The 71,315-nt window shown below is 48.6% G+C and overlaps 2 protein-coding genes and 1 long non-coding RNA gene across 23 annotated transcripts; 1 reads left to right on the forward strand and 2 right to left on the reverse strand.

Moving 5' to 3' along the window:
- Positions 1-6,093: 6,093 nt before the first annotated feature.
- On the forward strand, positions 6,094-34,316 carry LOC109787329 (uncharacterized). 21 transcript variants are annotated; one of them, XR_012183287.1, is made up of 11 exons: positions 6,094-7,135; positions 7,669-7,760; positions 7,982-8,099; positions 8,177-8,219; positions 8,325-8,384; positions 9,299-9,625; positions 12,719-14,386; positions 14,596-14,664; positions 15,362-15,415; positions 15,555-15,617; positions 29,989-30,467. XR_012183287.1 is itself a non-coding variant. In XM_020345892.4 (6 exons), exons 2-6 carry the CDS (start codon positions 14,372-14,374, stop codon positions 30,787-30,789), a joined length of 420 nt encoding a protein of 139 aa, XP_020201481.2. In that variant the 5' UTR covers positions 9,508-9,625; positions 12,719-14,371; the 3' UTR covers positions 30,790-30,951. The 21 variants fall into 21 exon arrangements, 1 of the variants encoding a protein (XP_020201481.2); XR_012183286.1 differs by having other exon boundaries at positions 12,719-12,865; XR_012183289.1 differs by having other exon boundaries at positions 12,719-12,865; positions 15,362-15,411.
- LOC141022167 (uncharacterized) lies at positions 23,672-26,188 on the reverse strand. The gene is made up of 4 exons (XM_073498305.1): positions 25,846-26,188; positions 25,565-25,649; positions 25,151-25,417; positions 23,672-25,050 (listed from the first exon to the last, which is right to left on the reverse strand). The coding sequence occupies exons 1-4, from the start codon at positions 26,110-26,112 to the stop codon at positions 24,332-24,334; spliced, it is 1,338 nt and encodes a 445-aa protein (XP_073354406.1). The 5' UTR covers positions 26,113-26,188; the 3' UTR covers positions 23,672-24,331.
- Positions 34,317-39,906: 5,590 nt separating the features above from the next.
- LOC141022444 (uncharacterized) lies at positions 39,907-40,542 on the reverse strand. The gene is made up of 2 exons (XR_012183752.1): positions 40,287-40,542; positions 39,907-40,195 (listed from the first exon to the last, which is right to left on the reverse strand). It is a non-coding gene; the product is annotated as an uncharacterized lncRNA (long non-coding RNA).
- Positions 40,543-71,315: the final 30,773 nt, after the last annotated feature.

The following is a 71,315-nucleotide window of genomic DNA, read 5'->3' on the forward strand; positions in this document are numbered from 1 at the left end:
CATGGCCTCAAGCCATTTCGCGGAATCTGGGCTCATCATCGCTTCCTCATAGTTCGTAGGTTCGTCATGGTCAAATAACATGACCTCCAGAACAGGATTACCGTACCACTCTGGTGTGGATCTCACTCTGGTTTACCTACGAGGTTTGGTAGTAACTTGATCTGAAGTTACATGAGCATCATCATTAACTTCCTCACTAATTGGTGTAGGAGTCACAGGAACAGATTTCTGTGATGAACTACTTTCCAATAAGGGAGCAGGTACAGTTACCTCATCAAGTTCTACTTTCCTTCCACTCACTTCTTTCGAGAGAAACTCCTTCTCTAGAAAGGATCCATTCTTAGCAACGAATGTCTTGCCTTCGGATCTGTGATAGAAGGTGTACCCAACTGTCTCCTTTGGGTATCCTATGAAGACACATTTCTCCGATTTGGGTTTGAGCTTATCAGGATGAAACCTTTTCACATAAGCATCACAACCCCAAACTTTAAGAAACGACAACTTTGGTTTCTTGCCAAACCACAGTTCATAAGATGTCGTCTCAACGGATTTAGATGGTACCCTATTTAACGTGAATGCAGCTGTCTCTGATGCATAACCCCAAAACGATTGTGGTAGATCGGTAAGAGACATCATATATCGCACCATATCTAATAAAGTACGGTTACGATGTTCGGACACACCATTACACCATGGTGTTCCAGGTGGCGTGAGTAGTGAAACTATTTGACATTGTTTTAACTGAAGGCCAAACTTGTAACTCAAATACTCTTCTCCACGATCAGATCGTAGAAACTTTATTTTCTTGTTACGATGATTTTCCGCTTCACTCTGAAATTATATGAACTTTTCAAATGTTTCAGACTTCTGTTTCATTAAGTAGATATACCCATATATGCTCAAATCATCTGTGAAGGTCAGAAAATAATGATACCTGCTACGAGCCTCAATATTCATCGGACCACATACATCTGTATGTATGATTTCCAACAAATCTGTTGCTCTCTCCATAGTTCCGGAGAACGGCGTTTTAGTCATCTTGCCCATGAGGCACGGTTCGCAAGCATCAAGTGATTCATAATCAAGTGATTCCAAAATCCCATCAGTATGGAGTTTCTTCATGCGCTTTACATCAATATGACCTAAACGGCAGCGCCACAAATAAGTTGCACTATCATTATTAACTTTGCATCTTTTGGCTTCATTATTATGAATATGTGTATCACTACGATCGAGATCCAACAAACCATTTTATTGGGTGTATGACCATAGAAGGTTTTATTCATGTAAACAGAACAACAATTATTCTCTAATTTGAATGAATAACCGTATTGCAACAAACATGATCAAATCATATTCATGCTCAACGCAAACACCAAATAACACTTATTTAGTTTCAACACTAATCCCGAAAGTATAGGGAGTGTGCGATGATGATCATATCAATCTTGGAACTACTTCCAACACACATCGTCACCTCGCCTTTTACTAGTCTCTGTTTATTCTGCAACTCCCGTTTTGAGTTACTACTCTTAGCAACTGAACCAGTATCAAATACCGAGGGGTTGCTATAAACACTAGTAAAGTACACATCAATAACATGTATATCCAATATACCTTTGTTCACTTTGCCATCCTTCTTATCCACCAAATAGTTGGGGTAGTTCCGCTTCCAGTGACCAGTCCCTTTGCAGTAGAAGCACTTAGTCTCAGGCTTAGGACCAGACTTAGGCTTCTTCACTTGAGCAGCAACTTGCTTGCCGTTCTTCTTGAAGTTCCCCTTCTTCCCTTTGCCCTTTTCTTGAAACTAGTGGTCTCGTCAACCATCAACACTTGATGTTTTTCTTGATTTCTACGTTCGTCAATTTCAGCATCACGAAGAGCTCAGGAATTACTTTCGTCATCCCTTGCATACTATAGTTCGTCACGAAGTTCTACTAACTTGGTGATGGTGACTAGAGAATTCTGTCAATCACTATTTTATCTGGAAGATTAACTCCCACTTGATTCAAGCGATTGTAGTACCCAGACAATCTGAGCACATGCTCACTGCTTGAGCTATTCTCCTCCATCTTTTAGCTATATATAGAACTTGTTGGAGACTTCATATCTCTCAACTCGGGTATTTGCTTGAAATATTAACTTCAACTCCTGGAACATCTCATATGGTCCATGACGTTCAAAACGTCTTTGAAGTCCCGATTCTAAGCCGTTAAGCATGGTGCACTAAACTATCAAGTAGTCATCATATTGAGCTAGCCAAACGTTCATAACGTCTGCATCTGCTCTTGCAATAGGCCTGTCACCTAGCGGTGCATCAAGGACATAATTTTTCTGTGCAGCAATGAGGATAATCCTCAGATCACGGATCCAATGCGCATCTTTGCTACTAACATCTTTCAACATAATTTTTCTCTAGGAACATATCAAAAATAAACACAGGGAAGCAACAACGCGATCTATTGATCTACAACATAATTTGCAAAATACTATCAGGACTAAGTTCATGATAAATTTAAGTTCAATTAATCATATTACTTAAGAACTCCCACTTAGATAGACATCCCTCTAATCATCTAAGTGATTACGTGATCCAAATCAACTAAACCATAACCGATCATCACATGAAATGGAGTAGTTTTCAATGGTGAACATCACTATGTTGATCATATCTACTATATGATTCATGCTCGACCTTTCGGTCTCAGTGTTCCGACGCCATATCTGCATATGCTAGGCTCGTCAAGTTTAACCTGAGTATTCTGCGTGTGCAAAAACTGGCTTGCACCCGTTGTAGATGGACGTAGAGCTTATCACACCCGATCATCACGTGGTGTCTGGGCACGACGAACTTTGGCAACGGTGCATACTCAGGGAGAACACTTTTATCTTGAAATTTTAGTGAGAGATCATCTTATAATGCAACCGTCAATCAAACCAAGATAAGATGCATAAAAGATAAACATCACATGCAATCAATATAAGTGATATGGTATGGCCATCATCATCTTGTGCTCGTGATCTCCATCTCCGAAGCACCGTCATGATCACCATCGTCACCGGCGCGACACCTTGATCTCCATCGTAGCATCGTTGTCGTCTCGCCAACTATTGCTTTTACGACTATCGCTACCGCTTAGTGATAAAGTAAAACAATTACATGGCGATTGCATTGCATACAATAAAGTGATAACCATATGGCTCCTGCCAGTTGCCGATAACTCGGTTACAAAACATGATCATCTCATACAATAGAATACAGCATCACGTCTTGACCATATCACATCACAACATGCCCTGCAAAAACAAGTTAGACGTCCTCTACTTTGTTGTTGCAAGTTTTACGTGGCTGCTACGGGCTTAGCAAGAACCGTTCTTACCTACGCATCAAAACCACAACGATAGTTTGTCAAGTTGGTGCTGTTTTAACCTTCGCAAGGACCGGGCGTAGCCCATACTCGGTTCAACTAAAGTGAGAGAGACAGACACCCGCCAGTCACCTTTAAGCAACGAGTGCTCGCAACGGTGAAACCAGTCTCGCGTAAGCGTATGCGCAATGTTGGTCCAGGCCGCTTCATCTCACAATACCGCTGAACCAAAATATGACATGCTGGTAAGCAGTATGACTTATATCGCCCACAACTCACTTGTGTTCTACTCGTGCATATAACATCAACGCATAAAACCAGGCTCGGATGCCACTGTTGGGGAACGTAGTAATTTCAAAAAAGTTCCTACGCACACGCAAGATCATGGTGATGCATAGCAACGAGAGGGGAGAGTGTTGTCCACGTACCCTCGTAGACCGAAAGCGGAAGCGTTAACACAACGCGGTTGATGTAGTCGTACGTCTTCACGATTCGACCGATCAAGTACCGAACGCACGGCACCTCCGAGTTCAGCACACGTTCAGCTCGATAACGTCCCTCGAACTCCGATCCAGCCGAGTGTTGAGGGAGAGTTTCGTCAGCACGACGGCGTGGTGACGATGATGATGTTCTACCGACGCAGGGCTTCGCCTAAGCACCGCTACGATATTATCGAGGTGTAATATGGTGGAGGGGGGCACCGCACACGGCTAAGAGATCAATGATCAATTGTTGTCTCTATGGGGTGCCCCCCTGCCCCCGTATATAAACGAGCAAGGGGGAGGCGGCCGGCCAAGGAGGAGGGCGCGCCAAGGGGGGAGTCCTACTCCCACCGGGAGTAGGACTCCTCCTTTCCTTGTTGGAGTAGGAAAAGGGAAGGGAGAAGGAGAAAGAATGAAGGGGGCGCCCCCCCTCCCTAGTCCAATTCGGACTAGTCCATGGGGAGGGGTGCGGCCTCCCTTTGGGGCCTTTCTCTCCTTTCCCGTATGGCCCATTAAGGCCCAATACGAATTCCCGTAACTCTCCGGTACTCCGAAAAATACCCGAATCACTCGGAACCTTTCCGAAGTCCGAATATAGTCGTCCAATATATCGATCTTTACGTCTCGGCCATTTCGAGACTCCTCGTCATGTCCCCGATCTCATCTGGGACTCCGAACTCCTTCGGTACATCAAAATACATAAACTCATAATAAAACTGTCATCGTAACGTTAAGCGTGCGGACCCTACGGGTTCGAGAACTATGTAGACATGACCGAGACACCTCTCCGGTCAATAACCAATAGCGGAACCTGGATGCTCATATTGGTTCCCACATATTCTACGAAGATCTTTATCGGTCACACCGCATAACAACATACGTTGTTCCCTTTGTCATCGGTATGTTACTTGCCCGAGATTCGATCGTCGGTATCTCGATACCTAGTTCAATCTCGTTACCGGCAAGTCTCTTTACTCGTTCCGTAATACATCATCCCGCAACTAACTCATTAGTCACAATGCTTGCAAGGCTTATAGTGATGTGTATTACTGAGTGGGCCCAGAGATACCTCTCCGACAATCGGAGTGACAAATCCTAATCTCGAAATACGCCAACCCAACAAGTACCTTTGGAGACACCTGTAGAGCACCTTTATAATCACCCAGTTACGTTGTGACGTTTGGTAGCACACAAAGTGTTCCTCCGGTAAACGGGAGTTGCATAATCTCATAGTCATAGGAACATGTATAAGTCATGAAGAAAGCAATAGCAACATACTAAACGATCGAGTGCTAAGCTAATGGAATGGGTCAAGTCAATCATATCATTCTCCTAATGATGTGATCTCGTTAATCAAATGACAACCCATGTCAATGGCTAGGAAACTTAACCATCTTTGATCAACGAGCTAGTCAAGTAGAGGCATACTAGTGACACTCTGTTTGTCTATGTATTCACACATGTATTATGTTTCCGGTTAATACAATTCTAGCATGAATAATAAACATTTATCATGATATAAGGAAATAAATAATAACTTTATTATTGCCTCTAGGGCATATTTCCTTCAGTATGTACCATTAGAAAAAATGCATGTGACATTTAGAAAATGTTCACGAATTTCATGAAATGTACGTACCTCTTTTTGAAAATGTAAAGCAATTTAACAAAAATGTTCGTGTAATTCCAAAAATATATTTCGTAGCATTCAAAGAAAATGTATGTTACCTTTACAACTATGTTCACGTGTTTCAAAAATATGTTTGTGACATTATAGAAAACTTACACAATGTAAAAAATGCTTGCGTAGCTAAAAATGTTTTGTAATCATTTCCAAAAATAATTTAATGTGTAGTCAAAAACTATTTAACACGTAGTCCAAATATATTCAAAAACATGTTAATCATGTAGGCAAATGTTAAATGTGTGTAAGAACTTGTTTTAGATGTATAGAAAAAATATACAAATGAGTATGAGAAAAACTAGAAAACAAAACGTATAATTTAAAGAAATCATGTATTTGAGAAATTTTAAACATGAAAACACTTATGTAGTGGATACGCCATTCTTTGCTATCTAACATCTAACATATAAAGCCTCAAGAAGTGCTAGGCACAACCAATGCCTCGAGCGCACGGTACCACGCGAGGAAAAAAAGACCACCGCACCGCGCCGCGCGTGGGGGTGCAGCGCACCACGCCAGCGAAAAACCACCGCACCGCGCTCGACGTGCAGGCCCCACACCCGTCTTTCTCCTCCAGCGAATCGAGCGGGCAGCGAGCGACAGTGAAAGAAACGCTCCCAACCCTAGCCCACCCCGTGACCCTCGTTCCTCATGCGCCGCCGCCGCCGCCCCCCGCCCGCGATGGAGAAAGTGAGAGGAAAGTGGAGAGGGAGGTGAGGCAGCAGGCAGGAGAGGGTCACCGGCTGCTGTCGGCCTGTGCCGGCGAGGTCGGGCGCGACCTGGCGGTTGGTGGCGGCTCGATCCGCTCCTGGATCGGGAGAGGAGGAAGGGAGGTGGGGGGCCGGCCGTCTCTGTGCCTCCTCGACACCGAGCTACGGCTGCCCCGTGTGCGCTCTCTCTCTCTCTCTCGATCTGAGAGGAAACGAGGCAGCCACAGCCTCCTGCACCCCCTTCTCTCTCGCCGCTGCTGCTCCCCAACCACCGTGCTGTGACGTTGCTTCCCCAATTGGTCGCTGTCTCGTCTCCCCCGACCTGAATACCGTCCTGGGCGGCGCGGCGCCGCCTCTGCCTCCACCCCCACCGGGCAAGGAGCTCGAGGTGTTTGGGGGATTCTTGTCCCTGATGTTAATTAGGGTGACTATTTCTGTTTGGGTAATCTGGGGGACGAATTTGATGCTTGTGTTAAATTCTTGTTGTATCATTTTTTGTGCCCATTAAATACATTTACCATTTTATGACTTGAATTTGCGGCCAGAGAGCGTTGATTTTACCGAATGCTGGTGAATTATTCTTCACTAATTCATTTCCTTGTAGTACAGTTGTGTTAGTTATTTGCTTGCAAGATAGCATCTTCCTGAATGATTTCTTTATATTTTTCAGATAAGGAGAACTTTAACCTTGCGCCCACCTATGGCAATATTGCCCTCTTCATATTCTCCCTCGCTCATCAGCAGCAGCGATGGTGGCGTCATTGTCGGCCTTGCAGCATGTGGCATAATCATGTCCATTGCCTACTCTGGGGCAGATCTGATGTAAGACTTCAAGTGCGGCTACCTCACCCTCTCTTCACCATGTGCAGTGTTCATCTCGCAGGTAAATAGGTCTGTTCCATATCCTATTAATATGAGTGCATTTTTTCAAATTGTTCCCATTCGTACAATGTCTATTTGATCTTTTTATTTATGTATTATGGGAAATTAAGTAATAAGTATTGCCATTGAGCAAGCTCTGTCTGTCTATGTGATTCAGTTAATGAATTCAGTTTTCTGTAGTCGATTAATACTATAGGAGCCTGGGATCTTTTAACCACGGAAATTGGAAAGTCAAAAGACATAGGCAGAATTAGTCATGCATTTGAAAGTAAGGGATTTCATGCTTACATGCAAAATATTTTCTATAATTTTGTGATGTGTAGCCTTTTACTGTTGGAAGGAGGATACTACATGTGGTTCTTTGCCCCCACCTGTGTTTTTTTATCTATATACATTGGGTAAAGGTTCTTTTTTTTTATTGATGGTTGATTGATACTTAGCTGTTTGTCAGTTTATAAATCATCATAAAAGGAGAAGAATCAACTTTGGCACAGTGGATATATGTTGCTTGCAGAAATTTAATGTCCTCTTCTTCTTTGTAGGTTCCAAGTTGGTTAATGTTGATTTTTTGCTGATGCACAACCCATCATAGGAATTAGTAGGATCATCTCGATGGATGTAAGGACTGCAACAGGTAAATGTCTTCTGTTTTCACATTTGAAATTTATAGCTTGAACCCTTCATTGAGAAAGCATGCCCTAGGTGTGGCCATGAGTAAGAATAAATGAGGGTCAACAATTTTTGAGCATGGATACATACATGACTAAGACTTACTGTTTGTTGTGATGCTCCTGCTTTGTCTCTTTGATTTATAGATTCCTAAAATCATCTTTGTTGGTTTGGATGATTTTGCAGGTTTCTTTCAGCAGCCTGGGGTTGTTAAGAAGAGGGTCGGGATTGCTCTGGGCAGATGCTTAAATTCCTGGATGTAAACGCACACTTGTCTTCTACACAGGCCAAAATACTATTGGAGGTGTGTGTGCAGTTCTAATTTACTAACATTCTTCTTTCTTTTACCACTGACTGTATGAACTGTGTGGTTGCTTTCAGATAAGGATACCCGCGCTGCTGCTGTTGCGTTTGGTTAGGGAGGGTGAGCTTCTTCTTTTATTCAGTTTAATCAATGTTCGATCCCCGCTGCTGCCGTTGTCCGCTGATTTGTTCTTGTTTGTTTCTTCTTCTTTGTTGTTGTTTGTAGGGCTTCTTCGTCTGCTTTGCCGTGCGGTGGCTGTGCGGCTACTTGTTCCTTCTTTGCTAGGTGAGGTTCTGCCTGCTCCCTTGCTTGCAATCTGCTCGATGAAATGCGTGACTAGGTTTCCAAAAGTCTGAGATCTTCCCTATGTTGCCCGAGGCATGGATGAGTATTGCTCATGTTAGATCTGATGTGATATGCTTCTAGGAGCTGAGTTAGTTCGATTTGGCTCTTCGTAAGGGCGTTTTTGCTTGCTTTCTTCTTATGTCTATGTATACTATGGTGTGTTCGTTACTTTGCTTTCTTGTGTTGTTGAATTCGGCTTTGTTGTATGAAAAGAGTTTCGAGATGTTTCTCTAGTTTGGTTGTTGTGGTTCCTATATGATGTATTGATTTAGGTCTGCTTTCGTTCTCTTGTTGGCTGGTTATGCATGGGCATGGGGTCTGCCCCACCTGAGATCTGTTTGGGTATGTTTCCAGGTTATCTGGCCTTTAATGCTCATATGCATTTGCTTTAATTTTGTTGTTTGTTTGACTGGTTCTTATTGCTGTCCATTAAATCTTTGACTGCTTTTTCTAGGCATGTGTGTATTGCGATATCGCGTGTTACTTCACAGAAATCCCTAAAGATCTTGATCAAAGGAGATGATGATGAAACTGCTTCTTAGACAAGGAACATTGTGTTCCCTGATATTTTCCTCTCCATTCACTAGGTGGTATTACCAATAACCTAAAAAAAGGGCAGCCCGGTGCATGTAGCTCCCACTTGCGCAGGCTCCGGGGAAGGGTCCGACCACTTTGGGTCTATTGTAGGCAGCCTTTCCCTACATTTCTGTAAGAGGATGTTTCCAGGACTTGAACCTGTGACCTCATGGTCACAAGGCAGCAGCTTTACCATTGTGCATATATTATAAGATTTTGCCTATCTATGTTTTGTTGGTACTATCGTCTGAAATTGAAATTTTTTTGTGTTCTGTTAGGCAGGGATCGGCTTTGGTGGTGGCAGACGCTGGCAAGTCATGGGGTCAGAGCATAGGAAGCTGACATGGCGTTTGAAACTTACGTGGTTATTGAAGGGCTTGACAACAGTGCTTACATAGTAAGAAATATGGTTGCAAGTGCCCCTTTCCCTATTCTTGCCGGCTCCACCATCTGTCATCAAGCATTCTTTTATTTCTCTAAGATTTCTCTAAATTTGATGTGTGCAGGTCTGGGAAAGAAAATATGGAGGAATAAGCTACGATAATTTTGGTGAAGAACTTTCTTTCCCTATGTTGTGAAGAGTTTGGTCCTCTGATAGATTTGTGGTTAGTATGTGCTTTTGGTAGTTTATCTCTTTATTAGTTGCTCATATTGTTGGAAATATGCCCTGGAGGCAATAATAAAATGGTTATTATTGTATTTCCTTGTTCATGATAGTTGTCTATTGTTCATGCTATAATTGTATTAACTGGAAACCATAATACATGTGTGAATACATAGACCACAACATGTCCCTGGTAAGCCTCTAGTTGACTAGCTCGTTGATCAATAGATGGTTATGATTTCCTGACCATGGACATTGGATGTCATTGATAACGGGATCACATCATTAGGAGAATGATGTGATGGACAAGACCCAATCCTAAGCATAGCACAAGATCGTGTAGTTCGTTTGCTAAGAGTTTTTCTAATGTCAAGTATCGTTTCCTTAGACCATGAGATTGTGCAGCTCCCGGATACCGTAAGAATGCTTTGGGTGTACCAAACGTCACAACGTAACTGGGTGGCTATAAAGGTGCACTACAGGTATCTCCGAAAGTGTCTGTTGGGTTGGCACGAATCAAGACTGGGATTTGTCACTCCGTATGACGGAGAGGTATCTCTGGGCCCACTCGGTAATGCATCATCATAATGAGCTCAATGTGACTAAGGAGTTAGCCACGGGATCATGCGTTACGGAACGAGTAAAGAGACTTGTCGGTAACAAGATTGAACGAGGTATTGGGATACCGACGATCGAATCTCGGGCAAGCAACATGCCGATAGACAAAGGGAATTGTATACGGGATTGATTGAATCCCCAACATCGTGGTTCATCCGATGAGATCATCGTGGAACATGTGGGAGCCAATATGGGTATCCAGATGCCGCTATTGGTTATTGGCCGGAGAGGTGTCTCGGTCATGTCTGCATGGTTCCCGAACCCGTAGGGTCTACACACTTAAGGTTCGGTGACGCTAGAGTTGTTATGGGAAATAGTATGTGGTTACCGAACGTTGTTCGGAGTCCCGGATGAGATCCCGGACATCACGAGGAGTTCCGGAATGGTCCGGCGGTGAAGATCGATATATTGGACGAAGGGTATTGGAGTCCGGAAGTGTTCCGGGGGTACCAGACTATGGCCAGCATGACCGAAAGGTGTTTCGGGAGCCCCGACAAGTGTTGGAGGGCCTCATGGGCCAAAGGGGAAGGGGCAAACCAGCCCACTAAGGGGTGGTGCGCCCCCCACACCCTTTCCCACGTTACTTGGGGAGGTGGGGTGCCTCCACCTGGCTTGGGAGGCAAGCCTCCACCTGCTTGGCTTGGGGGGCAAGTCTCCCTAGGATTTTCCCTAGGGAGATCCAATCTGCTTGGCCGCCGCCCCTAGGGGAAACCCTAGAGCGCCTCCCCCTCTCCCCTTGCCCCTATATATAGTGGAGGGGTGGGAGGGCAGCCGCACCTCTTCCCTGGCGCAGCCCTCCCTCCTCATACACCTCCTCATCCTCCTCCGTAGTGCTTAGCGAAGCTCTGCCGGAGAACCACGAGCTCCATTGCCACCACGTCGTCGTGCTGCTGGAGTTCTCCCTCAACTTCTCCTCTCCCCTTGCTGGATCAAGAAGGAGGAGACGTCCCCGGGCTGTACGTCTGTTGAACGCGGAGGCGCCGTCCGTTCGGCGCTAGATCGGATCTTCCGCGATTTGAATCACCGCGAGTACGACTCCATCAACCGCGTTCTTGTAACGCTTCCGCTTAGCGATCTTCAAGGGTATGAAGATGCACTCCCTCTCTCTCGTTGCTAGCATCTCCTAGATTGATCTTGGTGACATGTAGGAAAATTTTGAATTATTGCTACGTTCCCCAACACATATCTCACTTGATGTTGCACAGGGTACATGCAACATGCCATTCTGACTGACATATATAGTACATGCAACATTCGTAACAACATTCAGATATAAATTGCTATCATGCGAATATAAGCTGAATATATAGATAAATTAATCCATAACAGCATACGTAAGGAATCTGCCATTACATGACCCCTCCAAAACTTCATAAGAAATCTTGAGATGAAACCTATTTACTTAGCGAGGCCTTTCTTTGGTACCGACATTTCCCTTGATGAACTTGTGATGCTACAGATACATATTTATGTTGAGGCTCGAAAATAATTAGCTCCTGTCGAGGTGCACGTATAGGGTGCTGCCCAGCTACCGTCAGTGATATTGTTTTGTTTTTTAGCTCTTGCAAGCTCCTTTTGCTGTTATGTGTTGCTGGAGTTTGGACTTGCACAGCACTTCAAACAGAACAAATGAAAAATGAACCACTACAATTATAGTTACCGGTTATAATGGTAACTGTCGGATAAGCGTCCTAAGACATTGTATCAAACATGATTTGACTCCTTGGACGTGCCTATATATGCTCTCTATTTTAGAGTATGATGCTCTCTACAATTGGAAGAATCAACAAGTAAACCAGTTTAAGTATGAAACCTCATGAGCTGGATCTCCATTTTCAATTGGCGACTTTTTTTTAAACATTCATACTTTTAAAAGCTTTCAGAAGACTCTCCATGGACCTTGGGCAATGATATATTATCTTTCCCAAGAGTTATCTATTTCATTTTTCTGGCACAACTTTCTCAAAGTTTGTAGGATGTTTGTTTTTTCTTCTTAGAAAGGTACCCAGGGAACTCTGTAACTTAGATGAATGTGAATAGCTAAATTTTTAGATGAAACACAACATTTTGGAGCATATAGATGACAATTAGTAAGCGTTTGTTGGATTCAATTGGCCATCTATGACTCTGGATTAAATAGGGGAAACAGAGCAAGAGCTATTTTTTCTAGAACTATGATATAAGCATTGTACTATCTCTGTTTTGCAGCTTTTGTCGAGTGCTTTCTTGTTTTTTTTTTTACTTTTTCGAGTGCTTTCATGTTTTTTATCTCTGATCTTTTTTATCATATCTAAGATCCAACATTCTACCATTCTTGCAGTTTTGCCCACACACTTATTTTTACTTCTATTTATTTTTAATGTTGTTTAGAAACGTTGTATAGCTCCATTATGACTGATTGTATTTATTTCTGAACCTCAGTTCTTAGAAAATGCGAGGATGATGATAATTATTGTGCTACTGCTATCTTCTTCAGCTCCTCGTGCTTCCCAAGGTCGCAGGTGTTAGTGGAGATCGAAGTTCGAAGGAGGCTGCTCGCGAGACGGCTGGGCTTCCTTCAATAGTGGTGCTAACATTTTGAATAATAAACTGGGAGCTGACAAGCGGTCTGAATTTCTGCTAGGTATGATTCTCCATCCCCCTACCTTCTCAGTTCCCCCATTTCTGTTGGGTCTGAATTTCCGTTTGATTAGGAAATATGAACATCGTACCATCTGAATTTACCTATTTTATTACCATGTTCCTTATATATTCAGTTGTGTCATAGATAATTCACCCCCTCGACTTCTATACAATTTTTTGTCTATTCTACACCATACAACAACAGCCCAACAAGAAATACATGTACACGTATTTTGCTGACTCAGTTGCTGTGGTATGGTACTTATGTCGTGCAAACAAATAACCTGCTTAATTTACTTTAGTGATTTAAATTTACAAAATTAGGGTAATAGTGATCTGAATGTACAAAGGAGGATATCTGTGACCTATTTGATACACTCAAACAGTTTTCGAAAAGTGATAATGTTATTTACTTACATGTGAATGTTTACTCATAAATCTAGAAGTGGTTGGCAAGGTAAATGAGGGTAAAACTGAGAATATGTCAACAATGTCAACATGCACATGCTTCATGTTTGAATAAATGTTAAAAATATACTCCCTCTGTTCCTACATATAAGACCTTTTAGAGATGCAGAGGCCGGGGGTCCCCCTCCTTTTCTAAAAAAAAGACTACATACGGAGCAAAATGAGTGAATCTACACTCTAAAGTATGTCTATATACATCCGTATGTAGTCCATAGTGGAATATCTAAAAGATCGTATATTTAGGTATTCTGAAATAGAGTGACTGAAGGAGTGTCAAACTATATACATGAAGATGCATATCTTAAGAGTTTATTATGTTAATAAATACTAATTTACTTGCCAGTGGATTACTTTGGTTAGTTTTCACAAGTTTTCAAATTGTAGGATTTTTTTACCTTACCGCTTTGTAGCCCCTGTCGAGGAATGTATGTAGTGGATCATGCACTACTGGAAGTTGATCGTTGGGTGAAGGAAGATGGATGGTCTTACCGCTCTGTTCTTCTTGCTAAGTGGATTACGACTTCCTTGCTCCCCTTTATGGACAAGCATTCTCATCTGCTGGTCACTTGCCTAAGATACAATATGCTAATGCTATCTTGGTTCTGTTTCGTTTGCTCTTGCAGAAAATAAGTGAAATGTGCAGACCGACCACATGGGCGGCCGGTCTTGCAACTCCCAATGCTCTCAACCCCCCACTAAACCTCTCTCATTTTGATCTAGCCGACTAAGATTTATTAAGTACTGCAACCAAACCATAATTTGGACACCAAAACCTGAATGATAAGTAACATGTAGATATACCATGTGCTGCAGATGTCAATCGTGGATGCGGAAAATACCTCGGGAGTAGAGTCAATTAGAACTGTGGATTGATGTATTTATTCCTTTGTATTATTAAAAACAACCTTTATATATAAGCACAATGACTTCCACCATGGCTTTGACAGGGACAGTCAAGTGTTTTGATTTATTGCTGCTATATTCAAATTTATCAGATGCCCAGTAAAGCGTTGCATGTGCAAGCAATTCTTGCTGTTCCATGCAGAATAGCTTGGTTCGTAAATGCAAACTGATTAACCATATGATTGCATTGGCTGTGTATTAGGATTCGTTCTGCCTTCTTCTTTTTTATATTGTCCTCTATTTGTTGTGCCTAATCTTTATGTCCTCATTGTTTTTGTTACATTTTATAACTCTAGGATCTACTCGGCACGAACGAAATTACTAACATGCCTCTTCTTTTTACTAATGATTGAAACTCAGGACAAACGCTACTGGCAAGGGGGCTTGCTGATGTAAACACCCTTCTCCTTTACTGGTTTATCTTAGAAGGCAAGCATGATGTTTTCCCAGTTGATTCCCTACTCCAGTTAATCATTCAATGTTCTTTTTGCCCTTCGTTGAATATCAATAGGAACTCCTCAGGAATTCAAAGCTAAGAATTGCCAACTAACTTTTGTGTTCAGCGCAGAGAAGATCATCCTTCCTTTATTTTTCTTCTAACTTTTGTCGTCTGCACACTACAAAACACATCCATAAATTTCACAGAATGCCCCTTTCGGTTTCTATATCGTTCATCTTTTTTATTTCAATCTTCATGCATCCAGATGCTATCTTGCCCAGGGTTTCAACAAAATTACTTTCTGCTCTAGATTTGTCTAGGGTCAGAACAAAAATATTACTCTATAAAATGAGCATGGAATGACAAAACTCATGTTCACTCTTGAAAACTATTTCACAGTGCTTTATATAAACATTTTGGTTTTTTTTTATTCCCTACTTTTAAAAGTGTTTTTTGTTCAAATCAATTATTACCTTTTTTGTGAGGGGTTCAAAGAAAAAAATTGACAAACCAATTATTATTACTTAAAAGGATAAGAGCAGCCGTTTGTCTTTTGGGCCAACGGCCCTCTCTTCTGGCCTGCCGCATCCACTGCGTCCACCGAATCTTATCATGTCTGCTTCCTTGAGCTCATCTTCTTCTCCTCTCTCTGCCTCCAAGTCCTCTCTGACTGCGCTGTTTCGCTAGATCCCCGGAGAGCATGAAGAGCACCGCCATCTGCTCCAACCCGCCGACTGGTAGGTGCGCCTGCTCATCCGACCCTCTCGCACACCCTCTTTGTCAAGCCCCCGTGATGGTGGTGGACAGAGACTTTTTTCTCTCTGTCTCTCTTATTCTGCTTCTATTTTCACTAACCGTGATTTGCTTTGTTACAACTTAGATCCGTTTTGGTTCTTAACAGAATCAACGAGAGACCCCTCCGAGCACAAGGCTAATTACCAAGGTATATTCTCCTATTACAGATCCAGTTCTAATACTACTTTACAATGCGCTTCGCGCTCTGAGGCGTGCCTATGATTTTTTTATCTGCATAGGACCAGTAGGATGGATAATTCAATAGCTTGGATTTTGTCTCCTGCTGCATGCTTGTTAATGTTACATCTTCATAAGGCCAATAGGATGGATACTTTTATTAGCTTATATTTATTCTGAGATATTTAGTCCAGTCTTTGTACAGTCGTTCCATTCTATTCTACCAGTTTCAGCAATTGATGCATGTGATTTACATAGGCTACCAAGAAACGGTTGATTTCTATATCCATGAATGACATTTCCTTCTTAAATACTTAAACTAATTCAATTACTGTCGGAGTAAATGGCCACGGGTAGCCTAACCGACTGCCCTTGGTTCTTCTGAAAAAATTATCAGGCCTTCGGGCCCCCAATCACTCTAAGCATTGGGCCGCCTTCCCTGGCAGGCTACCTCTGAAGCCGACTCCCGGAAGGCGACCCAGCCTCAGCAACCTCTCCCCGGGACGACTACGGGGTGGCCGACTCCAAGAAGCCGGCCAAGAAGGACGCCGACTCCAAGAAGCCGGCCGAGACCACAACCACTAAAGCTACTCCCGCATAACGGCGACAAGACGGGGTGTGGTCACAGTGCGGCCCACTACCCCCGAAGCCCGAGGCGGGCATGGCTACAGGAGGCCGTACGGGACGTCCGTCTCCCGTGCGGCTCGGCACTGTAGCCATGCTAGCCTCAACGTCATCCACGACAGACTCCCGTACGGCCCACGGGCGGCGGGCCCCTCCAGCCAGAGAGAGGCGTGAAGGCGGCCCGGCCTTTCCCAGTCGGCCAAGGGCGTAGCCGGCCCCCAGAAGCCGGCTACTCCCTTCCTCGAAGCAGGAGCCCCATTAAGGAGACAAGACGAGGTAAGACTACAGTGAGAGCCCCCGAGGTGGCCCACTGTAGCCACGCTTACCTCGACAAAGCCCTCGTCATCAGAGGCGAGGCTACAGTAAGCAGCCGCCGACAAGACCCTAGGTGGTGGGGCCGGCCTGTCGACCAAGAAGCCGGCAGCCGGCGGGACCCACCAGCCGGCGGGACCCAATTGCCGGCGGAGAAGCCGGCAAGCGTAGACACTGACGGCTGGGACCAGCTCCCAGTCGGATTACCATTGTACCCCGGGGGGTAGGCCTATATAAACCCCCCGGAGCACCCATGCAAAGGGTTGCTTCTAAGCATAGCACACACACCATAGATAGAGAGAAGAGAGAGCTAGCCTTGTTCTTCTTCTCCCTTGAACCAAACAGCTCTAGGAGCGATTGTAGCTACTTTCACTGATCTAGTGATCATGCGGAGACCCCGCAGAGCAGGACTAGGGGTGTTATCTCCTCGGAGAGCCCCGAACCTAGGTAAGATCCGCCGGCGTGCATGTCTTCGCCTCATCCCGTTTCCAGGCACCGGCGACGTCTTATTGGCACCCACACAGATAAGCCATCCGTTGGCATATGTCGCACCAACCACCCGACATTTGGCGCCCACCGTGGGGCCAGGTGCACCGTCGTCCGGAGACCTGTTCTGGACGGGAACCCTCTTCCTCCCCCGCGAGCGCAGCCAGCCTGCTGCGCCCGATGGCGTTTGCCTCGACGCGCTGCAAGGCGTCGACGACGCCTGCGCGGCGAGCCGCCTCGCCGATCTGCTCAGCGAGACTCGCATCTCCGACGAGCCTGCGTCCTACGCAGGCACTGACTACCCCGAGAGCCGCCTCGTCAGCCTCCTCGACCAGCTTCACGTCTCCAGCGAGCCTGCTGCGGACATGGAGTCGGTCGGCTCCACCGACCCGATGCTCATCGACTCCGACACAGCATCGCTTGACGCCTACCCCTCCGATGTGGTGGTCTTCGACGACCCCCTCCCTCGAGCTGACAGCGGCAGCAGTGCTGTCACCGAAGTGCTGGTCATCAGCCACGTCGCCAACTCGGGCGAGAACGCCCACGACGCCCTACAAGCGGCGATGCACGACCTCTCCGTCCCCATCCCGGCCGACGCCGACGCCGAGACCCTGGAGGCACGCCGCCTTGCCCTCATCGCGGAGGGCCAGAAGATAGCCTCCATGAGACGCCTCACCGAGGCCCACCAGCGCGAAGTCGACCGCGCCGCCTTCGGCACGCCGCCGCCTAGCGGCCCGAGCCGAGCCGGCTTCGTCCAGAAGCGCGGCGCGGTCGTCGCCAGCATGCTGGGCGCAGATCGCCCCGTCTACGCCACCCCGCTCGAAAATCTGCGAGCCGCTCAGGCGGCCGCAGAAGAGCTCAATGGGCTGGGAGCCGACGAGCTCCCCTACATGACAAGACGGATCCAGCAGCTGATCGACGCGGCTGCAGAACGGCACGAAGCCGGCGCCCGTGCTGATAGTCATCCCCCGCGCCGGGAGCACGCCGCGGCGTCCCGCTCGCCGACTGCGAGCGGCGCGCGCCAGAAGAAAGACAAGGAGCCGGCTGCCAGCCGCAGCCGGACTCGCATTACCATCGAGCGCGACGCGGAAGGCCGCCCTCGAGCGGTTGAACACCAAGGAAATCTGCCTCCTCCCCCGCCTCGAAGAGAAAGACGCCTCACTCCGCCGCCTATCACACACCCGACTCTTGGCGACCGACTCGGCCGCCGAGAAGGAGTCGGCGAGAACGACGCCCGCCACAGGATCGACCGCCTTGCTCGATCCTTGGCGTTAGAAGAAGAAGACGATGTCGGCCCGCCATGCTTTGGCCCCCGCATCCGCGACGAGCCCTTCCCCAAAGGGTTCTCGCTCCCCAGAGACACGCCCAAGTACAACGGCTCGGTGAAGCCGGAAGATTGGCTCATCGACTACTCCACGGCCGTCAGCATAGCCAACGGCAATCGGCGCGTCGCCGTGAAGTATGTCCCCCTCATGCTGCAAGGCACGACACGCACATGGCTCAACAGCCTTAAGCCCTACAGCATCAACAGTTGGCTGGACTTCACCGAAGTCTTCGTCCGCAACTTCACCAGCACCTACAAGCGGCCTCCCAAGCCTCGCCAGCTCTCCCTCTACGTCCAAGGGCCCAACGAGTCGACCCGCGACTACCTCACGCGATGGGCCGAGCTCCGCAACTCCTGCGAGGGAGTGCACGAGGTCCAGGCCATCGAGTACTTCACCGCCGGGTGCCGAGAGGGCACCCTCCTCAAGCACCGACTCCTCTGCGACGAGCCGGCTACCCTCAACGAGTTACTAGTCATCGCCGACAAGTACGCCACTGCCGACTCCTCGATGAGGACCGAGCTCCGAGTAGACGCCTCGGGGAAGGTGATTGCTCCGGCTCCCAAGACGCCGGCTGGCGACCCTAATCGGCGCCCCTACCAGAATGACCACAAGCGCAAGGGCCCCATGCCGACTTCCTCCAGTCGGCAGGTGGCCACAGTTGAAGACGAGCAGCCCGAAGAACGGCCCGCTCCCAAGAAGAAGGGTGGCCGCCCGCCCTGGCAGCCGTCTTTCTCCTACGAACAAGCTCTTGACGCCCCCTGCAAGTTCCACAGCGGCGCGAAGCCGTCCAACCACACAACCCGGAAATGCCACTGGCTCACCCGCATCACCAAGGGCGAGGGGATGCTGCCGCCTCCGCCTCCCAGCCCGCCGCCTCCAGCCCCCCAGCAGCCGGCGGCTCGGCCGGCAGTCGGCGCCATCCAAGACGAATTCCCCGAAGAGCACGCCGCCTACGTCGTCTTCACCAGTCAAGCCGACGACAAGCGCAGCCGACGCCGACAGCATCAAGAAGTGAATGCAGACGCCACTAGCGCCCCCGAGTTCATGCACTGGTCAGAAAAGCCAATCAGCTGGAGCCAGGCCGACCACCCAGAGGTGATGCCTTCGCCTGGCTCCTATGCAATGGTCTTGGACGTCACCCTCGCGACGGAGAGGCGAGCTGCCAGATTTTCCCGCGTCCTGATAGACGGCGGAAGCAGTATCAACATACTGTACCGCGATACCATGGAGAAGCTGAACATCAAAGCGAAGCAGCTCATGCCGAGCCGCACCGTCTTCCATGGTATCGTCCCCGGCCTGTCTTGCTCTCCAATCGGCAAGATCAAAATGGATGTTCTCTTCGGAGACAAAGATCATTTTCGCCGGGAAGCAATATGGTTCGAGGTAGTGGATTTGGAGAGCCCCTATCATGCACTGCTTGGCCGACCTGCTTTGGCCAAGTTCATGGCTGTGCCCCACTACGCCTACCTGAAGATGAAGATGCCGAGCTCGAAGGGGATCATCACGGTAGCCGGCGATTACAAGAAGTCCATCGAGTGCGCCATGGCCAGCAGCCGGCTGGCCGAGTCCCTCGTGGTGGCAGAAGAGAAGAAGATGTTGGAACGGGTTGTGGCCATGGCCGGCAAGCAGCCGACCTTGTCCCCCAACCCCAAGGATTGTGATGCGCAGGGCTCCTTCCAGCCTGCCAAAGAGACAAAGAAGATACCTCTGGACCCGGAGAACCCGGAGAGGTTCGATGTCATCGGGGCGAACTTGGACAGTAAATAGGAAGGCGAGCTCGTCGACTTCCTCCGTGAGAATCGAGACATCTTTGCATGGTCCCCAAAGGACATGCCGGGTGTCCCGAAGGATTTCGCCGAGCACAAATTACATGTTCGAGCTGATGCGAAGCCGGTCAAGCAACCCCTCCGCCGACTGTCAGAAGAGAAGCAAAGAATCGTGGGAGAAGAGATAGCCCGGCTCCTTGCCGCTGTCTTTATCATGGAAGTGTTCTTTCCAGAGTGGCTTGCCAACCCAGTTCTTGTTCTGAAGAAGAATAACAAGTGGCGTATGTGCATAGACTACACCAGTCTGAACAAGGCCTGCCCAAAGGATCCGTTTGCTCTGCCACGGATTGACCAAGTGATAGACTCCACAGCCGGATGCGAGCTGTTAAGTTTTTTGAATGCATACTCAGGGTATCATCAGATCAAGTTGGACCCGGCTGACCGCCTCAAGACTGCCTTCATCACACCCTTTGGAGCTTTCTGCTACTTGACAATGACATTCGGCTTGAGAAATGCCGGTGCCACTTTTCAGCGTTGCATGCAGAAATGTCTCTTGAAACAACTCGGCAGAAATGCCCACGTCTATGTAGACGACATTGTGGTGAAGACAGAAAAGCGCGGTACCTTGCTGGAAGACCTGAAAGAAACATTCGCCAACTTGCGCCGATTCCAGATCAAGCTCAACCCCGAGAAGTGCGTGTTCGGAGTGCCAGCCGGCCAGCTGCTAGGCTTCCTGGTCTCCGAACGCGGCATTGAGTGCAACCCCGTCAAGATCAAGGCCATCGAGAGGATGGAGATTCCCACCAAGTTGCGAGATGTGCAGAAGTTCACTGGCTGCTTAGCCTCCCTGAATCGTTTTATCAGCCGACTAGGAGAAAAGGCTCTCCCCTTGTACCGACTCATGAAGAAGTCCACTCACTTCGAGTGGAATGATCAAGCCAACCAAGCCTTCCATGAGTTGAAGAAAATGCTGACCACTCCGCCTGTCCTGGCTGCGCCGACTGAGAAGGAGCCCATGCTCCTCTACATCGCCGCGACTAGCCGAGTCGTCAGCACTGTTGTTGTGGTCCAGCGCCCGGAGGAAGGCCGAGCCCAGCTAGTCCAGAGGCCGGTCTACTATCTCAGCGAAGTACTATCCAGCTCAAAGCAAAACTACCCGCACTATCAGAAGATGTGCTATGGGGTGTACTTCGCTGCCAAGAAACTGAAGCCCTACTTCCAAGAGCACCCCATCATGGTCGTGTGCACTGCCCCGCTCGCCAAGATCATAGGCAGCCGGGATGCATCCGGCCGGGTGGCCAAATGGGCCATTGCATCTATCAACCCCGCACCGCCATCAAGTCGCAAGCATTGGCCGACTTCCTCGTCGACTAGGCCGAGACCCAGTACTTACCGCCGGCTCCCGACTCTACCCATTGGCGGATGCACTCTGACGGGTCCAAGATGCGCACCGGCTTGGGAGCCGGCATCGTCCTCACCTCTCCCAAAGGCGACAAGCTCAAGTACACGCTACAGATCCACTTCGCCGCCTCCAACAACGTGGCCGAGTACGAGGCGCTCGTACATGGGCTCTGGCTAGCCAAAGAACTCGGCATACGCCGGATCCTGTGCTACGGCGACTCAGACTTGGTGGTCCAGCAATCGTCTGGCGACTGGGACGCCAAGGACGCGAACATGGCGAGCTATCGATTCCTCGTCCAGCAGATCAGCGGATACTTCGAGGGGTGCGAGTTCCTCCACGTGCCAAGGGCCGACAACGACCAAGCAGATGCCCTAGCACGGATCGGCTCCACCCGACAAGCCATACCGACTGGCGTCTCCCTCCAGCGCCTCCTCAAGCCGTCCATCAAGCCGTCTCCAGCGTCGGACTCCATCTTCGTACCGCCTGCGCCAGATACAGCCGGATCCGACTGGAGAAATCCCGCAGGCGGCACGGGAACTTCGACAACTGGCCCGGGGACTGCCGTAGTTGCACCCGGCCCGGGGACTTCAGAACCCGGCCCGGGGACTGCAGCAGTCGGCCCGGGGACTGCAACGACACAAGAAGCGGTGGCCGACTCCAATTCAATGCCACCCAACCCACCCACCCGAGTCATGGTGGCTACCTTAACAGAAGAAGAAGTCACAGCTCCCTCATGGGCCCAGCCCATCCTCAAGTTCCTAGTCAGCAGAGAGCTGCCGGCTGATGAGATCTCAGCAAGACTAGTGCAACGACGAGCCGCAACATACACAATAATCAACAGAGAGCTTGTGAAGCGCAGCGTCACTGGAGTCTTCGAGCGTTGCGTCGAGCCAGAAAAAGGAGTGGCAATCCTCAAAGACATCCACCAAGGCGAATGCAGCCACCACGCAGCCTCAAGATCCCTTGTGGCCAAGGCTTTCCGCCATGGTTTCTTCTGGCCGACTGCCTTGGAGGATGCTAAAGAAATAGTCAAGAGCTGCAGAGGATGCCAAGTTTTTAGTTCCAAACAACACCTGCCGGCTTCTGCACTCAAGACCATTCCCCTCACCTGGCCTTTTGCCGTCTGGGGACTGGACATGGTGGGCCCTTTCAAGACAGCCCGCGGCGGCTTGACACATCTACTGGTCGATGTCGACAAGTTCACAAAGTGGATCGAAGCAAAGCCGATCAAGAAGCTCAATGGGCCGACTGCCGTAACATTCATCACCGACATCACTACTCGGTACGGCGTGCCGCACAGCATCATCACCGACAAGGGCACGAACTTCGCCAAAGGAGCACTGGCACGTTTCTGTGCGACGCAGGGCATCCGACTGGACTTAGCGTCCGTTGCCCACCCGCAGTCAAACGGCCAGGTCGAGCGAGCAAATGGACTCATCCTCTCCGGCATCAAACTCCGACTGGTTGTACCACTGGAGCGATCGGCCGGCTGCTGGCTCGAAGAGCTGCCGGCTGTCCTCTGGAGTCTGCGCACTACACCCAATAAGTCAACCGGCTTCACTCCGTTTTTCCTCGTGTACGGTGCTGAGGCTGTCATCCCAACAGACATCGAGTTCGACTCGCCTCGGATCACCATGTACACGGAGGCAGAGGCCAAGGAAGCACGAGAAGACGGCGTCGACCTACTGGAAGAAGGCCGGCTGTTGGCACTCAGCCGGTCCGCCATCTACCAGCAAGGGCTACGTCGCTACTACAACCGCAAGGTCAAGCCAAGATCCTTCCAAGAGGGCGACCTTGTGCTCCGGCTGATCCAGCGAACAGCCGGCCAGCACAAGCTCTCGGCCCCTTGGGAAGGCCCCTTCGTCGTCAGCAAGGCACTCGGCAACGACTCCTACTACTTGATCGACGCGCAAAAACCAGGAGCACGCAAGAGAGACGACTCCGGCAAGGAGTTGGAGCGACCATGGAACCAACAGGCCCCCTTTTGTATTACGCTACCCTTTTGTATTAAGTACAAACCAACAGGCCCCCCGAACAGTACTCGGGGACTGCCTTTTATTTATCTATGAATGACGAGTGTCATGTCCATGAATGTGTTATTACATTTTGAATTCTTGTCCGGCACCGGGTTCGACTAGTCGGCCCGGGGACTGGCCGCCTTGAGCTATATCGAAAGTTTTTCCTAAAGTCAGAAAAGTAGTGCGCCGGCTCCCGAGTCCTCTCTTGTTGAAAGTCGCAGCTCAAAGAACTGACTGTCCGACTAGCAAGAGGCAAGACAGAAAGGACGCCCACACGAAAAATGGCTAAGGAACAACGAACCTATATAGCAAAGAGACGGCCTCCAAACATGCCTGCCGGCTGCCAGAACAGCCGGCTGGCCGGCTTCCTAAAACACTTAGCTTTAGTCCAACAAAGCTAGAGTACTTCCCCCCCCAATTGGCCAGGCACTCCTCCGGCTACAGATTGCAGAGCAACTGTTTGACTGGGGAGGCGGCAACCAAGGGAGGGCGGCAAAGGAAAAAGCAGAAGGATAAAAAGCAAAGTACAAGGAAAGGCCAAATGCATGCATAAGTTATATATACATATAAAGCCCCAACAGGCTGGCAACAGACATAAGTTCGAATACACCCAGTGGGTGGAATTGTGCAGACTTAACCAAACATTGTTCCAAAAGTAACAAGACAGGAAAACAAAAGACGGCAGACTAAGGCACGGTGCGGAGGCCGAGCTGGTCGGTGAAGGCGGCCCCGCCGGCCGAAGGAGTGGCCGCCTAGCGGGTCTCGGCTTGATCACCACCTACGGCAGGCGACGCACTCGCGCGCGACGTGGTGCTGGAGGTGCGGTCAGGCTGAGGCTGGCCGGCTGCTCCACCAGCCGGCTCGGCGTCTTCACCCTCCTCCTCCTCTTCTTCACCCTCGTCGCTGGAGTCGATCTCCTCCGCCGAGTCTTCACCGTCCGCCGGGTTCAGACCGAACCACTCCTCCGGCTGGGCGACACCGTTGTCGTCCACCTCGGGGGCGAAGTCGCTGGTGTCGGTGTAGTCGGCGATTGCCGAAGCCCGCCGGATGATGGCCGGCCGCGCCGGCTCCAGCTCCATGTCGGCTTGCTGCCGCCAGGTAGCCAGCTGGTCTAGGCTCAGGCCGGGATACCAGGCCTTGACGAACTCCAGCGCCCGCCTGGCACCGGAGCGAGCCGCCGAGGCCTTCCAAGCTTCAAAGCTGCCGACTGCCACCTCCAGCCAGTCGGCAGTCCGACTGGGGGTGCGAGGAACCACTTGGCCGGGCCAGAGGGCGGCCAAGACTTGCGCCCCGGCACGCTGAAGCCGGCGGAGCAGTCGGTGAGCCGGCTGGATGCAGGCCTGGATCGCCAGGAGCTGTTCCTCCAGCGAGCGGCCGGCGGTTGGCGAGATCTCAAAGCCGGCCTGCCTTCGCGCTTGGCGACGGGCCTCGATGGCCTGGTTGGCGGCAGTAGAATAACCAGGGAAATATTCTGCGCAAGCAAGAAGAAGAAAGGAAGAAAACAACACCAAAATCAGAAAACAAGCCAAAGTGGCAGATGTCAAGAAAGGACGAAGAGGTAGGCGGCTTACCGTCAACCAGATCTTCGATCTGGCCATAGCCAGAGACCAGAGTCTGCCTGGCCTCAGCCCAGCCAGCCGCCTCCGTCTCGAACTCGGCCTGGAGAGTGGCTTCGCGGTCCTGCGCCGCCTTCAGTGCCGCCTTGTGGCTTTCCTCCTGGTCGGCCAACTTCTTGGCCAGGCGGTCGCGTTCCTGCACCAAGGCGGCGAGCTCGGCATCCTTGGCGCGAAGGGCAGTCTGAGACTCTCCCAGTTGTGCCCTCAGACTGGCGTTGGCCGCTGCAGAGACGGCAGGAAAAGAAGAACAGTAAGAAGTCGTCAAGGAAGATCCGACCCGACTGCTCTGCAGTCGGCCCGAATCTCGGGGACTACACCCAGTGGGTGCGCTGACGCGCCCCCACATGAGATAAAGAACAAAGCACGTACCTCGGCTCTCAGTAAGGTCGGCGGTCTTCTGAGTCAGCTCCCGAGCCTGGGAGTTGAAGGCGGCCGCTCGAAGGTTGTGGTAGTCCTGCAAGATGGACAGAAGACCGAAGTAAGAACAAAAACAGCCAAGGCTAATCCTCCAAGAAGTTCCAAGCCGCCTGCTCAGCAGCCGACTCGGAACTCGGGGACTACACCCAGTGGGTGCGCTGACGCGCCCCCACGGAAGAAATCAGGATCAAGAAGAAATCGAGGTCAAGAAGAAGCAAAATAGGAATACTAACCCGGATGGCCGCCCGCGTCGCGAGGAACTCGTTGGTGAACTGCCTCAGCGCCGCAGCTTGGCCCTGGAGCCGGGTCCGGACGTCCTGTGCAGCCACGTTCACCACGGCCGTCCCTCCGCCTGGCGTCCACCCCGAGGTAGCGCTGGCCGCCTCCGCATCCCGGGCCGACGAACTGGAGCCCGCGGCCGGCTGCGGCTCCGACGCGGCCTTCTGTGGCTCCGATGCGGCCTTCCCCGCGCGCTGGCTCGACGGAATCCGGACCGCCATCTCAGCCCTCGCGGCCGGCTCGCCCCCCGCCGACTGTGCAGGCGGCGGATCAGGCCGGCCGCCTTGAGCAGCCCCAGTTGGCGGGGTCGGCACTGGCGCCCTCTCCAGGATGATGACGTCGTCGCTTCCCCCAGCGCTGGCTGGTCGCCACTGGCTCCCCCTGGCGAGGGCTCCATGTCCCCAGGCGCCATGACGCGCAGCGGGGTGACCATCAAAACCTCCCCTGCCGCCGCCGCGGCCTCAGCCTCTGCTTGGGCCCTGGCTGCGACATCGGCGAGTGCCTTCGCCGCCGCCTCCTCCCGTGCCGCTTGGGCGGCGGCCGCCCTCCGTGCCTCCGCCTCCCGCGCCTCTCGCTCCGCCCGCGCCTCCCGCGCGTTCCTTTCTGTCGCCTCCTGGAGGTCGGCGCGGGGGTCTACGCGGCGGGTGGTGCTCCCATAGCCCCTTGGCGACTCGACGACGGAGCCGGCAGCCGCCCGCTCAAGTGACGACGGAGCTCTGATCGTTGAAGAAAAAGACAAAGGTTTCAGGAACCACCAAAGAAAAGAAAGAAAGAGAGTACACAAAGAAAATTTCGGACTTACGCCGACACGGTCTGCGGTTGCTTCACCGTCTTGCGGAAGCGAGCCGCCTTCGCGGCCGCCTCCTCCCGCCTGGTGGCTGCCGCCCCGCCCCTGGTTTTCTTCGTCCGGCTACCGAACAAACCCTGGGCGGCGCGACGCTTTTGACTTCCGCCCCGAGCAGGCGGTGCCGCAGAGGAACCCGCGCCGCGTCCAGACGCCGGCTAGCGGCGCGGGGCGACTTCGGCCTCATCGTTGTCCGGCCAGTCGTCGAAGGTGACTCCGAGCCCGGAGCCGCCTGCTTCGCCGCCGGCTTGGCCGCCGCCCGGCTCGACGTTGTCGTCCATGCCGGCCGCCCCCAGGTCGGGGTCCTCCAGATCATGTTCCGTCCGGTCGGGGACGAATCGACACTCCGTGTCTGACCCGCCGGCCGGCCGAAGAAGAGGACTCTGTCAAAGAGCAAGCCGACTAAGTTAAAGTCGGCCAAGAGGAACTCGGCAACAAAGTTGAGAGAAAAAGAAGAGACAAGGAGAACATACCGTAGGCGGCGGATTGGCTCGGCTATACGGTTCCTTGGCGAACTGCCACTCTTCGGTGAGGTTGCAGTTCGCAAGGTAGTTCACCATATAGGCGACCTCCTCGCGCGGCATCTCCTTGGTACACATCCGGCTCGGATCAAGCTGGCCGCTCATCTGACAGATCAGATGAGGCCGGCTCTGGAGCGGAAGAACCCGGCGCGTGACGAACGCGGCCAGAAGGTCAGGCCCCGTCAAGCCCTCTGCCTGCGTCAGCTCCCGCACTCGGGCGATGGCGGCGGACCCGGCCTGCGTCAGAGTCACGGCCCGGAAGGACCACTGGGGCAGCCTGCCCGCTGGTGGGCCGGCTACGTAAGCCGGCAGGTTGATGTAGTCGCCCCGTGGGGCGATGTTCCGCACGTAGAAGTACGACTTCTGCCACTTCTTCACCGATTGGATCAGCGTGATGACGGGGAAGGGGCTGTCGGCAACCGATCTCCGCGACGCGATGAAGGCACCAGTCTGAGCCGGCACGCCCCGCATGCGCGTGCCCAGCTTCGACTGGAAGAACTCCCCCCAGAGCTCAAGGCTGGGGAGGACGCCGAGGTAGCCCTCGCACAGGGTGACGAAGGCGGACAGCAGCACCACCGCGTTTGGGTGAGATGGTGCGGCTGGAGCTGATAGAAGTCGAGCCAGGAGCGGAAGAAGGCGCTCACTGGGAGGCCGATGCCGCGCAAGAAGTGCGAGCGGAAGACCACCCGCTCGCCCTCCTGCGGCTCCGGCGTGATTTCCTTCGCCGGCGCGAGGCGGACCTCCACCTTGTCCGCGGCCGGCAGCCGTCGAGTCTTGCGGAGGAACTCGACGTGGTCTTCGTGCATGTTGGAGCCGTCCCAATCCCCGCTGTACTGCTCCGTGGCGGGAGGCATGGCGAAAACTAGCGCGGCGGTGGAGGAATGTGCGGTGGAAGAGCGCGGCGGCGAGGCGCTGTCGCAAGAACGGCGAGGGAGGAAGATGGTGGAAGTAGGAGGAGCGTGCGAGGGCCTGCCGCCCTCCACCTCCCCCCTACTTATAGCTTCGCGAGGCGAGGCCGAAGAGGCCGGACGTGGGGGGAGACGTGGGATTAATTGCGCATAAATGCGAGCCGAAACTGCCGCACGGGACGTGCGGGCGGTTTCGGGATGTAGACAATCCGCGCCTGGGCCGGGGCGCGGACATGGCGGGCCCCCTCCCTGCGGCGACGTCCCGTCACGCGCGTGGGCTGGCAGGCTTTCCGGCCAAGGGGGGCCACATGGTTCGCAGACGGCCAGTGGCCGGCCCGCGGCCCGGTGCGCGCGCTAGTGGGCTCCCGCCCTCCGACTCCAGAAGATTTCGACTCAGGCGGCGCGCCTGACCAAGGCCGGCTCCCAGCTGCCGGCTTGCTAAGAAGGGAAGCTGATCGAGCTTCTCAACTCCTACTCCACCTCGAAGCCCAATCAGCTTCGGGGACTACTGTTGGAGTAAATGGCCACGGGTAGCCTAACCGACTGCCCCTGGTTCTTCTGAAAAAATTATCAGGCCTTCGGGCCCCCAAGCACTCCAAGCATTGGGCCGCCTTCCCTGGCCGGCTACCTCTGAAGCCAACTCCCGGAAGGCGACCCAGCCTCAGCAACCTCTCCCCGGGACGACTACGGGGTGGCCGACTCCAAGAAGCTGGCCAAGAAGGACGCCGACTCCAAGAAGCCGGCCGAGACCACAACCACTAAAGCTACTCCCGCATAACGGCGACAAGACGGGGTGTGGCCACAGTGCGGCCCACTACTCCCGAAGCCCGAGGCGGGCATGGCTACAGGAGGCCGTACGGGACGGCCGTCTCCCGTGCGGCTCGGCACTGTAGCCATACTAGCCTCAACGTCATCCACGACAGACTCCCGTACGGCCCATGGGCGGCGGGCCCCTCCAGCCAGAGAGAGGCGTGAAGGCGGCCCGGCCTTTCCCAGTCGGCCAAGGGCGTAGCCGGCCCCCAGAAGCCGGCTACTCCCTTCCTCGAAGCAGGAGCCCCATTAAGGAGACAAGACGAGGTAAGGCTACAGTGAGAGCCCCCGAGGCGGCCCACTGTAGCCACGCTTACCTCGACAAAGCTCTCGTCATCAGAGGCGAGGCTACAGTAAGCAGCCGCCGACAAGACCCTAGGCGGTGGGGCCGGCCTGTCGACCAAGAAGCCGGCAGCCGGCGGGACCCACCAGCCGGCGGGACCCCATTGCCGGCGGAGAAGCCGGCAAGCGTAGACACTGACGGCTGGGACCAGCTCCCAGTCGGATTACCATTGTACCCCGGGGGGTAGGCCTATATAAACCCCCCGGAGCACCCATGCAAAGGGTTGGCTTCTAAGCATAGCACACACACCATAGATAGAGAGAAGAGAGAGCTAGCCTTGTTCTTCTTCTCCCTTGAACCAAACAGCTCTAGGAGCGATTGTAGCTACTTTCACTAATCTAGTGATCATGCGGAGACCCCGCAGAGCAGGACTAGGGGTGTTATCTCCTCGGAGAGCCCCGAACCTGGGTAAGATCCGCCGGCGTGCATGTCTTCGCCTCATCCCGTTTCCAGGCACCGGCGACGTCTTATTGGCACCCACACAGATAAGCCATCCGTTGGCATATGTCGCACCAACCACCCGACAATTACTTAGCTCTTTCAATGGCCTCATGATTTTATAATTTTGTTTCTGGGTTTGCTTAAGAATCCTTTAGTTGTTGTTGCATATGCAGTCTAAAGCCCCAGTTCTTATTGTTCTTAATGCACACTACGTTTATACCTTGTGCCAGCCCTCTGGGTTTTGTTTTGGACCCGTTCTCATGGAGTTGGTAGAGCTGTCCACCACATCGCTAGCTGAGGCAATGTTTGAGAAGCTCGGGCTACCTAAACCAGTCTATTATGTGCACCAGCTTGAGCAGGGTCGATATAGATCAGAGGTTGAATTTCACTGTACAAAAGAGCGCTTCCACGCTTCAGCACGTTGGACTAAACTGTCAAGTTGTATATGTGAGCATGGGGAAGCATCATTGAATCATGCAGCCGATAAGGCCATCGGATACATGGAAACCAGAGAGAGGAAGGTTATTGTTAACTACTATCAGCTGCAGGAACAGAAAAACAGCCACCTTTTGTTTCATATCGATCAAACCAGTATCTTTCCCATTTTGGGGTACTCGAGCAAGATATGTATAGTCTTTGGTCTTCTATTGCTACCTGTATGGTTAAAAGTAGTGTATGGTGCACTGTATAAACTTTAGATTTCGCTTTTTTCTCACCAGTATTTTCAGGTCAACTACACTGAAAGCAAACTAAAAGATTACATTGACCCAGATTATGATATGCTCAAGGTCAGGTTTGCAAATAGTGATCGACACACCCATTGTCGCATCATCGTAGGAACCGACAAGACAGCTACCGTAACAACCAACTGGTCTGAGTTCCGCCGCCTTGCAAAAATCCATGAAGGAGACATCTGTGCCTTTCTTTTTCAAGGTCACCACAGAGCAACACCTAGTTCTCATCATGCATTGCCTTTAGATGAACCATTGATAGCAACAGAAGTCGTATCTAGATATCATCTAGCATTCTAAGGACTACTAATCAAGCTCTGTAATAGGATGAAGCCTTCCTCTGTTTTTCGACGATGCTATCTGTTGCTTTTGAACAGCTACCACCTATGCTTTTATCTATATAACCTCTGTTGTTGTTCCTCATCGATCTATTAATATGCATAATGCCACCCTTATCTATAATTATCTGTTTTTACTACTTTCTCTGTTTCAAACATCGAGTGCTCACCAGCAACAATAAATATGCTAAGCAAGGAAGACGCATGCCCTAACTGGCAGCATCCACCTTCCACTCAAGGGATATAGCACTACCATTTAGCAGAGTGTTCCAGGAGAAACAACAATCATGAATAGAAACAGAAACCAGCAGTAAGTACTCATTATTTTAATCTATGTCTTAGTTTTCCTATCATCACTCTTACAATACTTGGCTTTCCGTCGGCCTTTGCGCCATTGGTGCAACGGGTCATCTAGTGATTGTAAAAACAAAGGGCGCCACACCTACCAGTGTACTCCCTCCGTTCCATATTACTTGTCGCTGATTTAGTACAACTTTGTACTAAATCAGCGACAAGTAATATGGAACGGAGGGAGTAACTACAATGTCGATCCAGTATTAGTGACTTACAATAGAAGTGATAAATGCAATGCTAGTATTGAAGTTGTACAATTAGTATTCAATTTAGGTGCCGCCGAGGTTTGAAATCATATAAGAGATACATGGACATATTGCTTCGTGTTTGGTAGTGCGTCCAACGGATCCTCGTACACGACGATGGTGAGATCGCTCTGCAACTTAGTCAGCGCGTCCGGAGCCAAAACAACGAGCTCCCCCACCCGGTCACCGCGTTGTACCCACCCACCGGGCCCTCGTACACAACAATGGCAAGATCGTTCTCATTACCCACCTCCACCTCCGCGACCGCGACGTTCTCCACCGGGATCGGGCCGGAAAAGACCGTGACAACCTCCATTGGGATCAGGTCGGCAAACACTGTGAGATCGACGATCTGGTCGAAGTCGTTGGCGATCAGCGCGGACGGCACGCTGAAATGCAGCTCGAGGTCGAGGCCCCCTGTTGTCGTCCCCGTGGATACACGCCCCTCGGCAATCCGCGACACGAAAATGCCCTACCTAAACTAGCGCCGTTACTCAAGTGAAGCTAAGCGTCGTGGGCTAGTTTAGTGAAAAACGACTTGGGGGAATTCTTTTGGGAGGGGAACAGGAATACGGTCTGTATATACATACGCCGCGACAGGCACGGACGGTCGAGAGGCGCCTTATGCAGCCCTGCCCCAGGTCTTTATATGTTGTATCTTAGGTTTACGCGACGCGGCTACATGCAAACAAAAAGCAAACCCACGAGGATGAAGGACCCATTGTACGGCCCACGGCCCACGCGGCGGCACCCGCTATAGATGAAGCAGTTTCGGCCACGCCAGTGATACGGACCCACAACCCCGTGAGCAAGTCACGTCGCTCCTCTCCTATCCTACGGATCGCCCCCTTCCCTTGAATGCTAACCCTCCATATCCAATCGCACGAACGCTGACCCAACGAATGTGTCCGCTCAATTTTTAGCAAATGTGTGTACCATTCAAAAAAATGCGTGTGACATTTAGAAAATGTCCACGAAATTCAAAAAAAATGTAAGTAACACTTTTTAAAAATCTTATACAATGTAATATCCCTGCGAGCCAGTCATGTCGCTCTCCCATCCCGTGGATCACCCCTTCCTTCGAGAAACGACCCTAGCTTAGGTAGGGCAGTTTCGTGTCTACAACCTAACCGATCACTAAGATACAACAACTTAACCTAAGACCAAGCCACCGCTAGGCTAGCTCACTATGATACAACAGCAACAATAACACATTCCTCGCACAAGAAAAAACATTAACAACAACAAGAGTACCATCTGCCAGTCACAGTTGACATGCAATATGAGATCCCAGCGAGAGGATGGAAGGCTACACACTCTACGTGTTTCGGGCGGGGCGGACGCCGTCATTCTTGGCGACCAGAAGACACATACCGATCCCAAGTGGCCACCGAAACGCCCACACCTCGACGCCATCGCCGCCTCCAGGCGGCAGTCTACCACATGAAGCGCCCGTACCCCTTACCGTTGATGACGGTGGAGTTGCAACGATGGAATTTGTTCAGCTTCAGGCGGTCAGACAGGCCACTAGCCCGGCCGCTGATCGCGTAGACGGACAAGGACACACCCGGGTAAGTTGTCGGCGGCGTACATGAAAGTGCGATAGCAGGCACGTGGGCGGGCCGGGAGGAGAAAGCGCGCGTGCCACGGGTTCATGTCCGACTGGCTCAGCACCTTCTCCCCGATGTAGCTCAGCGGCACATCCCTGGGTAGGTGGTGTTTCTTCTGGAGCTCGTTGTGCACCCACGCCCGCACCATGCCCTCCTCTGCCTCGACTGGCGTGCGCCGCTATATGCCCAGGGGAGCAACGGGATCCCCATGCTGGCAGTACCTACTGCAGGGGGAGGTGGCACAGCGCCAGAGCGGTGGATTCGGCGCTGACGGTCGGGACGATCTGCCCGGCGTTGACGTGCTCGTTGTCTAGCGTGGCCAAAACCCCGACCTCAGTGACCGCGCCGTCCCCGCAGGCTGGCATGATCTGGCCGGCCTAGACATGCTTGTCGTCCAGGGTGGCCAAGACCCCAACCTCGGTGACCACACCATCCCTGCCCACCTGGCCCTTGTGGATGACTATGGCCCCCATCCCCACATCCACGACCGTAACGCTCTCGGTCACCGCGGGTGGCACTGGCACATCGTCCCCACCCACCGCCATCGGGCCCTCATACACTTCGAGGGCGAGATTCGCCACCGGGATTGGACCGGCATAGAGCACGAGGTTGACGTTGAGGTCGAGATCGAACGTGGTCTGCAAGGACGGCAGGCCAGGGTGAAGGTGGAGGTCAAGCCCTCAGCCGCTGTTCTCGATCGACACGAAACTGCCCTAGTGCCGTTACTCGAGGTCGAAGCTAGCTAGTAAGCGCCGTCGCACGGGGAGAATTCTTTTGGGGGGAAATGACTTGGCAATACGGCTGTATATGTACTGCCTCCGGTCCTTTTTGTCTGCATATAAGTTATCTTTGAAGTGAAAGTATCTCTACTTTGATGAAACTTATAGAAAAAAGTTTCAATATTCACAATGACAAATCAATATAGTTTGATTTGTTATAAAATGTAGTTTCATAGTTCATATAATATTTATTGTAGGTGTTGATATTTTTAAAAATAAATTTGGTCAAATTTTGCAAAGTTTGACTTGACCCAAATCCAGTACGCAGAGTAAAAAGGACCCGAGGGAGTACATACGGCGCGGCGTAGGACAGACGGTGGAGGACAATGTATCTAGGGTTTCGGTTTCACAACAGAGTGGGGCACACACAGCTAGGCTACCTTGGACGAACCGAGCACAAGCGGATCAGGCCAGACTATGTTCATGCGTTAAAAAAAAGTTTGTGTAATTCAAAAAATAAAATAGCATTCAAACAAAATGTACGTTACATTTTAAACTATGTTCATGCGTTTCAAAAATATGTTTGTGATATTCTATTAAAAAATGTTCACATAATTTAAAAAAAGTTTTGTATCATTTCAGAAGTTGATGTATTCAGAAAATATTTAACACGTAGTCCAAAAAAAGTTCTAAAACATGCCAATCATCAGAAAAATGAACAAAAATGAATGTATCTAGAACTAATACATCCATTTCTCCGATAAGTATTTATGGAAAGAGGTAGTATTTAACAAATGTTAATTGTGTTAAAAAATGTTTAAATAGATACAAATGTGTATGAAAAAAGTAGGCTGCAAACAAATATATAAAAAACATGTATTTGCAAAATGTTAAACATGTACAATTGTGCACGTACGCCATTCCTTGCTACGATTTTAAAAATGAAGGGTGTCTCACCTACCTGTGTAATTACAATGTTATAGAAAAGATTGCATTCATAATCAGAATTGTACTTGCAACATAATTAAGGAGAGCTAGCTGGCTGATCACTAAGATACAACAACTTCACCAAAGACCAAGCGACCCCTAGGCTATAGCTCACTCCGACCGGAGAGTACCATCGGCCAGACACAGTTGACATGCGATCTGAGATCCCAACGAGAGGATCGAACTACACACTCTACTGGTTTTGGGCGGGGCGGACGCCGTCCTTCATGGCGATCAGAAGGCACAGAAGGCACGGACCGATCCAGGTGGCCACCGGAACGCCCGCACCTCGACGCCGTCGCCAGCCTCCAGGCTGCAGTCCACCATGAACCTCCTGTACTCATTACCGTTGATGGCCGTGGCGTCGTTGCGATGGAATTTATTCAGCTTCTGGCGGTCAGACTTGCACTGGCCACGACCCCAGCCGCTGCTGACGTAGACGGACAAGGACACGCCTGGGTATGTCGTCGGCCTGGCCCTCACCCCGGGGATCCTAATTGGCTTGGGATCGGTGGTGTTGAAGTTGCACGCGGTGATCTCGGCGGGGTAGAGGAAGGCGCGGAGGCGGGCGCGTGCGCGGGCTGGGAGGAAGAAGCGGGCGTGCCGCGGGTTCATGTCCGACTTGCTCACGACCTTCTCCCCGATGTAGCTCTGTGGCAGGTCCCTGGGGAGGCGGTGCTACTGTGCTGTCCGCTCACCCACGCCTGCACCATGTCGGCCCTCCGCCTCGACTGGGTCACAGGGTCCCGACGCCGGGCGGCAGCTGCTTCAGGGAGAGGTGGCACAGCTCCATCGCCGGTGGGGTCGGCGCTGCCGGCCAAGACGATCTGCCTAGCCTCACCCTGCGGCTCGTCGTCCAGTGTGGCCAAAACCCCGACCTCGGTCGCTGCACCGTCCCCGGCCGCGGGCCCCTCGTAGACGACGAGGGCCCCCATCTCCACGTCCGGGACCACAGCGCTCTCGGTCACTTTAGGCGGCACCGGCACGTCGTTGCCGACGAGGGCCCTCATCTCCACGTCCTTGACCGCAGGGCTCTCGGTCACCGCGGACGACACTGGCGCCGGCACGTCGTTCCCAGCCACCGCCACCAGGCTCTCGTAGACGACAAGGGCGAGATTCTCCATCAGGATCGGGCTGGCGAAGAGCAAAAGGTCGACGTTGAGGTCGAGGTCGAACGCGATCCGCGCGGACAGCAGGCCGAGGCGCAGCTCGAGGTCATGCCCCTCGGCCGCCATCCCGCGGATCCACGACGCCCCCCGGACATCCTCATCCTAGATCTACACGAACGAAGCTGCCCTAGAGCAGTTACTACTCAAGGTCGAAGCTAGCTAGTGAGCGCCGAGGCACATGGGGAATTGTTTCGGGTGGAAATGTTTCTAGGGTAGAAATGACCTGGCAATACGCCGGCGCAGGATGGAGGACGATGGAGGGTGCGCCGTAGGATGTATCTAGTGTTTCGGCTTCACGACGGAGCGGCGCGCACACGGCTAGCCTACCTTCAGACGAACTGAGCGAGCACGACCCCCGCGAGCTAGTCATGTCGGTCCTCTCCCATCCCGGGGAGCCCTGTCCGCCCAATTTTTAGAAATATTAGTACATTCAAAAAATGCATGTTACATTTAGAAAATGTTCACGAATATTAGTCCTGGTTCTCGTGGCTAACCGGGACTAAAGGCCCGTCCACGTGGGCGCCAGGGGTCCGTCGGGGCGGAGGACCTTTAGTCCCGGTTCTCGTGGCTAACCGGGACTAAAGGCCTCCTCCGCAGGTTTAGGGTTTTAGCCCCCCTAAACCTGGTTTTTTTTAATTTGTAGTGTTTTATTTCTTTTATATTTTATTTTGTGTTTTATTTTAATTTTGATGAAGTTTCAGTACACATATTCTACGCTACTATATACATGCATATGAAATTTCAAACAAGAAGAATTCAAGAGGAATATATAATATATATTCAATCTCGGGTGACCATATACAACTTCGAACAAGTTTCCATACACAATTAGGATGGATGACCATATACAACTTCGAACAAGTTTCAATCTCGGGTATGCATATAAATTTCTTCGTCCTCGGTATAGTGTTCTCCTTTAGGATTGATGACTTGCCTCATGAAAAATCCTACTAATTCATCTTGAATTGGTCGGAAGCGAGCTTCTGGACTAAGCCTCCTCCGCAAGTTATCCGTCGCCTTCCGCACGCTATCCGATGCCTTCCGCTCATAGGTGTGTCTCCGGATGTTCTCACAAACATAGTATCCACATAGATTGGTCCCCGGTGGCTGCTTATCCACATTAACTAACCTTCTAAAATCTAGCTCATGTTTGAATTCACCGACAATTTCTTCGGAGAACCGTCTCCAAACCCTACAGGGCAAAGAAAATTAAATGAACAAGGGAGTTATTAGTTACTTGATATTAGGAAATGAACGAAAGAGACCGATCGATATAGAGCTCAAATGATTGAAAATAATTACTTTTGCAGCATTTTTCTCATGTCGGCCCAACGCTTTGGATCCGAATCCATAGAGTCCATGATTAGAACTCTGGAGGTGTGAAGTTCAATATTTAGCAGAATCCAGTGGAACCTGCGGACACGTTACATGCACAGTCATGCATAACTCATCGATTAGACATACCATGCATGGAGTAAACAAAAGAGAATGGGCACAAGAGAGAAACACTCACCCAAAATGGTAAGGAAATAGAATATGACTTTTGAGTTGATGCTTTCTAAGAAACTTGTACAAGTCTTTCTCCATGTCTTCGGGGTGATTTTGTAACACATGTCCATTAACGATATGTGGGTCAATGAACCCAACATCATGGATGTTTCTTATTTTGCATTCCCAAATCTTCAATCTGCATAATAGCGTACGCAACAATATAGTTAGGACAATATATATATATATATATATATATATATATATATATATATATATATATATATATATATATATATATATAGTGCAGGCAATGAGAACGAGATGAGGTAGAAATAAATCACTTACAGAACGTAGCAACTCAGCATAGATTTGTCGAGGTCGCGTAGATTGAACAGCTGGAACAATTCACTCATATGAACTTGTACAGAGTACCGTTTGGTGTGATGCTCCTCTGTAACATCCGCATAAACATATTCTTTGTCGGCCCATGTTATGAATTGCTTGTACCAACATAGCAGATTTCGCATTTGTGGTGGTAGACTCTTTTCCCGCGCAGGCTCGACGAGAGGCCCATTCCGCACATATTGTAATGCTATCTCACATACTGGCGCATCCTCAAGGCCTAAGAAGGCACGAAGAGTCAAACCCATCTCGGACGCTTGTTTCATGGCACTCGCTACAGTCAATCCAAGTGCTGCCGCAGCTGCTATGATCTCGGGGTCCTCTTCCGGACCGGCTTTCACTATGAGCGGGGGGGTCGATTGTTTCTTCTGCATCCCGAGCTGGTCAACTTGTTTCCCGCTTTTTTTACTTTCTTCTTTCTCCTCCTTCAATATTTTTGCTTGCCTACGAAGTTCATGTCCATAGTCGTCAGGCATATTCAGCTCGGCTTGGGACGGTGTCGTCAAAAAATCCTTAGCCCACTTCTTTTGCTTCTCAGTGAATACTTGCTTGGGCTCAGGCTCTTTTATCGCCTTCATATCCGCCTTCCATTTCTCATAATCAGCAGACGCGGCCAATTTGGTTTCAGCTTCACTAAGTTCCCAGGGCCTTGGGAGGAGAGGCTTCAGTGATGGCTCCGGTACCCTTGTGGTCTTAGGTACATAAGGGTCCGGGTTAATAGTCCAGGAGCGGGTTTCCTTGCTGTCCCCCTGCTTCTGCTTCTTTGCCGGAGGTGGATTGGGGGGCGTCGTACCCGCCGGAGGAGGATTGGGGGGCGTCGTACCCGCCGGAGGTTGTGGATCGGGGGACGGCGTCGAATGGCTTGAAGGAGGTGTAGGTGAACCACCACCACCACCACCACCATCGGAGGGGGGTGGACTTGCTAGCCTTGGCGCCTCGCCTGGAAACACTATGTACTTCTTTTTCCATAGAATGATCTGGCGCTTGACATCTCCAAGTCTTCTCTCCCCTTCGGGTGTAGCTTTGTCAATCTCCAGGTCCTCAAACCCTTGGACTATGTCTTCCACCGTGACACGAGCATAGCCATATGCAATGGGGTTGTTGTGGTGGAGTGCTCGAGGTGTACAGGGTAAAGCACTGCCGCTAGCTACCTTCGTGGAAACGTTCCCCACGGGATAATGCAGATCACATTCTTTCATCTCCTTTACATCATCCATGGGGTAGTGAGGCTCCGGTGCACGAATCTCGATCATCGGTGCACTAGCACCAGGCGGGGCATCCGTGGAAGCCACGCTGCTTCTCCGCTGCTGGCTTCCGCGATCCGCTTCATGATCTTCATGCGGCCCTGCAGCCGATTTTTCTTTTACTAGTTCATGCACGGTCTGCTTCAACTCATGGAGTTCCGATGCAAACTTCGCCATAAGATCTGCATCCCGGTCCGTCTTTCTCTTACGGCTTCTGTAACAGTACGGGTCATTGTCCTGGGAAAACCCTACTTTCCACGGAACTTTGCCTTTGCCTCGTACACGTCCTCCGTGTTCATCATTCCCGAGGGCTGTTGTCAGTGCGTCTTTCTCTCTGTTGAACTTGATCAAGCCCTCTTGAGCTTGGGTCATTGCGTCAATAAGGGCTTGGGTGGGAGCAAACTTTTTTTTTCCGGTGAACACACACCCCTGTCTCCGGGTCTAGCGATCCCCCATGCCCGTACCACCAGCTTTTGGCCCTTGGGTCCCATCCCTCTGTACCTAGAGGGATTCCTCGCACCCTCAGGTCCTCCTCCATCTTCTGCCACCTAGGCTCCGAAAGGCGGTATCCTCCTGGCCCCATAATATGATGGAACTTTTTCTTACTCGCATTATCCTTATTTTTTTTCGATATTTCCTTGAAATGCTCCGATTGCTTTTGCCTCACAAATTCTGGCCAATCATCTTTCAGTTTCTCATGTTGTGCATTGAAATCCGGAGTCTTGCCCTTGTTGACATAGTCACGGGTTAAATTTTTCTTGAAGTTCCGGAATGCTTCGCCCATCTTCTGAAGAGCGAACTCTTTAACTAGCCTCCTCCTCTCATGTCCACCCGGAACCTCGTTACCGAATTCATCGACTTTGTTGTATTCCGGAGGTAGAATGAAATGTTCCATAAGCTTTCTCCAGCAATCCTTTTTCGTTCTCTTGTCGACAAAACTGAAACCAAGACGTGCCTTCTTTGGCTCCTTCCATTCCTGGACGGTGATCGGGACGTTGTCTCTAACAACGACTCCGCATTGGTTGATAAACTTTGAGGTGTGCTGTAGGGGCTTGCCGGTTTCACTGACAAACTCAATGGCATATGTTTCTCCTGTTTTCATCGCCTTGGATTTGCCACGCTTTGTCGTACTCGATCCGGCCGAGGGCTAAAAAAAGAAAGAGAGTCGCGCGCGTTAATACATATGTATTCACATTTCAGTAAGTTTGTATCACGAGAGGCTCAATGTATATATATACCTCGCCGGAGGTGGTTGCTACTTGCAATTCGAGATCGTCGTTTGTTGACGGTTGACCTCCGTCGACAATGTCCGTTCCTTCACCTTCTTGATTATCGCCTTCTTGATCACCGTCAAGGTTCAGAAAAGAAGAGACTACATCCTCTTCTTGCTCATATTCTGAGCCCGGCACATAAGGAATCTCGTTGTTGATGATGCCCATTAAATAACGTTCAGCCTCCGGATCCCTAAGCGGCTCGGCTCTATCGTCCGCCATATGTCACTCCTACATGTAGTAAAAATTCGTTAAGTATAAAGAAATTAAAAAATAAGATTAAGGGGACATAGAGGAGGAGGAATTAAAAAATAAGATTATTGAGCACTAATTTGCATAGAAGTTTTTGTTTAGCACTGCCAAGTATTTTGTTTTTCCTTTTCTTTTTTCTTTTCTTTTTCCTTTTCTTATTTTGTTTTTCCTTTTCTTCTTCCTTTTCTTATTTTGTTTTTCTTGGTTTTCATTGGTTTTCTTTGTTTCTTTCTCGATTTTCTTGATTTCATTCCTTTGCATTGGTTTGTTTTGTTTTGTTTTCTTTGTTTTTCTTTTGTTTTGTTTTGTTTTGTTTTCTTATGTTTTTCTTTTGTTTTTGTTTTGTTTTCTTTGTTTTTCTTTTGTTTTTCTTTGTTTTTGTTTTGTTTTGTTTTGTTTTGTTTTTCTTTGTTTTTCTTTGTTTTGTTTTCTTTGTTTTTTTTGTTTTTCTTTGTTTTCTTCTGTTTTTCTTTTGTTTTTGTTTTGTTTTCTTTGTTTTTCTTTTGTTTTCTTCTGTTTTTCTTTTGTTTTCTTCTATTTTTCTTTTGTTTTTCTTTTGTTTTCTTTGTTTTCTTCTGTTTTTCTTTTGTTTTCTTTGTTTTTCTTCTGTTTTTCTTTTGTTTTTCTTTTGTTTTCTTTGTTTTTCTTTTGTTTTTCTTTGTTTTTCTTTGTTTTGTTTTCTTTGTTTTTCTTTTGTTTTCTTTGTTTTTCTTCTGTTTTTCTTTTGTTTTTGTTTTGTTTTCTTTGTTTTTGTTTTGTTTTTCTTTGTTTTTCTTTGTTTTGTTTTCTTTGTTTTTCTTTTGTTTTTCTTTGTTTTGTTTTCTTTGTTTTCTTCTGTTTTTCTTTTGTTTTCTTTGTTTTTCTTCTATTTTTCTTTTGTTTTTCTTTTGTTTTCTTTGTTTTTCTTTTGTTTTTCTTTGTTTTTCTTTGTTTTGTTTTCTTTGTTTTTCTTTTGTTTTTCTTTGTTTTCTTCTGTTTTTCTTTTGTTTCTGTTTTGTTTTCTTTGTTTTTCTTCTGTTTTCTTTTGTTTTTCTTTGTTTTCTTCTGTTTTTCTTTTGTTTTTCTTTGTTTTATTTGTTTTTCTTTTGTTTTGTTTTTTCCTTCGTTTGTGGCGGCGGCGGCGGGAGGCGGAGGACGGCAGGAGGCGGCGGGAGGCGGAGGATGGCAGGCGGCGGCGGGAGGCGGAGGACGGCAGGCAGGCGGCGGCGGGCGGCGGGCAGGGCAGGGGCAGGGGCAGCGGGCGGCGGGCAGGGGCAGGGGCAGGGGCGGGCGGGCGGCGGGAGGCAGGCGGCGGCAGGGGCAGGGGCAGCGGCGGGAGGCAGGCGGCGGCGGCGGCGGCAGGGGCAGGGGCAGCGGCGGGCGTTGGCGACGGCGAGGAGGAGCGGGCGGCGACGGGGCAGGGCGTCGGAGCTCACTGGGGCAGGGCGTCGCCGCTCACTGGGGCAGGGCGAGGTCGGGGAGGCGTTGACGACGGCGAGGTCGGGGAGGCGTTGGCGACGGCGAGGAGGAGCGGGCGGCGACGGGGCAGGGCGCGGCAACGGCGCCAGCGACGAGGAGCAGCCTGGCGGCGTCGAAGCGTCGGGGACGAATGTGGAAAAATCCTAAGTGCCACACTTATATAGGAAACCCTTTAGTCCCAGTTGGGGAGGCGGACCGCGACTAAAGGTACCCTTTAGTCCCGGTTGGGGACACCAACCACGACTAAAGGGTACCTTTAGTCGCGGTCCGCCTCCCCAACCGGGACTAAAGGGTTTTGGCGCCGCTTTCGTTCCCTCGCAGAAAGATCCTTTAGTCGCGGTTCGTGTCACGAACCGCGACTAAATGTCCTTTTTCATATAAAATAAAACTAATTCATTTTAAAATCTTGAAAATACAATTATATATAAAAAAATCAGAAAAATAAAACTAATTCATTTTAAAATCTTGAAAATACAAATAATATATCAAAAAAATCAGAAAAATAAAACTAATTTAATTTGAAATCTTAAAAATACAAATAATATATCAAAAAAATCAGAAAAATAAAACTAATTCATTTTAAAATCTTGAAAATACAAATAATATATCAAAAAATCAGAAAAATAAAACTAATTCATTTTAAAATCTTAAAAATACAAATAATATATCAAAAAAATCAGAAAAATAAAACTAATTCATTTTGAAATCTTAAAAATACAAATAATATATAAAAAAATCAGCAAAATAAAACTAATTCATTTTAAAATCTTGAAAATACAAATAATATATCAAAAAAATCAGAAAAATAAAACTAATTCATTTTAAAATCTTAAAAATACAATTATATATCAAAAAAATCAGAAAAATAAAACTAATTCATTTTAAAATCTTAAAAATACAATTATATATCAAAAAAATCAGAAAAATAAAACTAATTCATTTTAAAATCTTAAAAATACAAATAATATATCAAAAAATCAGAAAAATAAAACTAATTCATTTTAAAATCTTAAAAATACAAATAATATATCAAAAAATTCAGTTCATCGATCCCTTGAAGGTTTGACAAAAGGTTTGATACATCATTCAGTTCATCGACCAAATACAAATCATCCGGATTCGCCATCGTACGTTTTAATTGACATGATCCATTCAACAAAGTTTGGTACAATAAATTATTACACATCAATTCTTCTCTTGTGTCCCTGCTTGCTTACAATTGTGCCGTATCCATGGAGCATCCTCATCATTTAACTTAATGCTTGGGTCAGTGTTCACTTTGAAGGGCGGAATTTCACCAAACATATTATAATCTTCTGACATGTCTGTCTTGTCCTCCACTCCCACGATGTTTCTTTTCCCTGAAAGAACAATGTGGCGCTTTGGATCATCGCATGATGTACTGATCGTTTTCTTATCTTTCCGTTTCCTCGGTTTGCTACTCATGTCCTTCAAATAAAAAACCTGAGCGACATCTTTGGCAAGGACGAATGGTTCGTCAAGGTAACCAAGATTGTTGAAATCCACCATTGTCATTCCGTATTGCTTGTCCACCTTTACGCCACCTCCTGTTAGCTTGAACCATTTGCACCGGAACAAAGGGACCTTAAAGGAGGGTCCATAGTCAAGTTCCCATATCTCCTCTATGTAACCATAATATGTGACCTTTCGCCCATTCTCGGTTGCTGCATCAAAGCGGACACCACTGTTTTGGTTGGTGCTCTTTTTATCTTGGGCGATGGTGTAAAATGTATTCCCATTTATCTCGTACCCTTGGAAAATCGTTATAGTCGAAGATGGTTTCTTGGCCAACATGTACAGCTAATCTCCAACATCATCATTGTCATTCATTAAATGTTTTCGCAACCAACTGCCGAAAGTCTCCATGTGGGCCTTTCTAATCCAGGATTCAGGCTTCCCCGGGTTGTCCGAGCGTAAAATATTCTTGTGTTGCTCGAAGTACGGAGCCACCAAGCTGGAATTTTGCAGAACTGTGTGGTGTGCTTCAGTCATAGAATGACCGTCCATACATATCGTGGATTTCCTTCCGATCTTGCCTTTTCCACTTAGTCTCCCCTCGTGCCGCGATTGAGGAATACCAATCGGCTTAAGGTCAGGAACATAGTCAATACAGAACTCAATTACCTCCTCATTTCCATAGCCCTTGATGATGCTTCCTTCTGGCCTAGCACGGTTATGAACATATTTCTTTAATACTCCCATGAACCTCTCAAAGGGGAACATATTGTGTAGAAATATAGGACCGAGAATGGAAATCTCTTCGACTAGGTGGAGCAGGAGGTGCGTCATAATATCGAAGAAGGATGGTGGGAACACCAACTCGAAACTGACAAGGCATTGGACCACATCGTTCTGTAACCGTGGTAGATCTTCTGGATTGATTACCTTCTGAGAGATTGCATTGAGGAATGCACATAGCTTCACAATGGCTACTCAAACATTTTCCGGTAGGAGCCCCCTCAAAGCAATCGGAAGCAATTGCGTCATAATCACGTGGCAGTCGTGAGACTTCAGGTTTTGGAACTTTTTCTCCGCCATGTTTATTATTCCCTTTATATTCGACGAGAAGCCAGACGGGACCTTCATACTGCTCAGGCATTCAAAAAAAATGACCTTCTCTTCTTTGGTAAGAGCGTAGCTGGCACGACCTTGAAACCATTCCGGATGCCGGTCATCTGGGTCTTTCAAAAGTTGCTGGTCCTGCCGTGCTTCCTTTGTATCATTTGTCTTCCCATACACGCCCAAGAAACTTAGCGGGTTCACGCAAATATTCTTCGTAACATGCATCACGTCGATTGCAGAGCGGACATCTAGGACTTTCCAATATTCTAGCTCCCAAAATATAGATTTCTTCTTCCACATGGGTGCGTGCCTGTCAACTCCCTGCGGAACTGATTGTCTGCCAGGACCCTTTCCAAAGATGACTTTCAAATCCTTGACCATATCAAATATCTCAGCACCAGTACGTTCTGCAGGCTTCGGCCGGTGATCTGCCTTGCCGTTGAAATGCTTGCCTTTCTTTCTTACGTTATGATTTCAGGGAAGAAATCGACGATGACCCAGGTACACGTTCTTCTTACAATTAACCAAACGTACACTTTCAGTCTCATGTAAGCAGTGCGTGCATGCATTGTATCCCTTATTTGTCTGTCCCGAAAGGTTACTGAGAGCAGGCCAATCGTTGATGGTTACAAAAAGCAACGCTCGTAGGTCAAATTCCTCTCCTTTGTGCTCATCCCAGACACGTACACCAGGTCTGGCCCACAACTGTAAAAGTTCATCAACTAATGGCCTTAGGTACACATCGATGTCGTTCCCGGGTTGCTTTGGACCTTGGATGAGCACTGGCATCATAATGAACTTCCGCTTCATGCACAACCAAGGAGGAAGGTTGTAGATGCATAGAGTCACGGGCCAGGTGCTATGGCTGGAGCTCTGCTCGCCAAAAGGATTCATGCCATTAGTACTTAGACCAAATCTTATGTTCCTTGCGTCAGCTGCAAAATCTTTGAACACTCTGTCGATCTTTCTCCATTGCGTTCCATCAGCGGTGTGTCTCAACTCCCCGTCGGACTTACGGTCCTCTTTGTGCCATCGCAACGACTTGGCATGCTTTTTGTTCCTGAACAGACGTTTCAACCGTGGTATTATAGGAGCATACCACATCACCTTGGCGGGAACCCTCTTCCTGGGTTTCTCGCCCTCAACATCATCACCAGGGTCATTGCCTCTGATCTTATAACGCAATGCAGTGCATACAGGGCATTCATTCAAATTCTCGTATTCACCGCGGTAGAGGATGCAGTCGTTAATGCATGCATGTATCTTCAGAACCTCTAAACCTAGAGGGCAGACAACCTTCTTTGCTTCGTACGTACTGGCGGGCAACTCGTTATTCTTCGGAAACATATTCTTCAACATTTTCAGCAAATTTTCAAATGATGAGTCACCTACACCTTCCTGTGCCTTCCATTTTAGCAAATCCAGTGTGCAGCCCAGCTTTTTCAGACTATTATCGCATCCTGGATACAACGACTTTTTGTGATCCTCTAACATGCGATCCAAATTCTCCCTATCCTTGTCAGTTTCGCAGCGTCTCCGTGCATCAGCAATGGTCCGACCAAGATCATCAGCGGGCTCATCATGTGCCTCTTCTTCACCTTCACCTAACCCTTCCCCACCTTCAGCATCATCCTCCATGAAAGTATCACCGAAATGATCATGATAGTTGTCATCGATATCATCCCCTTCTTCATCTTCTTCCATTCTAACCCCTCTTTCTCCATGCTTGGTCCAACAATTATAGCTTCGCATGAAACCGTGCCGAAGCAGGTGCATGTGAACGTCTCTTGAGGAGGAGTAACCCTTCTGATTCTTACAGACAGCACATGGACAGATAATAAAACCTTGCTGCTTGTTCGCATTTGCCACTACGAGGAAATCTTTCAAACCCGTAGTGAACTCGCCGGAGAGTCGGGGACCGTACATCCATTGCCGATTCATCTGCATTATTATTATAAACTAACTAGCTAGAAATAATACAAATTAAACAATGAACTACACACATGCATATTTTATCAATGACACATGAAAGGTTCAAGTTGCTAACCGCGATCGCGGAGGAAAAATAAATGAGAAAGCTCAAGTGTGGCTCGGACACTTCATATCATGTTTGTTTCAGGCTCTCGGGCATTTCATCGAACACCTTGTGTGCATAGGAGGAACCAAAAGCAAACCCACCACCCCCTTCTGAAAATTGTGAAGTGAGCTGAGTGAAGTGAAGTGAGCTGAGTCCTATATATAGGGATGGGCCTTTAGTCCCGGTTGGCCTGGCCAACCGCGACTAAAGGCCTTCGGGGACCTTTAGTCGCGGTTGGCCAGGCCAACTGGGACTAAAGCCCCTCCCGTCCGCCAGCTGTCGACCGAGCGCGCTGGGCCCAGATAGTTGGTCGCGGGTCTCCTCCTGAACCGCGACTAAAGACCCCTTTTGTCGCGGTTCGATTATTTTGGGGACTAATGGGGGCGTATGGAAGCCTCTTTTTCTACTAGTGCCGGACCTGTTTGTTCACATCACACATTAGTTGAATAAACCAATCATCATGGCGTTTGATGCTAGTTAACTCCGGCAGTTCCCAGATCTTTGACATGGCCTTCCATAGACATCGGGCGTTGTCACAGACACATAACACATGAAAGAATTCTTCATCCTTTCTTCCGCAAATAGGGCAAGTACCATACACCTCCAGCGATCTGCGCTCTTTATTAAGCCAAGTTGCTAATGAATCTGTAGCTGTTCGCCAGGCAAAGGATACGACTTTCGGTGGTACTGGACACGACCAAATCAAATTCCAAACGTCCCTGCGTCCATCCGGTGACCTGCTCATAGAAGGGAATAGAGAGCAATTAACCTCATCAGCAGCCAAACCAGCCCCTTATTCAGGAGCTCTAGCCCGTGACAAATGCCTCACCATGATTGAGACGGGTTTCCCCAAAACACTGTGTCTTCTAAGCGTACACTTGGGTAATGCTTGGCTTTGAGCACTCTTGCACATAAGCTGTCCGGAAAAATCAAAAGATGCCAGGCTTGTCTCGTCAACAGAGCTTCGTTGTAGATTCAAAAATCCCTAAAACCGAGGCCCCCTTGTGACTTCGGCCGGGTCATCTTATGACAGGCGTACTAGTGAGTTTTCCTTTTACCTTTATCCGCTCCCCAATAATAGTTCCGAACCATACGTATTCAGGTCATCACAAACACCAAATGGGAACTTGAACACACTCATAATAAAGGTAGGGATTGACTCAACAACTGACTTAAACAAAACTTCTTTGCCAGCCTGTGTAGGATGCCCATCAAAAGAAAACAAGCACTTACTCAACTTAACTTGCAAATTTTGAAGCTTACCCTTAGTCAATCGACCATCAGGTCTCGGCAGACCCATGTATTTCTCCTCGAAGTCAGAAGATGTGACACCCAATACATTTTTATCACTTTTATTGTATCCTCCAGGCAGGATCCCCCAAATAGAATGGATGATTTGAAGGGTTCGATAGTGACCCGTGGACATAGAATGTACGTGACACTTTTTAAAAATGTTATAAAATGTAACAAAAATGTTTGTGTAATTCAAAATAAAGAAACTGCAGCATTCAAAGAAAATGTACATTACATTTAAAACTATGCTCACGCGCTGCAAAAATATGTTTGTGACATTTTAGAAAAGATAATTATACAATGAGTAAAAAATGTTCGCATTATTTAAATATTTTGTATCATTTCAAAAAATAATTCCATGTGTATTCGAAATTGTCGTGCGCCGCTGCTTGCCCAGGTGAGCAACGGGATCCCCATGCTAGACGGCACATGCTGCAGATGGAGGTGGCACAGCGCCAGCACGGTGGACTCGGCGCTGCCGCCCGAGACGATCTACTCGGCCTCGACGTACTCATCGTGCAGCGTGACCAAAATCCTGACCTCAGTGAACGACGTCCACGCCGGCCGAAACGATCTGCCCGGCCTTGATGTGCTTGTCGTCCATCGTGGCCAAAACCACAACCTCGGTGACCGCGCCGTCCCCGCCCGCCGGGCCCTCATGAACGACCATGGCCCCATCTCCACATCCGCCACAGCACTCTCGGTCACAGCTGGCGGCACCAGCATGTCGGCCCCGCCCACCGCCAGCGGGCCCTCATACACGACGAGGGTGAGATTCTCCACCGGGATTGGGCCAGCCACTAGTGTAGAATCAGACTTTAGTCTCGATTTGTAAGGGCCTTTAGTGCCGGTTCACACACCGATACTAAAGGGTGGGGACTATAAAGACCCCCCTTGAAGGAAATATGCCCTAGAGGCAATAATATATTTGTTATTTTATATTTCCTTATATCCTGATAAATGTTTATTATTCATGCTAGAATTGTATTAACCGAAAACTTGATACATGTGTGGATACATAGACAAAACACTGTGTCCCTAGTAAGCCTCGACTAGACTAGCTCGTTAATCAAAGATGGTTAAGTTTCCTAACCATAGACATGTGTTGTCATTTGATGAACGTGATCACATCATTAGGAGAATGATGTGATGGACCAGACCCATCCATTAGCATAGCATATTGATCGTTCAATTTTATTGCTATTGCTTTCTTCACGCCAAATACATATTCCTTCGACTATGAGATTATGCAACTCCCGGATACCGGAGGAATGCCTTGTGTGCTATCAAACGTCACAACGTAACTGGGTGATTATACATATGCTCTACAGGTATCTCCGAAGGTGTTTGTTGGGTTGGCATAGATCGAGATTAGGATTTGTCACTCCGAGTATCGGAGAGGTATCTCTGGGCCCTCTGGGTAGTACACATCATAAGAAGCCTTGCAAGCAAAGTGACTAATGAGTTAGTTGCAGGATGTTGTATTACGGAACGAGTAAAGAGACTTGCCGGTAACGAGATTGAACTAGGTATGAAGATACCGACGATCGAATCTCGGGCAAGTAACATACCAATGGACAAAGGGAATTACGTATGTTGTCATAACGGTTCGACCGATAAAGATCTTCATAGAATATTTAGGAGCCAATATGGGCATCCAGGTTCCGCTATTGGTTATTGACCAGAGAGGTGTCTCGGTCATGTCTACATACTTCTCGAACCCGTAGGGTCCGCACGCTTAACGTTCGATGGCGATATAGTATTATATGAGTTATGTGATTTGGTGAACGAATTTTGTTCGGAGTCCCGGATGAGATCAAGGACATGACGACGAGTCTCGAAATGGTCGAGAGGTAAAGATTGATATATAGGACAATGGTATTCGGACACCGGAAGTGTTCCAGAGGGTACCGGGTTCATATAGGGTCACCGGAAGGGGTTCCGGGCAACCCCGGCAAAGATATGGGCTTAATGGACCAAGGGAGGGATAGACCAGCCCACAAGGGGCTGGTGCGCCCCTCCAGCAGGCCGGACAGCCCTAGGGAAAGGAAAGTGGGGAGGGCAAGTCCCTCCTTCCTTCCCCTCCTAAAGGGAGAAAGGAAAGGGGGCGCCACCTCCCCCTTCCTTCCCCTGGTGCCTATACAACGAAGGGGGGGGGGGCGAACCAGGGTAGGAGCCCAAGTGGGATTCGGCCCCACTTGGGGTGCCCCTTAGCCTCTCTCCTCTCCCTCCCACCTATATATATGAGGAGGGGGGCGCCTAGCACATCATGCCGTCGTGCTGACGGAACTCATCTACTACCTCGACAACTTGCTGGATCAAGAAGGTGAGGGACGTCACCGAGCTGAACGTGTGTAGAACTCGGCGGTGTCGTACGTTCGGTACTTTGATCGGTCGGAGCTGGAAGAAGTTCGACTACAACAACCGCTTTGTCAAACGCTTCTGCTTACGGTCTACGAGGGTACGTAGACACACTCTTCCCCTCGTTGCTATGCATCTCCATGGATAGATCATTGCGTGTGCGTAGAATTTTTTTGTTTTGCATGCAACGCTTCCCAATAGTGGCATCCAAGCAAGGTCTATGCATAGATGATATGCACGAGTAGAACACAAAGAGTTGTGGGCAGTGATAGTCATACTGCTTACCACCAACGTCTTATTTTGATTCGGCAGTATTGTGGGATGAAGCGGCCCGGACCAACCTTACATGTCCACGCACATGAGACCGGTGCCACCGACAGACATGCAACTAGTTTTGCATAAAGGTGGCTGGGGGTGTCTATTTCTCCTACTTTAGTTGAATCGAATTTGACTGCGGCCGGTCCTTGTTGAAGGTTAAAACAGCAAACTTGATAAATCACCGTTGTGGTTTTGATGCGTAGGTAAGAACGGTTCTTGCTAGAAGCCCGTAGCAGCCACGTAAAACTTGCAACAACAAAGTAAAGGACGTCTAACTTGTTTTTGCAGGGCATGTTGTGATGTGATATGGCCAAGACATGATGTGAAATACGTTATTGTAGGAGATGATCATGTTTTGTGAAAAGTTACTGGCAACCGGCAGGAGCCTTATGGTTGTCTCTTTATTGTATGAAATGTAAACGCCATGTAATTGCTTTACTTTATCACTATGCGTTTGCGATAGTTGTAGAAGCAATAGTGGGCGAGACGACCACGACGCTACGATGGAGATCAAGGTGTTGAGATCATGACGATGCTTTGGAGATGGAGATCAAAAGCACAAGATGATGATGGCCATATCATGTCAAATATTTTGATTGCATGTGATGTTTATCTATTATGCATCTTATTTTGCTTAGTACAGCGGTAGCATTATAAGATGACCCCTTAACTAAATTTCAATGTATAAGTGTTCTCCCTGAGTACGCACCGTTGCTACAATTCTTCGTTTCGACACACCACGTGATGATCGGGTGTGATAGACTCTACGTTCACATACAACGGGTGCAAGACAGTTTTGCACATGCGGAATACTCGGGTTAAACTTGACGAGCCTAGCATGTACAGACATGGGCTCGGAACACTGGAGACCGAAAGGTCGAACGTGAATCATATAGTAGATATGATCAATATAGAGATGTTCACCATTGATGACTACTCCATCTCATGTGATGATCGGACATGGTTTGGTTGATTTGGATCACGTATCATTTAGATGACTTGAGGGATGTCTATATATCTAAGTGGGAGTTCTTAAGTAATTTGATTAATTGAACTTTAATTTATCATGAACTTAGACATGATAGTATTTGCAAATTATGTTGTAGATCAATAGCTCGTGTTGTAGCTCCCCTATTTTTGATATGTTCCTAGAGAAAACTAAGTTGAAAGATGATAGTAGCAATGATGCGGACTGGGTCCGTGATCTGAGGATTATCCTCATTGCTACATAGAAGAATTATGTCCTTGATGCACCGCTAGGTGACAAACCTATTGCAGGAGCTGATACTGACGTTATGAACGTTTGACAAGCTCAATATGATGACTACTTGATAGTTTAGTGCACCATGCTTTACGGCTTAGAATCGGGGCTTCAAAAACGCTTTGAACACCACGGAGCATATCAGATGTTCCAAGAGCTGAAATTGGTATTTCAGACTCATGCCCGTGTCGAGAGGTATGAGACCTCTGACAAGTACTTTGCCTACAAGATGGAGGAGAATTGCTCAGCCAGTGAGCATGTACTCAGATTGTCTGGGTACTACAATCGCTTGAATCAAGTGGGAGTTAATCTTCCAGATAAGATAGCGAGTGACAAAATTCTCTAGTCACTATCAACAAGCTACTAGAACTTTGTGATGAACTATAATATGCAAGGGATGACGAAGACGATTCCTGAGCTCTTCGCGATACGGAAATCGGCGAAGGTGAGAAATCAAGAAAGAGCATCAAATGTTGATGATTAAACAAGACCACTAGTTTCAAGAAAAAGGTTAAAAGGGAGTTAAAGGGAACTTCAAGAAGAATGGCAAACAAGTTGCCACTCCCGTGAAGAAACCCAAAGTTAGAACAAAGGCTGGAACCGAGTGTTTCTACTGCAAAGGAAATGGTCAATGGAAGCGGAACTGCCCCAAATACTTGACGGATAAGAAGGATGGCAAGGTGAACAAATCCACGACAGTTGGCGCCCACCGTGGGGCCAGAGCATGGTGGTTTTGAGTTCTTGAAGGGCAACTTCTCATGGATCAAGGGATACACGGTAGGCTGGATGACCAAGAGCCGTCGTGGCAATATCTACATCGACGATTCAAGCTGGGGTCCTGAGGCCAATTCAATCAAGTATGGGTTTGAGGTCCCCTTCGGTGGAATCCACGTCTTCATCGGCAAGATCGGAGAGTCGGGGCTTGAGCCAGACATCTGCACCGACATCATCGAGATGGCTCGGCGCGTGCAACCCGCCAAGGTTCAAACCGCTGTGAAGCACGCTTTTGTTGGTTTTGTTCATGGGGCGGATCTTGAGAAAGGATCTGTGTCCGATGGAGAACCAGCCATCTACTCCGATGACGAGTCCTCAACCGGCGAGACCGGGTCAATGCATCAATTGCAAGACGGCAGGCTCGGGGGCTGTACCGATGGCGACAGTATTCCGGACTCCTATGAGCTGCCGAGCAGGGCTGCTATTTTCATGGCTGGTACGCAACAGATGGTGAATTCATCGACTGTTGCGGCTATGACCTCTAGTTCAACGGCTGCTACGACGGCCGGGGCGAGCGGCCCTGTGAGCCTGCCAGCTCAGGTTTTGTCTGAACTCCTGGATGCTCTGGCGACTCTCTTAGCTACGGAGGTAACCCCGGCAAATCAAGCACAACATAAGGTGGAGGTTGTGAAGCTACAAGATGAGATAGCTCAGGCTAAGGAGGCACTTAACACTAAGAATGCTAGGATGGTAACAGAGCGAGCCGCGTTGGAAGCTAAGTCGCAACGGAGGCAGGCAGAATCTTTCCGGCTTAATTTGAACCAAAACGCTTCAAACGTCGTTATGTGAAGAAGGCACCAGACCCGTTTTCCCCTGGAGTTCGAGGCAAGGGATCTTTTTAATATGCCTGGAGGAGGAACGAGTAACCCGCCCGACGTAACCACGTGCAACAAACCCGCCTCATTTGAATTTAACCCCACCTCAATAGAAGGAGAATCCCCTACAGCAATCGAAGCCCGGAGGGCTGTGGAGCTTCTTCAAACAGTGGTAGCTCAGAAGGCGGCCTATTCATACAGTCGTGATCAAATTCATTCAACTCCTCGCCAGAGTCGAAGTTATAGCAGGCACATTGAGTCGCCAGTGGTTTCCAGTGGTGAGCGGCATCGAAACCAACCGCGTGGGCATGACCCGTCGCGGGATGATAACAATGTTCAAGCTTTGATGGATCAGGCTAGGGCACATTAGGAGGCGGAGCTGGCCACTCCGTTGGCGGCTCATCAACAGCCCCAACGCAATCCCTCAGCGTCTATAGAAGCCAGGATGACTTCTAGGACGGTAGGGGTGCCGTGCCTAGCACTGGCTCTTCGCAATGAGCGGCTGCCTAAAGATTTCAAGGGTCCTCGAAAGGTCCCCAATTACACTACTGATCAGCCTCCGGAGGCTTGGATTGAGAGCTACGAGTTGGCTATGGAGATGCTAGATGTCAATGACACTGTGTGCACCAAGTACTTCACCATGATGCTGGATGGGCCGGCTCGAACCTGGTTGAAGGGATTGCCCCCTAACTCTATCAATTCATGGGTAGAGTTGAAAGCGCGTTTTATTAAGAATTTCAAAGACACGTGTAAACAGCCTCTATCGATCATCGATTTACACGCTTGTGTCCAGCACGAGGATGAGTTGGCCCACCATTGGGTCCGACGGGTTTCGGCTATTATCCACTCATCGGATAGTATCAACGCCGGCTCTGCACTTCTGATTCTGGAGAAAAATTGCCGTTTCACCCCTCTCAAGCAAAAGTTAGGTCGGCTCAAAGGTCACTGCAATGGCATGGGGGAGCTCATGGCGGCTCTCATCAAATATGCCGACTTTGACAATACTAAGGATCATGGGTCTGATGAGGAGAAGAGCAACAAGGGGAAGAAAAACGTCAATGGAAAAAGGGCAACAGTCAAACACGACGGGTCATAACCAGGGTAACAACAGTAAATGCAAGCACACTGACGGTGGGTCAGACTTTGTGGCTAACACTAATGCACAGAGCAACGAATGCCTTCATAAAGGGAAGTTCCAACCCCAATTTGGAGGGCCAAAGTTTAACCTAGAGGCGATGTTGAACCAACCTTGCCCAAAGCATAGGCGTCCCGATAAGCCATCAACTCACATGTGGAAGGATTGTTACATCATGAGGGAGTATAAGAATTCAAGCTTTCACCAGGACCACAATGACGCTAACGGCCTGCACGGCGGGTCGGGATCCGGCTCTCATGGGCCCGGCTTTGGAGGTGGTGGCTCAAACTCTGGATTTCAAGGCCAGGGCAATCAAAGCGGTTTTAATCAGCAGCACAGTCAAGGCAATCAAGAACAGCAGTCTGTGTATCAGAGTAATCCAAAGCAGCTCAATAGTAGCCATATCATGTTTTCACCACAAGCCTATGCAAGCGAGATCAAAAGGTTCATAAACAAACAGTGAGCACGGTTGAGCCGGCGATCCCTCGATACTTACGATGGTCAGAGCAGCCAATTGTATGGAGCCGTGAGGATCACCCGCTCCGGGTTGACAATCCGGGTCAGCTGGCTTTGGTGGTAGCTCCTCAGGTTGGAGGTTACAAGTTCACTAAGGTGCTTATGGATAGAGGCAACATTATCAATATCCTTTATTATGATACTTTTCGCCGGATGAATTTGACTCACAAGGATCTTAAGCCGTCTTCTACACTCTTTCATTGGGTGGTGCCTGGTACGTCGGCCTATCCAGTGGGTAAGATAGCCTTGGGAGTGGCTTTTGGTAATGAACATGATTACAGGGCAGAAACATTGAATTTTGAAGTGGTTAAAATTAAGAGCCCCTATCATGCTCTGTTCGGTCGACCGGCTTACACCAAATTTATGGCGCAACTGTGTTATGTATATTTGCAGCATAAGATGCCGAGTCGCAAGGGGGCCATCATAGTACATGGTGACAGGAAGATAGCCTTGGAATGTGAGGAAGGAGATGCTGCTTATGCCGAGAATGCTTGTGCTACGGAAGAGCTTAAGTTTTACAAAGACAACGTTGATCTGGCTGATATGACTCTGTTGAAGAAGCCAACTACAGAGCATGACCCTTTGTTGAACTTTAAATCGGTGGATGATACCAAGCAAATTGACTTTGTCCCTGGCGACTCATCTTAGCAGTTCACTACTGGGGCCAATATGGATCCGAAATAGAAAAGTGCACTCATCGAGTTCATCCATGAGAACCGGGACATCTTTGCATGGAAGCCTTCAGACATGCCGGGTGTACCGAGGGAACTCACTGAGCACACTCTCAATATTTATCCTAAGTTTAAGCCGGTCAAGCAATTCCTTCACCGTTTTAATGAGGAGGGGCGCAAGGCCATTGGAGAAGAGGTGGCTCGACTCTTAGCGGCCGGGTTCATTTTTGATGTTTTTGACCCGGAGTGGTTGGCTAACCTGGTGTTGTTACTTAAGAAAAATGGCACTTGGCGTATGTGTGTGGATTACACAGACCTTAATAAGGCATGTCCAGTTGATCATTTTGCTCTCCCCCGTATTGATCAAATCATTGATGCTACGGCGAGTTGTGAGCGTTTGAGTTTTTTAGATGCTTATTCTGGTTATCATCAGATCAAGATGGCAGTGAAGGACCAAGAGAAAACATCTTTCATCATGCCATTTGGAGCTTTCTGCTATGTGTCTATGCCTTTTGGGCTCAAAAGTGCTCAGGCGAATTATCAGCGTTGTGTTCTTAATTGTCTTCATAATCAGATAGGACGCAATGTTCATGCTTATGTGGATGATATTATTGTGAAGTCCAGAAGGAAGGAGACCTTGCTAGATGATTTGAAAGAGACTTTTGATAACCTCCGAGTCTAGAAGTTGATGCTTAACCCGTCCAAATGTGTTTTTGGTGTGCCTGCGGGCAAGCTTTTGGGTTTTCTGGTCACTGAGAGAGGTATTGAAGCTAATACAGAGAAAATCAAGGCTATCACGTCATTGGCTAAGCAGCATGCATTAATGACGTCTAGCATTTAGTGGGTCGTATCGCGGCTTTAAGCCGGTTTATAAGCCGCCTGGGAGAGAAGGCTATTCCTCTGTACCAGATGATGAAGAAAATGGATCGCTTTGCCTAGAGCGATGCTGCTAATGAGGCATTTGAGGCACTTAAAAAATAGTTGGCTGAGCTACCGGTTCTTGCAGCTCCCATTGAGAAGGAGCCCTTGCTCTTATATGTGGCTGCTAAGAGTAGAGCTGTCAGTGTGGCGGTTGTAGTAGAAAGGAAGGAAACGGGTAAAGAATATCCGGTTCAGAGGCTGGCTTATTATGTTAGTTAAGTTTTAATTGACTCTAAGCAGAGGTACCCGCATTGGCAGAATCTGGTCTATGGGGTGTTCATGGCTAGTCGCAAGTTGAAACATTATTTCCTTGGTCATCCCATTACTATGGTCAGTTCTGCTACTCTAGGGGATATTATTCAAAATAGAGAAGCCACAGGTCGAGTGGCCAAATGGGCTATTGAGCTTGGACCCCATGGTTTGAAATATATGCCTCAGACAGCTATCAAATCTCAGGCTCTTGTGGATTTCATCAATGACTAGACAGAGTTGCAGATGCCTGAAGAGAAGCCTAATAATACATACTGGGCTGTTCATTTTGATGGGTCCAGATAGTTGGAAGGCTCAGGGGCTGGAGTTATTTTGACTTCCTCGTTGATGACCCACAAGTATGGGGGATCAATTGTAGCTCTTTTCAATAAGTAAGAGTGTCGAACCAAACAAGGAGCAGAAGGAAATGGCAAGTGGTTTTCAGCAAGGTAATGTCTGCAAGTGCTGAAATTATAAGTAGCGGAGTAGTTTGATAGCAAGATAATTTGTAACGACCAAGTAGCAATAATAGTAGCAAATGTGCAGCAAGGTAGCCCAATCCCTTTGAGGCAAAGAACATGCCAAAACGGTCTCTTATAATAAGCAAAGCGTTCTTAAGGGTACACGGGAATTTCATCTAGTCACTTTCACCATGTTGATTCGATTTGTTTTCGCTACTTTGATAATTTGATATGTGGGTGGACCGGTGCTTAGGTGCTGTTCTTACTTGAACAAACCTCCTACTTATGATTAACCCTCCCACAAGAATCCGCAACTACGAGAAAAGTATTAAGAATAAATTCTAACCATAGCATTAAACTTTTGGATCCAATCGGTCCCTTACGGAATAGCGCATAAACTGGGGTTTAAGCTTCTGTCACTCTCGCAACCCATCATCTAATTGCTAGTCCACAATGCATTCCCTTAGGCCCAAATATGGTGAAGTGTCATGTAGTCGACGTTCACATGACACCACTAAGGGAATCACAACATACATACTATCAAAATATCGAACACATATCAAATTCACATGATTACTTGCAACATGATTTCTCCCGTGACCTCAAGAACAAAAGTAACTACTCACAAATGATAATCATGCTCAAGATCAGATGGGTATTAAATAGCATATAGGATGTGAACATGTAATCTTCCACCAAATAAACCATATAGTAATCAACTACAAGATGTACTCAACACTACTAGTCACCCACAAGCACCAATCTATAGTTCCAGTAACAAGACTGAACACAAGAGATGAACTAGGGTTTGAGATGAGATGGTGCTGTTGAAGATGTTGATGGATATTTCCCTCCCCAAGATGGGAGAGTTGTTGGTGATGATGATGACGATGATTTCCCCCTCCGGGAGGGAAGTTCCCCTGGCGGAATCGCTCCGCCAGAGGGCAAAAGTGCTCATGCCCAAATTCCGCCTCGAGACGGCGGCGCTCCATCCCGAAAGTCCTCTCCTTATTTTTTCTAGGTCAAAATGACCTATATACCAGAAGATGGGCACCAGAGGTGGGCCTGGGTGAGCACAACCGACCAGGGCGCGCCTGGGCTGCCTCGCGCGCCTGGTAGTTATTTGCTCCATTATTCTTCAAATATTCCATAAAAATTCTCCATGAAGTTTCAGCTTGTTTGGAGTTGTGCAGAATAGGTAGCCTGACGTAGCTTTTTGAGGTCCAGATTTGCAACTGCTAGAATTCTCCCTCTTTGTGTGTACCTTGCATATTACACTAGTAGAAAACAGGGCTTAGGTCACAGGACAGTTTTCACATTAGCCCCGGTTCAGTCACGAACCGGGACTAATGTGAGCATTGGTCCCGGTTCGTGCGGCCGGGGACCTGCCGGGCCTCGTGGGGGCATTGGTCCCGGTTCGTCCGGACCCTTTGGTCCCGGTTGGTGGGACAAACCGGGACCAATGGGCCACGGTCCTGGCCCACCACCCTTTAGTCCCGGTTCCTACCACAAACCGGGACTAAAGGCCTGGTCCTAGTTGCGGCCAGTGTTTAGTCCCACCTCGCCAACCGAAGGGCGCTCACATCAGTTTATAAGGCCGTCCCTCTCTGCCTTGTTGAGCTTCTCTTAAAGTGAAAATAGATGCCCTTATACAGGAAATTTGACCTAAATTCATAGTAAATTTCATAGAAATTTATTATGAATTTAGGTTGAATTTTCTCTATAAGCGCATCTATGTTCATTTTTTATATTTATAAAATAAATAAACCTTAATAAAATAAAATAAATAAGTTTTTTGTTGTAAGTAGAAACAAAAAAATAAAGCAAAAGAGAAAAAAAAACACGAGCCATCAACTCCATAACCACCATATCTGGGATAGAGAAGGGCGATCCCTTGGAGTGGGATTCACATACAGTTGCCCGTAACATCTACCATTCGAGCCTAGCAGGTGGAACTCGGATCTGTCAACAGTGTCAAAGCGGCAAATAGCAGGCGGAGGAGAAGCCACCGATGTCATGTGTAGATCCCTTCTAGGTCTTGCGGATCGTGCTATTACAACAATTTGGTTGGTTGATCCCAAAAAAAAAAGGATTTTGGTTGGTTTTCTTGAAGCCCTAGCTTGTTGTGCCGTCCTATTCTCTCAATGCAATTTAGCAAATGCTACTACAGTACAGTAAAGGGCACAAAGAAAAAGCACGCAGTGAAGGAAAATACCTCCATATCAAAGCTGCTACTTATCTTGTTGGTTATCAGGATGTGGATATGTAGAATTTTCTCTAGCCACGGCAACAGACATGCATTCATCGAGGGGGTTCACTACAGAACAAAATAAATGCTGACGTTAGTTGTTGAGGGTACGTTTGACATCCCTGAGAGACTAGATAATGAAAAGATGAATCGTCAAACCTGGATGAACAAAGACGCTACCAAGTGGATGAATCTGATGGCCTGTCCTCCCTTGAAGATCATGCGTCCTCCCTTGAAGGCACCACCAGGGCCATGGACGCCTCATACACCGCCGCCGACGTGTTGTAGTGATGAGGTATCATGCAGGATCTGACACAGGATCACCTTAAGGCAAGATGAATAGGTCTTCAGGGGCACGACGGCCGACCACAGTAGGCCCCTGCCATGGACGGCGCCGCCCGAGCCACAGCCGCTCGCCAGCTCGCCTCTGGAGCAGTCCAAGCTTATCCGCGAGCTCGTCCACTAGTGCCTGTCGCCGCCACGACATCCTGCAGGCTAGAGTACGGCGGTTCGCCGTTCTTATCCACGGCCGCCGTTGGAACCGACTCCGGCCGCCTATATAAGGAGCCCCCGAGTCCGTCCAGTCCCTCAGGCGACCTCAAGCCACCCCACCTAGCACCCCCATAGCAGGCAATCGACCAGGGAGGGTCTTCTTCCCCATCTCCGGCCAGTATAGCCGCCGCCGCCCTCCGGTCCATTTAGTCACAACCAGAGCCCCCCCCCCCCCCCCGTCCGTATAGCACCACCATCCTCCTCCCCTCGACCGTGCGGAGCCGCCCAAACCCTCAGCTGCGTCGGGGAACCAACGTAGGCCAAAGCCCCAAACCTCCCGAAGCCGCCGTCCGCCGCGGAGCTCGTCGCCGGCGACTCCCTCCATCCCCGCCACCTCCTCGACCACCGGGAGGACCGCCCCGGCCTGGCGGATCCATCCCCGCCCTCAGGACCCCGCGAGGAGCCGCCGTTCGCCGGCATTGATCGCCGGAGCCCCGCCTCTGTTCGGCCAGAGGAGGAAGGAGGCGGGGGCGACTGGTCAAACCTGACCAGTGGGCCCAAGGGACCCACTGTCAGTGACCCACGAGCCGGTCCACGCGGGTTAAGTGGAGGATCTGACACAGGATCACCTTCAGGCAAGATGAATAGGTCTTCAGGGGCACGACGGCAGCGGCGGCGCATGGCCGGGACTGGTGAGGACGGCGGCGGCGAGCGAGCGGGAGGGTGGCGGCGGCTGCGTGCGAGTGGGAGGCTGGAGGATCACCACTCATTGTGCTCGACATATCACTACAAGAAACCTGTTAATCCATGATGAATTTCTAATGACATTTTTGGAAACTCTCATCGATGACCTGGTAAAACCCCACAAGCCCGGTGAAAGCCCGCTAAAGCCCGTCTAACCGTTCCCGTATAAAAACTTAACCCTAAATTCCCTCCTCGGCCCCTACATCGTGTCCCACAGCACGTCGCCACCCCTCGTCCCTTCCACAGCTCGTAAACCTTAATGAAATAAAATAAAATAAACTATAGTAATTACAATAAATAAACCTTAATAAATTAAGTAAAAATAGCAGCAGTAAAATAAATAAAAATAGCAGCAGTAAAATAAATAAAAATAAAATAATTAAAGTAAAATACATAAGTAATTAGAAATAAAATAAATAAGTTTTTTGTTGTAAGTAGAAACAAAACAAAACAAATAAAGCAAAAGAGAAAAAAACAGAGGAAAAAAATTATGCCACCTACTGGGCCACCACGACCTGAATACGACTAGAAACCCATCCATGGGCCAGGATTCAGGCCCGCAGAAGGCCCAGTAGGCCCATAGGCAAATAGTGACAGAATAGGCTCGTAAGCCTGCATTTGAGAGGAGCTCGAAGTGGTCAGCGCAGCTGCGCTTATTAACCACTGTCGAAGCCTCTCGGCTAGCGAGGTGGGACTAAACATCCCACCGCACCGCGCCAGTTCCAGCACAAGGCCTTTGGTCCCGGTTGGTGCCACCAACCGGGACTAAAGGGGGCATTGGTCCCGGTTCGTGGCACCAACCGGGACCAAAGGCCTTTAGTCCCGGTTGGTGCCACCAACCGGGACCAATGAGTTCCCTATATATACCCCATCGCCACAGCAGAGCACTCCAGAGTGCTCTGTTTTTTTGGCCGGCGAGGGGAGGGCATTTGGGTGCTCTAGCTCCCTATATGAGGTGTTCGATGAAATGTCTGAGCCACACTAGTTAATCTTTATCCTCTCGAAACTCGACCTCCGAGCTCCATTTTCCCCGAGATTTGTCTAGGTTTAGCGGTCCGTCACGTCCCGTCCCCGTCTTCACCGCCGTCGATCGCCCGCGCCGATCTCGTCGCCAGCACCACCATGGTGAGCCTCTTGTTCTTATCTTCTTTCTGAAAGGAAAAAAATCTTACTTTAGATAGTTTTTTTAGGGAGAATGACAGTGGGAGAGGCTCCCACTGACTTTGTATTACTCACAAAGGAACAATTACATATGTGTTACAAAGGGTTTTTGTGGCCCCCCGGCCATGCTAGCTATCCACGGTCCTAGTGACCCAAGTTTACAATGTAAATTTTGTTACTTTTATTATTCCTTCTTATTACATAGTGCGATGGTTTTCGTATCCGCCCCCGTCGGCCCTCGTCCTGTCTATGATTCGGATGTGGTATATATTATCTTTTTATAACTATTTGGTTCATTTATTGTTTATGACAAATATACCGGCCAACGTGACATAGATTTTATTTATCTAGGGGTGGTTGAACCGGAAATTCTAACCGACCCTATTGTCGAGAGGTTAAATTTAGTTGAAGAAGAAAACAATTACTTGAAGGAAAAAATAAAAAAAATTGAGGAGGAGAAGATGATATTGGAGTTGCATGTTGCGGATGTCATCGATGATCACAAGATCAAGATGGATGCAATGCGCTTGAAGATTAGAAAGATTAGAAAATATGCCATTCATACCGAGGCTTGGTATCATTATGCCATTGGATCAATTGTTACCTTGGTTGCGATTATGATCGCATTTGTTTTCGCATTGAAATGTTTTACATAGTTTCAATGTATGGTTTAATTAATTAGATGCTCTGGAGAGCTATATATATGTTGTTAGATGAGAACTATGTATGTACTTTGGTTCTAATGTGACGATGAACTTCTATTAATTTGGTCACTTAGTTATCTATTCATGATGTTCTGTAATGGTTTTTGACACACTTAATTATATATAATGCACACAGATGAACCGGCAATGGATGTACGGTGACAGACACACCTCCGAGTACATTAAGGGCGTGCATGATTTTCTCGAAGTGGCTGAGGCAAACAAGCAGAATGGTTTTATGTGTTGTCCATGCCCTATATGTGGGAATACGAAGTCTTACTCTGACCGGAAAATCCTTCACACCCACCTGCTTTACAAGGGTTTCATGCCACACTATAATGTTTGGACGAGGCACGGAGAAATAGGGGTTATGATGGAAGACGGCGAAGAAGAAGAGGACGATGACAACTATGTGCCCCTGAATACGGTGATGCTGCAACGGGGGAAGCTGCTGAAGATCAAGAGGAACCAGACGATGTGCCCAATGATGCTGCAAGGGGGGAAGCTGCTGAAGATTAAGAGGAACCAGTGCCCGATGATGATGATCTCCGCCAGGTCATAGTCGATGCAAGGACGCAATGCGAAAGTCAAAAGGAGAAGCTGAAGTTCGATCGCATGTTAGAGGATCACAAAAAAGGGTTGTACCCCAATTGCGAAGATGGCAACACAAAGCTCGGTACCGTACTGGAATTGCTGCAGTGCCTGACAAAGGATTTGAGAAGCTATCGAAAATATTGAAGAAGAAGCTTCCAAAGGATAACGAATTGCCCGACAGTACATACGCAGCAAAGAAGGTCATATGCCCTCTAGGATTGGAGGTGCAGAAGATACATGCATGCCCTAATGACTGCATCCTCTACCGCGGTGCGTACAAGGATCTGAACGCATGCCTGGTATGCGGTGCATTGCGGTATAAGATCAGACGAGATGACCCTGGTGATGTTGACGGCGAGCCCCCCAGGAAGAGGGTTCCTGCGAAGGTGATGTGGTATGCTCCTATAATACCACAGTTGAAAATTCTGTTCAGAAACGAAGAGCATGCCAAGTTGATGCGATGGCACTGTGAGGACCGTAAGAAAGACGGGAAGTTGAGAGCACCCGCTGACGGGTCGCAGTGGAGAAAAATCGAGAGAAAGTACTGGGCTGAGTTTGCAGCTGACCCAAGGAACGTATGGTTTGGTTTAAGCGCGGATGGCATTAATCCTTTCGGGGAGCAGAGCAGCAATCACAGCACCTGGCCCATGACTCTATGTATGTATAACCTTCCTCCTTGGATGTGCATGAAGCGGAAGTTCATTATGATGCCAGTTCTCATCCAAGGCCCTAAGCAACCCGGCAACGACATTGATGTGTACCTAAGGCCATTAGTTGAAGAACTTTTACAGCTGTGGAATGGAAACGGTGTACGTACGTGGGATGAGCACAAACAGGAGGAATTTAACCTGCACGCGTTGCTGTTTGTAACCATCAACGATTGGCCCGCTCTCAGTAACCTTTCAGGACAGACAAACAAGGGATACCACGCATGCACGCACTGTTTAGATGACACCGAAAGTATGTACCTGGACAAAAGCAGGAAGAATGTGTACCTGGGCCATCATCGATTTCTTCCGACCAACCATCAATGTCGAAAGAAAGGCAAGCATTTCAAAGGCGAGGCAGATCACCGGAAGAAGCCCGCCATGCGTACCGGTGATCACGTACTTGCTATGGTCAATGATTTACACGTAATCTTTGGAAAGGGTCTCGGCGGACTAGCTGTTCCGAATGACGCTGAGGGACACGCACCCATGTGGAAGAAGAAATCTATATTTTGCGACCTACCCTACTGGAAAGAGCTAGAGGTCCGCTCTTCAATCGACGTGATGCACGTGACGAAGAACCTTTGCGTGAACCTGCTAGGCTTCTTGGGCGTGTATGGGAAGACAAAAGATACACCTGAGGCACGGGAGGACCTGCAACATTTGCACGAAAAAGACGGCATGCCTCCGAAGCAGTATGAAGGTCCTGCCAGCTACGCTCTTACGAAAGAAGAGAAAGAAATCTTCTTTGAATGCCTGCTCAGTATGAAGGTCCCGACTGGCTTCTCGTCGAATATAAAGGGAATAATAAATATGCCAGAGAAAAAGTTCCAGAACTAAAGTCTCATGACTGCCACGTGATTATGATGCAACTGCTTCCGGTTGCATTGAGGGGGCTTCTACCGGAAAACGTCCGATTAGCCATTGTGAAGCTATGTGCATTCCTCAATGCAATCTCTCAGAAGGTGATCGATCCAGAAATCATACCAAGGCTAAGGAGTGATGTGGCGCAATGTCTTGTCAGTTTCGAGCTGGTGTTCCCACCATCCTTCTTCAATATCATGACGCACGTCCTAGTTCATCTAGTCGACAAGATTGTCATTCTGGGGCCCGTATTTCAACACAATATGTTCCCCTTTGAGAGGTTCATGGGAGTCCTAAAGAAATATGTCCGTAACCGCGCTAGGCCAGAAGGAAGCATCTCCATGGGCCATCAAACAGAGGATGTCATTGGGTTTTGTGTTGACTTCATTCCTGGCCTTAAGAAGATAGGTCTCCCTAAATCGCGGTATGAGGGGATACTGACTAGAAAAGGCACGCTTGGAGGGGGGACTCAATAATATGCAGGGACGGATATTCTTGGTCTCAAGCACACTACACAGTTCTACAGAACTCTACCTTGGTGACCCCGTATGTCGATGAACACAAGAACAGTCTGCGCTCCAAACACCCGGAGCAGTGTGACGACTGGATTACATGTGAACACATCAGGACTTTCAGCAGTTGGTTGGAAACACGTCTCAGAGGTGACACCACTGTTTGTGATGAGTTGTACTCGTTGTCCAGGGGACCATCTTTGACTGTATTCACTTACAAAGGATACGAGATAAATGGGAATACATTTTACACGATCGCCCAAGATCAAAAGAGCACCAACCAAAACAGCGGTGTCAGCTTTGATGCATCAACCGAGAGGGGAAAGGACACATATTATGGTTACATAGTGGACATATGGGAACTTGACTACGGACATGATTTTAAGGTCCCTTTGTTTAAGTGCAAATGGGTCAATCTGTCAGGAGGCGGGGTACAGGTAGACCCACAGTACGGAATGACAACAGTGGATCTAAAAAATCTTGGGTACACTGACGAACCATTCGTCCTAGCCAATGATGTGGCACAGGTTATCTATGTGAAGGACATGTCTACCAAACCGAGAAAAAGAAAAGATAAGGAAGCGAATACATCATACGATGAGCCAAAGCGCCACATAGTTCTTTCAGGAAAAAGGGACATCGTGGGAGTGGAGGGCAAGACAGACATGTCTGAAGATTATGAAAAGTTTCATGAAATTCCTCCCTTCAAAGGCAAGGCTGACCCAAGCATCCTGATAAACGATGAAGATTATCCATGGTTACGGCGCAATAAGCAAATGACACAAGCGAAGAAAAAGTGAAGACTTTCTCCCGCAACTATTATGATGATACCATGCCAACTTTGTTACAGACGAGTATGATACCATTGTCTGTTTTGTACACGAAGTGCATCCAGTTTTTGCCGTAACCCTCTCAACTTTCTTGCACATGCTATGTGGATGAAATGATGATACCATGCCAACTTTCAACCTTTTCAGAGTTCATATGAAATGCTTTTCAATTTTAGGGTCTTATAGCTCAAAATAATTAGTAAATGCATGAAAGATAACAGGCCAAAAATTAAAAATTATGCCACCTACTGGGCCACCACGGCCTGAATACGATTAGAAACCCATCCATGGGCCAGGATTCAGGCCCGCAGAAGGCCCAGTAGGCCCACAGGCATGTACAGAGAGGATAGGCCCGTAAGCCTGCTTTAGAGAGGAGCTCGACAGCTCAGGCGCACTGCACCTTATAAACAGGTGCGGCTCTCTCTCAGCTAGCGAGGTGGGACTAAACTCACCACCACGCCGCTGTGCAAGGCCATTGGTCCCGGTTGGTGGCACGAACCGGGACCAATTCCACCCTTTGGTCCCTGTTGGTGCCACGAACCGGTACTAATGAGGCTGTGGCCCCACGAGCACCTTTAGTACCGGTTTGTGGCACGAACCGGTACTAAAGTTTCTTACTAAGCAGTTTTTTAGTCCCACCTCGCTAGCTGAGAGGCACTACGAGCGGTTTATAAGCCCTGAGTGCAGAGACGATGAAGAAGAGGCGCAATGCTCACGTTGCTTAGCTTCAAGCCTTGAGGAATAAGGTAGATTGCATGGAGCTATGTGCAGTGCAGTCTACACTATTCCGAAAGGCTTGAAGCAAATCAACGAGCATTGCGCCTCTTTTTTATTTTTAATAACTTATTACAACTCCGGACTTCTTGTGTTCCGACAAAATAAAATAAACTTTAATAAAATTTATGAAACTAAAATTAACAAAGTATTTTCTGTTCAAAACATTATAAGAAACCTCTATTATTATTGAAACTATAATCGTATAAAATTGATGCAACTAAAATTATCGAAGTATTTTCTGTTCAAAATCATTAAAAGCAAAAATAATTTTCATAAAGAACTTTTTTTGATAGAAACTTTAATAGCAAAAAGAATTATCATAAAGTAAAATAAATAAGTAATTAGAAACAAAATAAAATAAATAAGTTTTTTGTAGTAAGTAGAAACAAAACAAAATAAATAAAGCAAAAAAGAAAACAAAAAAACTAAATACAGCAAAAAACAAATCATAAAGAACTTTTTTTGATAGAAACTTTAATAGCAAAAAGAATTATCATAATGTAAAATAAATAATTAATTAGAAACAAAATAAAATAAATAAGTTTTTTGTTGTAAGTAGAAACAAAACAAAATAAATAAAGCAAAAAAGAAAACAAAAAAACTAAATACAGCAAAAAAATTGTTGGGGCGCTGCCCGCTTAGCCTTCCAACCCTCAGGTTTGCAAATACAGGCCCAGAAGGGCTAGGAGGCTAAACGGGCGGCGCGCCAAAGTTAGGCCCAGAAGCCTGCTATAGAGAGGAGTTCGAAACAGCAGCCGCGCCGCGGCATTTAAACTGGTGCAGGCGCCCCTCGGCTAGCGAGGTGGGACTAAACTTTTTGCCGCGATGCGGACAGCAAAAAAATTTGTTGGGGCGCTGCCTGCTGGGCCCTCCAACCCTCGGGTTTGCAAATACAGGCCCAGAAGGACTAGAGGGCTCAACGGGCAGCGCGCAAAAGTTAGGCCCAGAAGCCTGCTATAGAGAGGAGTTCGAGACAGCAGCCGCAGCGGGGCTTATAAACCACTCCGAGCCCCTCTCAACTAGCGAGGTGGGACTAAACTTTTGGCCGCGGGCAGCGCAAGGCCTTTGGTTCCGGTTGGTAGCACCAACCGGGACCAATGCCCCCCCTTTAGTCCCGGTTGGTGCCACCAACCGGGACCAAAGGCCGCCGCTTCCCGCCCTTTGCGTTGCTGAAAAGGGACCTTTGGTCCCGGTTGGTGGCACCAACCGGGACTAAAGGGGGGGCATTGGTCCCGGTTGGTGCCACCAACCGGGACCAAAGGTGTGCCTATGTAAGCCAACACTTGGGAAATTTTCAGATCCCTCGCCAGTTGCCCCCGACGCCGCCAGGCTGCCCGTGCTCGCCATCGCCGCCCGCTCCTCGTTGCCGTCGCCCCGCGCCCTTGCCTCGACGGGTCGCCGCCCGGTGCTCGTCGCCGTCGCCCTGCCCCCACGCGCCGCCCCGCCTCGTGCTCCCCTGTTCGCGCGCGCCGCCTCGGCGCCCCGAGCCCCCTACCCGGCCCGCGCGTGCTGGCCGGCGCCCTCGCCGCCCCCGCCCCGTCCCGCCCCCGCGCGCCGGCGCCCTCGCGCCCCCCGCCGTCGCCATCGTCCTAGCCGCCCCCGCTGTGAGAGCCGCCGCCACGGCTCTGTTTTTTTATTAGTTTAATTGTTGTTTGGTCATATATATATAATGTGTATGTGTATGTATGTGGCTATATGTTTTTGTTCATATGTGGCTATATGTTTTTTTATTTTTATTAGTTTAATTTTTTTGTTCATATGTGATGTATATGTGTAAGTGGCTATAATGTATATGTGAACAAAAAAAATTGTATGTATGTAGATGTTCAAAATGTATGAATATATATGTCAAAAATGTTTTTTTGTTCATAGAAAGTTTTTTGTTCATATATAGAAAGTTTTTATATATGACAATGGATATATATTCGATATATATGAGAAATGATGATCCATGGAAAAGTTTTATATATGCAAAAGTTACAATTTTAGAAAAGTTTTATATATCTAGCTAGGAAGGGAAGAAGAAGAAAAAGAAGGATAGGAAAGAAGAAAATAAGAAGAGGAAAGAAAGAAGAAGAGGAGAGGAAGAAGAGGAGAAATAAATAAGAAGAGGAAAAAAGAAGAAAAAGAAGAGGAGAAGAAGAAAGGAATAGAGGAGAAGAAGAAAAAATAGAATATTTTCTATTTTTTCTTCTTCTCCTCTATTCCTTTCTTCTTCTCCTCTTTTTTTTCTTCTTTTTTTTTCTTCAATCCTCTCCTCTATTCCTTTCTTCTTCTCCTCTTTTTATTTCTTCTTCATTTTCTTATGTTTTATCGGGTCTGTCGTCGTCGATATATACCCCTCCCGATAACTTCAACACGAGGGGGGATAACTTCAACACGAGGGGGGGTCGATATACCCCCTCCTCGATAACATTATTTTCCCGTGTATGTATGTCATCGTTGTCGATATAACCCTGTCCCGATAACTTCAACACGTGGGGGGGGGGTCGATATACCCCCTCCCCGATAACATTATTTTCCCGTGTATGTATGTCGTCGTTGTCGATATATATAACTCCCTCCCAGATAACTTCGACATGATGGACGATCGATATGTATACCCCTCTCGACCGTGATAACTTATACCACGGGAGCACCCCCCGGCCCTCTCGCTCGACCAAAACTCTCGAGGACACCCAAACCCTAGAAAAAACGATGTCGGTCTCCTACCCCCTCCCGCCGCGCCCCTACCCTTGAAGCGTTGCCTAGGCCACCCCAAACCCGGAATAAGCTAGGTCTACATTTGCACTAATATATCCACCTGCTGTCATGTTTGTGTAATAATTGCCATGTTGTAATATTTGCAGAAACAATGGAGCACGGACGAGATGAGCAAGCAGAAGAGGTGTTGGGGGACATAATCTTAGCCGGAGGTGATATCTTGTCGTATCTTAACGACAATGATGGTCTGGAAGAACAGGGTGAAGAAGCAGGCAACGGTGATCGAAGAGTGGAGGAGGAAAGACATGATTATGATGGTTCGGGTGACCCAATGCTGGTGCAAGAAGGAGCCCGTGGTGACGGCTCCGGTGACCGAGCAGAGTCCGGCCAGGTAAATATATTAGTTAAGCCTGTGCTGACTAGCTAATTGATGCATTCATTGTTTTGGTATGTACACATATCAATTAACACTCTTCTTTCTTCTTTTTTCTAGCCCTCCGGATCGAGCACAACTTCGGTAAAGAGACGAGGCCCGAAGAGAAAGTTGCGCTCGGATGAAAGGTTTGAGATCACAGCAATCGCGCGCGACGGCCAACCGATTGAACCCCTCCGGACAAAGGATGCTTGTGCTGCTCAGTGCGGGGTTCTAGTTAGGGACAAGATCCCAATCAGCATCCACCAATGGTATCAGCCTAAGAAGGAAGACCCTGAGGTGTCTTATGTCAATGATATGCAGAAAGATGATCTTTGGACTGAGCTGAAGGCAAATTTCACCCTACCGCCAGAGGAGGATCCGGAGAAGCCAGTTATAGAGCAATTAATCAAGTCTCATGCTCTTAAGAAGATGGCAGACTTATTCAGGAGGTGGAAGAATGAGCTGAAAACGTTTGTCGACAAAGAAGAGACACCAGAATTCATCGGCCGGTATGAGAAGATCAGAGATCACTGGCCCGCATTTGTGTCCCACAAGACATTGAAAAAGAGTAAGAAGATGTCAGCGACAAACAAGAAGAATGCTGCGAAGAAGAAGCTTCACCATCGCACGGGGTCAGGTGGCTACCTCAAAGCCCGACCTAAGTGGGCCAAGGCTGAGAATGATCTGCTTGAAAAAGGGATCGAACCACAGACAATGAACTGGACAGACCGTTGCCGGACTTGGTTCTTCGGGGCTGGCGGAACCTTGGACCCTGTAACAGGGAGCTGCGTTTGGACGAACGAGCTTTTGAGAATACCAGTCAAGAAGATTCAGCGATATATCGATGCAGCGCAGGAAGGGACGTTCGTTCAAGACAGAGAGAACGACGAGCTCACAATGGCCCTCGGGAATCCTGAGCACCCTGGACGGACACGAGGCACACCAGGCTCCGTTCCGTGGAAGGCTGGTTTTCCGGACGCGGGCGGTTACAAAACCCAGGAGAGAAGGAAAAAAGTGGAGCAGATCCAAATTCAGAAGCTGCACGAAAGGGTTCTAGCGCTAGAGGAACGAGACGGCAATCGAGATGCCGAAACTGCCCC

This window comes from Aegilops tauschii, chromosome 5 (genome assembly GCF_002575655.3).
Source record: "Aegilops tauschii subsp. strangulata cultivar AL8/78 chromosome 5, Aet v6.0, whole genome shotgun sequence".
NCBI lineage: Eukaryota > Viridiplantae > Streptophyta > Magnoliopsida > Poales > Poaceae > Aegilops > Aegilops tauschii.

What these genes read in the sequence shown, in the direction of transcription:
- LOC109787329 (XM_020345892.4), top strand. An exon ending in TGGCAAGGGGGCTTGCTGAT is followed by an intron (nt 14,628 to 15,361) that starts GTAAACACCCTT and finishes CTGTTTCGCTAG; the next exon opens with ATCCCCGGAGAGCATGAAGA. An exon ending in GCACAAGGCTAATTACCAAG is followed by an intron (nt 15,618 to 30,529) that starts GTATATTCTCCT and finishes ACATTGACCCAG; the next exon opens with ATTATGATATGCTCAAGGTC.
- LOC141022167 (XM_073498305.1), bottom strand. Translation starts at nt 26,112, where the DNA reads ATGGCGGTCCGGATTCCGTCGAGCCAGCGCGCGGGGAAGGCCGCATCG. An exon ending in CGACGCGGGCGGCCATCCGG is followed by an intron (nt 25,650 to 25,845) that starts GTTAGTATTCCT and finishes TCCATCTTGCAG; the next exon opens with GACTACCACAACCTTCGAGC. An exon ending in GATCGAAGATCTGGTTGACG is followed by an intron (nt 25,051 to 25,150) that starts GTAAGCCGCCTA and finishes TTGCTTGCGCAG; the next exon opens with AATATTTCCCTGGTTATTCT.